This window comes from Triticum urartu, chromosome 3 (assembly GCF_003073215.2).
Source record: "Triticum urartu cultivar G1812 chromosome 3, Tu2.1, whole genome shotgun sequence".
In the NCBI taxonomy this organism is placed as follows: Eukaryota; Viridiplantae; Streptophyta; class Magnoliopsida; order Poales; family Poaceae; genus Triticum; species Triticum urartu.
In genome coordinates this window covers 103,696,094-103,767,836 of record NC_053024.1, presented here as the reverse complement: position 1 = coordinate 103,767,836, position 71,743 = coordinate 103,696,094, and the positions used below count along the sequence as shown (strand labels likewise).

Sequence of the window (71,743 nt, the reverse complement as noted above, 5' to 3'; positions counted from 1 at the left end):
TTCTCCCTCGGGGCTGAGGGTATGTACCAGTAGCTATGTGTTTGATCTCTCTCTCTCTCTCGTGTTCTTGATTTGACACGATCTTGATGTATCGCGAGCTTTGCTATTATAGTTGGATCTTATGTTTCTCCTGCCCCTCTTCTCTCTTGTAATGAATTGAGTTTTCCCCTTTGAAGTTATCTTATCGGATTGAGTCTTTAAAGACTTGAGAACACTTGATGTATGTCTTGCCGTGGATATCTGTGGTGACAATGGGATACCACGTGCCACTTGATGTATGTTTTGGTGACCAACTTGCGGGTTCCGCCCATGAACCTATGCATAGGGGTTGGCACACGTTTTCGTCGTGATTCTCCGGTAGAAACTTTGGGGCACTCTTTGAGGTTCTATGTGTTGGTTGAATAGATGAATTGAGATTGTGTGATGCATATCGTATAATCATGCCCACGGATACGTGAGGTGACAATGGAGTATCTAGGTGACATTAGGGTTTTGGTTGATTTGTGTCTTAAGGTGTTATTCTAGTATGAACTCTAGGGCTGTTTCTGACACTTATAGGAATAGCCCAACGGATTGATTGGAAAGAATAACTTTGAGGTGGTTTCGTACCCTACCATAATCTCTTCGTTCGTTCTCCGCTATTAGTGACTTTGGAGTGACTCTTTGTTGCATGTTGAGGGATAGTTATGTGATCCAATTATGTTAGTATTGTTGAGGGAACTTATACTAGTGAAAGTATGAACCCTAGGCCTTGTTTACCATCATTGCAATACTGTTTACACTCACTTTTATCACTTGCTACCTTGCTGTTTTATTATTTCAGATTACAAAAACTATTATCTACTATCCATATACCACTTGTATCACCATCTCTTCGCTGAACTAGTGCACCTATACAATTTACCATTGTATTGGGTGTGTTGGGGACACAAGATACTCTTTGTTATTTGGTTGCAGGGTTGCTTGAGAGAGACCATCTTCATCCTACGCCTCCTACGGATTGATAAACCTTAGGTCATCCACTTGAGGGACATTTTCTACTGTCCTACAAACCTCTGCACTTGGAGGCCCAACAACGTCTACAAGAAGAAGGTTGTGTAGTAGACATCAAGCTCTTTTCTGGCGCCGTTGCCGGGGAGGTGAGTTCTTGAAGGTATATCTTTAGATCTTGCAATCGAATCTTTTTGTTTCTTGTTTTATCACTAGTTTAGTTTATAAAATAAAACTATAAAAAAATGGAATTGAGTTTGTCTCATACGCTTCACCTTTTTAATATCTTTCGTGAGTATGATGGAAAGGAAAATTGTGCTCAAGTGCTAGAAGAAGAAATCTATAAAATGTTTGGTACTAAATATGTGAATGATGACCATGATTGCAATGTTGTTAGTACGAATTCTTTGAATATCCATGATGCTAATGATGATTGCACTAGTTATGATGAAAATGCCTCCTATAAACATGTCAATTTTTGTGGAGTAGACTGGGTTTGCAAGTACACACAAAATAGGGAAGGTAGATATTGCAAGAGGCATAAGTACTTAGAAACCAAATTGTTGCAAGAAGAGCTAGATGAATGTGCTGAAAAATTCAATATTTTTTGTGCCCCTTGTGAACTTTGCAATGAACATGGTCATTTAAAGCTCCAATGCTATTTGTTTCATGATCAAGTCGTGTCCAAACATTGTGATAATTTGATTACCCTTGAGCATCATAAAGAGCTTAGCCTTCTTTTGGGTTATGAAGAAATGAAACGTATAACTGAGGGTATTCCAAAGTTTAATCTTGATAAAGTTCTTCATTTTGATATAGAAAAGATTTATATGTATTGTGCGGTGAATGGCATTGAAAATCCTTATATTGCCAATTACATAAAGAAAAGAAAACAAATAGAAGATGAAGAGAATACTAATGAAAGGGAAGAGACTTCCCAATACCCTCCCATTATTTCTTATGATGAATCAGGTAACGAGGAGGAGCCTCCTATTCAACCAATCTCATTAATAAGGAGCTACAAAAAGAGGATTGAACCCACACATGATGTGGTGAAGAAGAAGAAAAGAAAAAGGAAGAGAGGTAAAAAGATAACTCTCCCAAATAAAGTTGCTCCTATTATTACTGTGCCTCATGAAAATGAAGATGATACACTTTATGATGATCTCGTTATGCCTATTGCTTGTTGTGATGATTATGATTGGGAAGATAATGATACTTCTTATGATCTTGAAAATCTTTTTGGTACTTGCTTGGAAGAATATGATAATAATGTTTGCTATACTATTGGTGCTATCCATACTATTAATGATGAGAGTGATTATGCTTATGATACGAAAAGGCCCAAGCTTGGGGAAGATATGTTTGATGAGGATGACATATTTGAGAATATATTTGCTGCAATTAATGTTTGTCCCAAGCTTGGGGATGCTATGTTTAATAATGATGATATTTTTAGCCTTCCATGTTTTGATATGCAAAGTGATTATGATGAGAACAAAGTTGCTACTTATGATGATTATTGTGATGAAACTTATGCTATAAAAAGTAGTGATGATTATATTTATAAAACTTGTCATGATTATGAGTACCCTTTCTCTGAACATTACTCCTTTAACGTGGAAACAATTTATAGTATTCAAGTCTCTTATGATACTCCCACTATTCCGAATGAGAAGAATTTTGCTTATGTGGAGAGTAATAAAATTTCTATGCTTGTAGATCATGAAAAGAATGCTTTAGGTGCTGGTTATATTGTTGAATTCATTCATGATGCTACTGAAAATTATTATGAGGGAGGAACATATGCTTGTAGGAATTGCAATAATATCAAGTTTCCTCTCTATGTGCTTAAAATCTTGAAATTATGCTTGTTTTGCTCTCCTATGCTAGTTGATTATTGTTCCCATAAGTTGTTTGCTCACAAAATCCATATGCATAGGAAGTATGTTAGACTTAAATGTGCTAGTCATATTCTTCATGATGCTCTTTTTATGTTACAATTCTTATCCTTTATGTGAGCATCGTTGAAATCATCATGCCTAGCTAGGGGCATTAAACGATAGCGCTTTGGGAGGCAACCCAATTTTATCTTTGTTCCTTGCTTTTTTTTCCTGTTTAGTAATAAATAATTCATCTAGCCTCTATTTAGATGTTTTTTATATGTTTAATTAGTGTTTGTGCCAAGTAGAACCTTTGGGAAGACTTGGGGAAAGTCTTGTTGATCATGCTGTAAAAAACAGAAACTTTAACGCTCATGAGAATTGCTGCCATTTTTATTTTGAGAGTGCTATTTAGTTAATTATTTTTGAAGATGATTAATATACACATTCCTAAGGTCCATAAATTTATTTGAGAATTTTATGAGTTCCAGAAGTATACGTTTGATCAAGATTACTACAGACTGTTCTGTTTTTGACAGATTCTGTTTTTCATGTGTTGTTTACTTATTTTGATGAATCTATGACTAGTAAAATAGTTTATAAACCATAGATAAGTTGGAATACAGTAGGTTTAACACCAATATAAATAAAGAATTAGTTCATTACAGTACCTTGAAGTGGTGATTTATTTTCTTATACTAACGGAGCTTACGAGTTTTCTGTTAAGTTTTGTGTTGTGAAGTTTTGAAGTTTTGGGTAAGGATTCGATGGACTATGGAATAAGGAGTGGAAAGAGCCTAAGATTGGGGATGCCCAAGTCACCACAAGGTAATATTCAAGGATAGCCAAGAGCCTAAGCTTGGGGATGCCCCGGAAGGCATCCCCTCTTTCGTCTCCGTTCATCGGTAACTTTACTTGGAGCTATATTTTTATTCTCCACATGATATGTGTTTTGTTTGGAGCATCAATTTATTTTGTTAGGATTTGATTTATGTTATTTAGAACAATTTTTTGCATCTTTTATTCCAATAAAAGTGGCATTGATAGCCTTTACTATGCCTATGTTACAAGTATACATGTTGCTGTTTGAAAACAGAAAGTTTACCGCTGTTGCAATAATTCCCTAGAAAAGTAAGAATGTGATAAAATGTTGAAACCTTTTGCATATTAAGCTCTGATAAATTTACTACAGTGGGAATTTTATATCATAATTTTTGGAGTTAGGGAAGTATGGATGTTGCAGCATTCTTTACAGACTATCCTGTTTAGGCAAATTGCTGTTATGTTTGCATTGTTTGCATATGTTTGCTTCTTTAATGATTATATTTGAGGATAGGAATATTAAATATGCAGAGGCATTTAGTATGAAATGTTGAATAATAATTTTAGTGATTTTCTACAGTAGAGTATGATAAGGTTTTGGCAATACTAACTTATCTCACGAGTCCTTGTTGAGTTTTGTGTGGATGAAGCTTTTGAGATTTAGGGAGATCGTGATATGAGAGGAATTAAGGAGACACAAAAGCTCAAGCTTGGGGATGCCCAAGGCACCCCAAGATAATATTTCAAGAAGTCTCAAGCATCTAAGCTTGGGGATGCCCCGGTTGGCATCCCACCTTTCTTCTTCAACAATTATCGGTTAGTTTCGGTTGATCCTAAGTTTTTGCTTCTTCACATGATGTTTGATATTCTTAGAATGTCATTTTCTTTTGCTTTGCTTGCTGTTTGAATAAAATACCAAGATCTGGAATTATTAAATGTTAGAGAGTCTTCACATAGTTGCATAATTATTCGACTACTCATTGATCTTCACTTATATCTTTCGGAGTAGTTTGTCATTTGCTCTAGTGCTTCACTTATATCTTTTAGAGCATGGTCGTAGTTTTATTTTATAGAAAAAGATGAACTATCATGCTTCACTTATATTATTTTGAGAGTCTTAAATAGCATGGTAATTTGCTTAAAATCCTAATATGCTAGGCATTCAAGAATAATAAAATTCTCTTATGTGTGTGTTGAATACTAAGAGAAGTTTGATACTTTATAATTGTTTTGAGATATGGAGATGGTGATATTAGAGTCATGCTAGTTGAGTAGTTGTGAATTTGAGAAATACTTGTGTCGAAGTTTGTGATTCCCATAGCATGCACGTATGGTGAACCGTTATGTGACGAAGTCGGAGCATGATTTATTTATTGATTGTCTTCCTTATGAGTGGCGGTCGGGGATGAGCGATGGTCTTTTCCTGCCAATCTATCCCCCTAAGAGCATGCGCGTAGTACTTTGCTTTGATAACTTCTAGATTTTTGCAATAAGTATTTGAGTTCTTTATGACTAATGTTGAGTCCATGGATTATACGCACTCTCACCCTCCCATCATTGCTAGCCTCTCTAGTACCGCGCAACTTCCGCTGGTACCATAAACCCACCATATACCTTCCTCAAAACAGCCACCATACCTACCTATCATGGCATTTCCATAGCCATTCCGAGATATATTTCCATGCAACTTTCCACCGTCCCGTTTATTATGATACGCTCCATCATTGTCATATTGCTAGCATGATCATGTAGTTGACATCGTATTTGTGGCAAAGCCACCATTCATAATTCTTTCATACATGTCACTCATGCATCATTGCACATCCCGGTACACCGCCGGAGGCATTCATATAGAGTCATATCTTGTTCTAAGTATCGAGTTGTAATTCTTGAGTTGTAAGTAAATAAAAGTGTGATGATCATCATTATTAGAGCATTGTCCCAGTGAGAAAAGGATGATGGAGACTATGATTCCCCCACAAGTCGGGATGAGACTCCGGACGAAAATAAATAAATAAAAGAGGCCAAAGAAGCCCAAATAAAAAAAGAAAGAAAAAAAGAGGCCATAAAAAAGAGAGAAGGCCCAAATAAAAAAATAAAAAATGAGAGAAAAAGAGAGAAGGGACAATGCTACTATCCTTTTACCACACTTGTGCTTCAAAGTAGCACCATGATCTTCATGATAGAGAGTCTCCTATGTTGTCACTTTCATATACTAGTGGGAATCTTTCATTATAGAACTTGGCTTGTATATTCCAATGATGGGCTTCCTCAAAATGCCCTAGGTCTTCGTGAGCAAGCAAGTTGGATGCACACCCACTAGTTTCTTTTGTTGAGCTTTCATACATTTATAGCTCTAGTGCATCCGTTGCATGGCAATCCCTACTCACTCACATTGATATCTATTGATGGGCATCTCCATAACCCGTTGATACGCCTAGTCGATGTGAGACTATCTTCTCCCTTTTTTGTCTTCTCCAAAACCACCATTCTATTCCACCTATAGTGTTATATCCATGGCTCACGCTCATGTATTGCGTGAAGATTGAAAAAATTTGAGAACATCAAAAGTATGAAGCAATTGCTTGGCTTGTCATCGGGGTTGTGCATGATTTAAATATTTTGTGTGGTGAAGATGGAGCATAGTCAGACTATATGATTTTGTAGGTATAGCTTTCTTTGGCCATGTTATTTTGAGAAAACATAATTGCTTAGTTGGTATGCTTGAAGTATTATTATTTTCTATGTCAATATGAACTTTTGTCTTGAATCTTATGGATCTGAATATTCATGCCACAACTAAGAAGAATCACATTGGAATTATGCCAACTAGCATTCCACATCAAAAATTATCTTTTTATCATTTACCTACTTGAGGACGAGCAGGAATTAAGCTTGGGGATGCTTGATGTGGAGTTGAAGCGACGCTTGATATGCCTGGTCTTCCTGTGAAACCTGGGCTCCTTGGCAAGAGCAATAGCTCCAGTGTTGTCACAGAAGAGAGTCATCGGGCCCGACGCATTGGGTATGACTCCTAGGTCGGTAATGAACTCCTTCACCCAGACTGCTTCGTGTGCTGCCTCCGAGGCTGCCATGTACTCCGCTTCACATGTAGATCCCGCCACAACGCTTTGCTTACAACTGCACCAGCTTACTGCCCCACCATTCAAAATATACACGTATCCGGTTTGTGACTTAGAGTCATCCAGATCTGTGTCGAAGCTAGCATCGACGTAACCCTTTACGACGAGCTCTTCGTCACCTCCATAAACGAGAAACATTTCCTTAGTCCTTTTCAGGTACTTCAGGATATTCTTGACTGTTGTCCAGTGTTCCTTGCCGGGATTACTTTGGTACCTACCTACCACACTTACGGCAAGGTTTACATCAGGTCTGGTACACAGCATGGCATACATAATAGAACCTATGGCTGAGGCATAGGGGATGACACTCATCTCTTCTATATCTTCTGCCGTGGTCGGACATTGAGCTGAGCTCAATTTCACACCTTGCAACACAGGCAAGAACCCCTTCTTAGACTGATCCATATTGAACTTCTTCAATATCTTATCAAGGTATGTGTTTTGTGAAAGACCTATGAGGCGTCTTGATCTATCTCTATAGATCTTGATGCCTAATATATAAGCAGCTTCTCCAAGGTCCTTCATTGAAAAACTCTTATTCAAGTAGGCCTTAATGCTGTCCAAAAGCTCTATATCATTTCCCATAAAAAGTATGTCATCTACATATAATATGAGAAATGCTACAGAGCTCCCACTCACTTTCTTGTAAACGCAGGCTTCTCCATAAGTCTGCATAAACCCAAACGCTTTGATCATCTCATCAAAGCGAATGTTCCAACTCCGAGATGCTTGCACCAGCCCATAAATCGAGCGTTGGAGCTTGCACACCTTGTCAGCATTCTTAGGATCGACAAAACCTTCCGGCTGCATCATATACAGTTCTTCCTTAAGATAACCGTTAAGGAATGCCGTTTTGATGTCCATTTGCCATATCTCATAATCATAGTATGCAGCAATTGCTAACATGATTCGTACGGACTTCAGCTTTGCTACGGGAGAGAATGTCTCATCGTAGTCAACCCCTTGAACTTGTCGATAACCCTTAGCGACAAGCCTAGCTTTATAGATGGTCACATTACCATCCGCGTCTGTCTTCTTCTTAAAGATCCATTTATTTTCTATGGCTCTCCGATCATCGGGCAAGTCAGTCAAAGTCCATACTTCGTTTTCATACATGGATCCTATCTCGGATTTCATGGCTTCCAGCCATTTGTCAGAATCCGGGCCCACCATCGCTTCTTCATAGTTCGAAGGTTCACCGTTGTCTAACAACATGATTTCCAAGACAGGGTTGCCGTACCACTCTGGTGCGGAATGTGTCCTTGTGGACCTTCAAAGTTCAGTAGGAGCTTGATCAGAAGTATCTTGATCATCATCATTAACTTCCTTTCTAATTGGTGCAGGCACCACAGGAACATTTTCCTGAGTTGCGCCACATTCCGTTTCAAGAGGTAATACTTCATCAAGTTCTACTTTCCTCCCACTTACTTCTTTCGAGAGAAACTCCTTCTCTAGAAAGGATCCATTCTTGGCAACAAAGATCTTGCCTTCGGATCTGGGGTAGAAGGTATACCCAATAGTTTCTTTAGGGTATCCTATGAAGACGCATTTTTCCGACTTGGGTTCAAGCTTTTCAGGTTGAAGTTTCTTGACATAAGCATCGCATCCCCAAACTTTTAGAAACGATAGCTTAGGCTTCTTCCCAAACCATAATTCATACGGTATCGTCTCAACGGATTTCGACGGAGCCCTATTTAAAGTGAATGTGGCAGTCTCTAAAGCATAGCCCCAAAATGACAGCGGTAAATCGGTAAGAGACATCATAGATCGCACCATATCCAATAGAGTGCGATTACGACGTTCGGACACACCATTACGCCGAGGTGTTCCAGGCGGCGTGAGTTGTGAAACTATTCCACATTTTCTTAAGTGTGTACCAAATTCGTGACTCAAGTATTCTCCTCCACGATCTGATCGCAAAAACTTGATTTTTCTGTCACGTTGATTCTCAACCTCACTCTGAAATTCCTTGAACTTTTCAAAGGTTTCAGACTTGTGTTTCATTAAGTAGATATACCCATATCTACTCAAGTCATCAGTGAGGGTGAGAACATAACGATATCCACCACGAGCCTCAACACTCATTAGACCGCACACATCAGTATGTATGATTTCCAATAGGTTGGTTGCTCGCTCCATTGTTCCTGAGAACGGAGTCTTGGTCATCTTACCCATGAGGCATGGTTCGCACGTGTCAAATGATTCATAATCAAGAGACTCTAAAAGTCCATCTGCATGGAGCTTCTTCATGCGTTTGACACCTATGTGACCAAGGCGGCAGTGCCACAAGTATGTGGGGCTATCATTATCAACCTTACATCTTTTGGTATTCACACTATGAATATGTGTAGCATTACGCTCGAGATTCATTAAGAATAAACCATTCACCATAGGAGCATGACCATAAAACATATCTCTCATATAAATAGAACAACCATTATTCTCGGATTTAAATGAGTAGCCATCTCGAATTAAACGAGATCCTGATACAATGTTCATGCTCAAAGCTGGTACTAAATAACAATTATTGAGGTTTAAAACTAATCCCGTGGGTAAATGTAGAGGTAGCGTGCCGACGGCGATCACATCGACCTTGGAACCATTCCGACGTGCATCGACACCTCGTCCTTCGCTAGTCTCCGTTTATTCCGCAGCTCCTGCTTTGAGTTACAAATGTGAGCAACTGCACCGGTATCAAATACCCAGGAGCTACTACGAGTACTAGTAAGGTACACATCAATTACATGTATATCACATATACCTTTCGTTTTGCCGGCCTTCTTATCCGCTAAGTATTTGGGGCAGTTCTGCTTCCAGTGACCACTTCCCTTGCAATAAAAACACTCAGTCTCGGTCTTGGGTCCATTCTTTGGCTTCTTCCCGGCAGCTTGCTTACCGGGCGCGGCAACTCCCTTGCCGTCCTTCTTGAAGTTCTTCTTACCCTTGCCTTTCTTGAACTTAGTGGTTTTATTCACCATCAACACTTGATGTTCCTTTTTGACTTCTACCTCTGCTGATTTCAGCATTGCAAATACTTCAGGAATGGTCTTTTCTATCCCCTGCATATTGAAGTTCATCATGAAGCTCTTGTAGCTCGGTGGAAGCGACTGAAGGATTCTGTCAATGACCGCGTCATCCGGGAGATTAACTCCCAGCTGAGTTAAGCGGTTATGTAATCCAGACATAGTGAGTATGTGCTCACTGACAGAACTATTTTCCTCCATCTTACAGCTGAAGAACTTGTCGGAGACTTCATATCTCTCGACCCGGGCATGAGCTTGGAAAACCATTTTCAGCTCTTCGAACATCTCATATGCTCCGTGTCACTCAAAACGCTTTTGGAGCCCCGGTTCTAAGTTGTAAAGCATGCCGCACTGAACGAGGGAGTAATCATCAGCACGTGCCTGCCAAGCGTTCATAACGTCTTGGTTCTGTGGGACGGGTGCGTCACCTAGCGGTGCTAGTAGGACATAATCTTTCTTGGCAGCTATGAGGATGATCCTCAAGTTCCGGACCCAGTCCGTATAGTTGCTGCCATCGTCTTTCAGCTTGGTTTTCTTTAGGAACACATTGAAGTTGAGGACAACGTTGGCCATTTGATCTACAAGACATATTGTAAAGATTTTAGACTAAGTTCATGATAATTAAGTTCATCTAATTAAATTATATAATGAACTCCCACTTAGATAGACATCCCTCCAGTCATCTAAGTATAACATGATCCGAGTTAACTAGGCCGTGTACGATCATCACGTGAGACGGACTAGTCAACATCGGCGAACATCTTCATGTTGATCGTATCTTCTATACGACTCATGCTCGACCTTTCGGTCTTCTGTGTTCCGAGGCCATGTCTGTACATGCTAGGCTCGTCAAGTCAACCTAAGTGTTTGCATGTGTAAATCTGTCTTACACCCGTTGTATGTGAACGTTTAGAATCTAACACCCGATCATCACGTGGTGCTTCGAAACAACGAACTGTCGCAACGGTGCACAGTTAGGGGGAACACTTTATTGAAATTATTATGAGGGATCATCTTATTTACTACCGCCATTCTAAGTAAACAAGATGCAAAAACATGATAAACATCACATGCAATCAAATAATAATAGTGACATGATATGGCCAATATCACATAGCTCCTTTGATCTCCATCTTGGGGCTCCATGATCATCTTGTCACCGGCATGACACCATGATCTCCATCATCGTGTCTCCATGAAGTTGCTCGCCAACTATTACTTCTACTACTACGGCTAACACGTTTAGCAATAAAGTAAAGTAATTTACATGGCGTTTCTCAATGACACGCAGGTCATACAAAAAATAAAGACAACTCCTATGGCTCCTGCCGGTTGTCATACTCATCGACATGCAAGTCATGATTCCTATTACAAGAATATGATCTCATACATCACATATATATCATTCATCATTCATCACAACTTTGGCCATATCACATCACAAAGCACTTGCTGCAAAAACAAGTTAGACGTCCTCTAATTGTTGTTGCAAGTTTTACGTGGCAGCAAAAGGGTTCTAGCAAGAACATTTTCTTACCTACGTAAAAGCCACAACGTGATTTGTCAACTTCTATTTACCCTTCATAAGGACCCTTTTCATCGAATCCGCTCCAACTAAAGTGGGAGAGACAGACACCCGCTAGCCACCTTATGCAACTAGTGCATGTCAGTCGGTGGAACCAGTCTCACGTAAGCGTACGTGTAAGGTCGGTCCGGGCCGCTTCATCCCACAATACCGCTGAAGCAAGATAAGACTAGTAGCGGCAAGAAAGTTGACAACATCTACGCCCACAAAAAATTGTGTTCTACTCGTGCAAGGAGAACTACGCATAGACCTAGCTCATGATGCCACTGTTGGGGAACGTTGCAGAAAACAAAAATTTTCCTACGGTTTCACCAAGATCCATCTATGAGTTCATCTAGCAACGAGTGATCGGATTGCATCTACATACCTTTGTAGATCACGCGCGGAAGCGTTCAAAGAACGGGGATGAGGAAGACGTACTCGACGTGATCCAAATCACCGGAGATCCTAGCGCCGAACGGACGGCACCTCCGTGTTCAACACACGTACGGTTAGTGTGACATCTCCTCCTTCTTGATCCAGCAAGGAGGGAGGAGAGGTTGATGAAGATCCAGCAGCACGACGGCGTGGTGATGGATGCAGGGCGTCACTGCAGCAGGGCTTCGCCGTAACACTGCGAGAGGGAGAGGTGTAGCAGGGGAGAGGGAGGCGCCAAGACACAAGGGTGCGACTGCCCCTCCCTCCCCCCTTTATATAGGCTCCCCAAGGGGGGCGCCGGCCCTAGGAGATGGGATCTCCTAGGGGGGGGGGGCGGCGGCCAAGGGTGGAGCGCCCCCCAAGCCAGGTGGGGCGCCCACCCCCACCCTAGGGTTTTCAACCCTAGGCGCATGGGGTGGGCCTAGGGGGGCGCACCAGCCCACTATGGGCTGGTTCCCCTCCCCACTTTGGCCCATGGGGCCCTCCGGGATGGGTGGTCCCACCCGGTGGACCCCCGGGACCCTTCCGGTGGTCCCGGTACAATACCGATGACCCCGAAACTCTCCCGATGGCCGAAACTGCACTTCCTATATATAATTCTTCACCTCCGGACCATTCCGGAACTCCTCATGACGTCCAGGATCTCATCCGGGACTCCGAACAACCTTCGGGTTACTGCATATTCATATCTCTACAACCCTAGCGTCACTGAACCTTAAGTGTGTAGACCCTACGGGTTCGGGAGACATGTAGACATGACCGAGACGGCTCTCCGGTCAATAACCAACAGCGGGATCTGGATACCCATGTTGGCTCCCACATGCTCCTCGATGATCTCATCGGATGAACCACGATGTCGAGGATTCAAGCAACCCCGTATACAATTCCCTTTGTCAATCGGTACGTTACTTGCCCGAGATTCGATCGTCGGTATCCCAATACCTCGTTCAATCTCATTACCGGCAAGTCACTTTACTCGTACCGTAATGCATGATCCCGTGACCAGACACTTGGTCACTTTGAGCTCATTATGATGATGCATTACCGAGTGGGCCCAGAGATACCTCTCCATCATACGGAGTGACAAATCCCAGTCTTGATCCGTGTCAACCCAACAGACACTTTCGGAGATACCCGTAGTATACCTTTATAGTCACCCAGTTATGTTGTGACGTTTGGTATACCCAGAGCACTCCTACGGTATCCGGGAGTTACACGATCTCATGGTCTAAGGAAAAGATACTTGACATTGGAAAAACTCTAGCAAACGAACTATACGATCTTGTGCTATGTTTAGGATTGGGTCTTGTCCATCACATCATTCTCCTAATGATGTGATCCCGTTATGAATGACATCCCCATGTCCATAGCCAGGAAACCATGACTATCTGTTGATCAACGAGCTAGTCAACTAGAGGCTCACTAGGGATACATTGTGGTCTATGTATTCACACATGTATTACGATTTCCGGATAATACAATTAAAGCATGAACAATAGACAATTATCATGAACAAGGAAATATAATAATCATTTTATTATTGCCTCTAGGGCATATTTCCAACACTTGTATCACCATCTCTTCGCCGAACTAGTGCACCTATACAATTTACCATTGTATTGGGTGTGTTGGGGACACAAGAGACTCTTTGTTATTTGGTTGCAGGGTTGCTTGAGAGAGACCATCTTCATCCTACGCCTCCTACTGATTGATAAACCTTAGGTCATCCACTTGAGGGAAATTTGCTACTGTCCTACAAACCTCTGCACTTGGAGGTCCAACAACGTCTACAAGAAGAAGGTTGTGTAGTAGACATCACTGGGCATGTAGAGACCGGTGAAGTACACCACGACGATCCTCCCTCTCTTGGAACACGGACATCAAACTCAAGGCTAGCCCTAATTATTGGGTGGACAGGGGGCAGGGGGCGCTTGCCCCCGTTCTTCATCGTATTGTATTTGTCCAATAGTTTAACATGTATCTTATAATTATCGCTTCTACCATATAATAGTTACCAATCACGACGGCGCCAACAACTGTAATGACAGTGGAGGAAAATGGCGACATGTTGGCTGAGCCTCCAATCGGCCAGCACGCCTGATATCGCAGCGAACAGATACAATGTGATGTCGCTTCAGATGCGTCGGTGTTTTCCCCAAGGAATAAGGGAGGATGTAGCACAACAACGTAAGGTATTTTCCTCAGTGATGAGACCAAGGTTATCGAACCAGTAGGAGAACCACGCAACACTACGTAAGCGGTACCTGCACACAAATAACAAATACTTGCAACCGATGCACTAAAGGGGTTGTCAATCCCTTTCGGGTAGCGGTGCCAAAAAGTGACGTAAGGATAGGATAAGATTGTAGTAGATTGATAGATGCAAATAAGAGTAAATAAAACGCAACATGGTATTTTTGGGTTTTTGATAATACAGATTTGAAAATAAAAGAAAAGGCAATTGGCAATATGGATCCGAAAGTATATGATAAGAAAATAGACCCAAGGGCCGTAGATTTCACTAATGGCTTCTCTGGAGAAAATAGCAATGGTGGGTAGACAAATTACTGTTGGGCAATTGATAGAAAAGCAAATAATTATGATGATATCCAAGACAATGATCATGTATATAGGCATCACGTCCAAGATTAGTAAGCCAACTCCAGCCTGCATCTACTACTATTACTCCACACATCGACCGCTATCCAGCATGCATCTAGTGTATTAAGTTCATGGAAAATGGAGTAATGCGTTTCCGAGGAGGCACGGCCGTGACTCTCGTGAAAGCACAACCATGACTTTGCGGAAGCAAAACCGTGACTCTCGCGAAAGGAAAAAACAGAAAACGCGTTTTTTCCTTTCCGAGAGGCACGACTCGCGAAAATACAACCATACTTCTCGCGGAAGCAAAACCGTGACTCTCGCGAAAAAAAACAAAAAACGCGTTTTTTTCGTTTCCGAGAGCAAGGCCGTGACTCTCGCGAAAGCACACCACGCCTCTCGCGGAAGCAAAACCGTGACTCGCGAAAAAAAACAGAAAACGCGTTTTTTTCGTTTCTGAGAGGCACGGCCGTGACTCTCGCGAAAGCACACCCGTGCCTCTCCCGGAAGCAAAACCGTGACTCTCGTGAAAGAAAAAAAAACAGAAAACACGTTTTTTTCGTTTTCGAGAGGCACGGTCGTGACTCTCGCGAAAGCAAAACCATGCCTCTCGCGAAAGCAAAACTGTGACTCTCATGGAAGGAAAAAAAAAGAAAACACAATTTTTTCGCGCAATTTATTTTTTTAATTTTTTGATTGAAAAGCTAAGGAAGACCGGTGGAAAACCAAAACGTAAAAAAACAGAAAAAAACCGTTTGAAAAGCCAAAAACACATGCAGAAAAATAAAAAAAATAAAATTCGAAGGAAATGCCCACAGAGTGACATGTGGCGAATGACTGAGAACACGCCGAGTGGCATTGATCGTTGCGAGGCTCCCTAAGGAGCGCTTGTTAACTAGTTGCTCTTAAAGAAGTCCCCGACGTAAAGAAGAAAATGATCCGACCGAGCAGCGCTTTTTTTAAAAGACAACCCGGGCCAGTAGCTTCAGGCGAGCGTTATACAGGTTTTGCGCAATTTAGGAGAGTGGAACCATCATGTCCTTTGGCAAACTGGGCCTAGCAGGCCCATCTCCCTTCCGCAATGCGTTTTGGCTAGAGAAAAAAAAAAACAAAAAAACAAAAAAAAACCTCCATCGCTAGATCCAAAAAACCCATCGTCGATGTACCAGCTTCCGGCTCGATGTTTTAATTGCACAATAGCTTCTTTACAGCTCTTGGAAGTTATCAATATAGGAAACAACAGTAACTATCAATCAAGATACACTCATGCATCGTGACTTTTTCCTCTTACAGGTGATTAAACTTTTTTGTTGGTGGGGGAGGTTGTTACACTTATGCAATAAGTTAATTTCACTACCTAACCGATGGATTTGTAACCTTTGATTGTTACACTTATGCAATAACTTAATTTCACTACCTAACCGAACCAGGTAACATGGTGCACATATTTTCATCGATTTGCTCAATTGAGCTTTGGAAAAATCATTTGTCTCTTTAAAACTTGTGCTCTGGATCAAATTGGCAGATGTGCAATGGGGTTGACGAGAACACCATAGGCACTCGTTTGGAGCTTTTCTTGGGCAGTTTTCCGGAATCATATTCTGGACAATCAAGAGCTACAAAGGATTATGGGGTGGATAGGGGGTGCTTGCCCCCTCCCCCCTTCCCGCGTGCTTCACCATGTTTTATTTATTTATTCAATAGTTAAACATGATCATGGTTACCAGTGGGTCGACCATAGGGAAGACCAACACTGAGAGGAGTAAGGCATGGAACGACTCTACTAATGATGCTTGAGTCGGTGCCATGGAGCCAGAAGTAGCACCTGCGAAGATGGATGCCCTGCTCAAGGAAGAGGGTATCTATGGCAAAGTAGGTTGTCCAGAAGACAATGAAGGTGAACCATGTGGGCAACAGCTTGACAACGCTATTTCGTGTGGCTGCGAGCCCCAATGGCGGTACATCGGTGAACCGGCGAGGAAGATGGCCATGCCGACAACCATGGTGGCCGCTGATGCCACGAATGCTGCATTGAAGCCGACATACCAAAGCATTGTGGCGCAGCGGCCTAAAATCTAAGTCTAGCAGCCATGAAGTCCTCGGGGGGGGGGGGGGGGGGGACCCCTTCCCCCCCCCCCCCCCCCCCCTCCTCTTCATCATATTGTATTTGGTCAACAATTTAACATGTATCTTATAATTAAAGTTTTTTTAGTTTCTACGTAGAACATGTGGATATTGCATGTGTTTGTATCGAAATGAAAATCATGAAATGGAGAGTGTGGTTGTGAGTGTGAGATTTGTTGGTTGATCGGGAGCTGCCCACGGACGCGGCCGGTCGTGTCCGTGGACGTTTTGAGGCTCTCATTTGGGTTGTGTGGTTGTAGATGCTCTAAGAATAGCATGACTCGGTTGGTTGGATGTAATCAGGGGAGGGGGGCCTGCCTAGTTAAATTACGTGGGGTGAGGGTGGGATGGAGGGATTAGTTAGGAAACTTACGTGACTAGCGTAGGCTTTATATAGGTGTAGCATTTTTGCAGCAAAATACCATGCGGGAGGAGGGAGGAAGTTTCGTGGCTGGCTTGAGGGATGTACTATTATGCCATCTAGGACAATTCCATTCAAATTGAGAAAGTACTCAACAAAAATGTAGGACAAGCCCATCCCATGAGTTTCGTTGGGCAGGCTCATCCATAGTATTTATGTAACCTTAATCAATGAAGATGGTTAGTGTAAGAATTAGCATTGGTTTTTAAATAGTTTGAATTGCTTATCACATATGTCACATCATAAGAATTAGCATTGTTTGGTCAAATTATTCTTGGTACTTTATTAAGAACATGAAATACAAAATGTTGCCATTTAGTTTGGTATGTCAATAAAGATATTCTCGACGTCTAAGATTAGCCAAAGGAGGACTTGCGAGTGCCGGGAGGAAAATGCCGCCGCCGCTGACCTCCATCGAGGTCTCCACCGACAGAGCTCATCACCGGCGAAGTTTATTTAAGATTAGCATTGCTCGAAAATGGTTGAATAATCGTCACCATCGATCTCATCACATCATCCGTCCAAATTAACACACAGCGAAGGCAAATATTAAATTATAAAACATGGTTCGAACTCAAATTTAAAATCATGGTTATCAAATCATCAAACTGAACTTCGGTAGTTTCGGTAGGTGTCGAAATATTTCTGAAACTGAAATTTAAAACCATGGTTGGAACCAACCAAATTATCAAGCTGCATACACGCGCGTACGTTGTGTGATTCATGGCTTGGTGAAGACCCGAACGTTCCTCCACCGTGACTCCATGCGGTGCGACGGGTGGTGGTGCGACTGCTTGTACACCCCGAACTTAAAGTAGTGCTCGGCGTGCGGCCCGCCGTGGCTGCTCGAGCGCAGCCTCTCGGCGCCGTCGACGAACACGGTGACGTTGCGCGCGCCGACGTCGTGGACGACGTTGAGCCGGAGCCAGCGGTCGTAGACATCGTGGGCGAGCACGCTCTGCAGGTGGTGGTAGTAGGTGAGGTTGCCGTCGTAGACGTGGAGCATCAGCGTCGTCGCCTGCCGCTCCGGCTTGGCCCCGAAGATCTGCATGATGGACGCGCCGGACGTGCCCGCCGGCACGTACACCTCGCCCTCGAACTGCCACACCCCCGACGTGTACACCTCCTGCGTGCATGCTCCATGGATCAACACACGAATTAATATAAGCAACGTGCGATCGAGCGTGAGATGGGACGCAAAGGAGGATATGTTTGGTGTCGGATGCCGCATGCATGGGCGCCTACATACGTTGATCTTGATCTCGGTGCGCGCGCCACCGGGGTGGGTGGCGCTGCCGGGCTTGTCGGTGGAGTAGACCCACATCCGGCGCACGCCGCCGGCGAACTCGTAGCGCTCGTCGAGCGGAACGTTGTAGGGCTTCTGCACAATGAACTTGGACTCCGGCAGCCTCACATGGGTGAAGCCGGTGGTGAGGTGGTCGCCGGTGCCGCTGCTGCCGCGAGCCCTGCTGATCACCACCGCGGTGACCACCACAAGTACACTGCACAAGATGGAGGAAGCCATCAGATCGCTCGCTCGCGGACGCACGGACGCACGCAAATGACTTGAACGGTTAATTGTTGGAACAAGAGGCATGTGCATGATGTGTATTTATACAAGTGCTTAAGGAGTACGTATATATGTTGATCACTGGCACCAAAGCCCTAAAGGGACGTGCATTCGGGAAGATAGTAACATCTACTGTCATTTATTCTTCAGCGGCCAGCCAGTGCTTTTGTTTTAGATGCATACAAACGGAATTACTTATGCACGTGGATGCACTTCGTTGTTATAATCAAGCCTCTCTATCTCAAAACAAACATAATCAAACACAATACATTGTTTTTAGAGCGCCACATATGTATTTGAAAACAAGAAGTAAACAAACTATCACATTTGTCCACATATGCTTACATTATCTCTTCCTTCGATTAAGCAGTGAGTCCTGATTATAACCTCCGAGGTTGAAGCTTAAATTTAATTAAGAAAAAGAACGTGACAAAGGAGTTGCACTATGGAGACTCAGAGAGCAGACGGGTTTCACAATGGTGTAAACTGACAAAAAGAGTGGTACTAGGAGGAATCAAGGAGTAGACGGGATTCACAACAACTTAAATAAAGTAACAACAGAGTGGTACTAGGAAGAATCAAAGGGTTGATGTCAAAAAGAGAAAAGAAAAAGAATCAAAGGGTACATACATACATAACCCCACATACAAGACTTGCGTGCCACTGCCATTGGATAAAAAGAATAGGTGGATCAATGACAACGTGCTATTGTGAAGTGACCATATCATACGACGGAAGCAAATATGTTTCACTAAGGAATCATTTGCACTAGATTTCATAGCAAATCTAACATCCATTCAAAGCTCCTTTTCAGAACCCTTTGTTTTTCCTGTGATGAATTCAAACAAACTTTGGTTTATGAAATCCAGAAGGATTTGAAGTGTACATGACATTGCAATTCTGCGCTTTTTCTATTCCTGCCTTTCCTGAGTTTTCCTATCCCGCGAATCAAAAAGGCCGTGAGCTTTGATGGCACATGAACCTTCCACAATGAAAGTCCATTGTTTCCTTGTCTGATCAAACATGTGACGAATCAGACTTTTTCTCTAACCATGCTTCTCCTCTCTCTCTCTCTCTCTCTCTCTCTCTCTCTCTCTCTCTCTCTCTCTCTCTCTCTCTCTCTCTTTGTTTCAGCCAACAGTCTGTAGGCTGAGATGGCACTAAAATGTTCAATTTCTATCATAGTGCCAAGCCCACATTATCCTCCTGGTGATGTGTTCATATGTTCTTAAGCAAAACTTACGGTTTTGCTAGTTCTCGGTCCACAAAGAATTAACTTAGAGCTTGGTTGACCCTTAAACCTCTAGATTCACTTTGTGATTCGTGTGTCATGTGAGTTGCAACTGGGTTGCAACCGAGTGTTTCTCAGTTGCAAGTGGGACGCAACTGAGGAAAACTGCCCCAGACTATTTGATTTGCCTCGTGATTTGTGCTGACCAAGAGTTGCAACAAGTCGCTCCCCCAAAACTTAACCTTAGTGGAAAAAGAACTTAACTTTTTTAGACAAAAAAGCTTAACTTTTTTTTGAGAGCATAAAAAAAACTTAACAATACTAGCGATTTTGTTACTCTTTTTTTTGAATTGAGCGATTTTGTTACTCAATCCAAAACACATTGCGGTAAGGAGATGGGCCTGCTAGGCCCATATAGCGATCAAACTGTTTTTTTTCTTTTTCCTTTTCTTCTTCTAGTTTTTCCGTTTCATTTCTTCCTTTTCCTTTTCTTTATTTTCCCCATTCTATAAACATTTTTCAAACTTATGAAGTTTTTCTAAATCCATGAATGTTTTTCAAATTCACCAAAAAATTCAACTCATGATCTTTTGTTAAACATGTGAACTTTTTTTTTGAATACACGAGGATTTTTTTAATTCAAGAAGATTTTTAAAAATTGTGAACAATTTTTTAATTGAATTTTTTAATCACACAATTTTTTGTTTCATGAATTTTTTTCATTTCACATTTTTTTAAATGGAGAATTTTTTTTGAACTCATGAACATTTCTTAATTAAGAACGTTTTTTAAAAGTGTAAACATTTTTTGAATTTGCAAGCATGTTTTAAATTCATGAACATATTTGTGAATCATGAACAGTTTTTAAAATACAAAATAATTTTCAGATTCTAAAACAATTTTATGAACTTAAGGTTATTTTTGAATTCTTGACATTTTTTGAATTCGTGAATTTAAAATTTGGGAAAAAATGTTCAATTGAAATTTGTAATTTTTTGTGAAACTATGTATGTTTTTTTTGAATTGGTGGTAAAAAGACAAGAAAAACAAAAAGAAATGAAGGACACGAAAATAAACACAGGGCGCCCCGCCCCTGTAGTTGGGCCGTCCCAAAATCGCTTGCGCGAAAAGGGGGTGGGGGTGTGCGGTGCGTGATTCCTGACTTTCCACCGCGCAGCGCGGGGATCAGGGATTCAGGGGAATGTATCTTGTGAACTAGTGCTTGTGGTGCTACCGATTCACCTGTCGTTGTTGCACATTTTAAAATGTTTCAAAAAACTAGAAAAAAAATCTAGCACATAGACACAATATCAATGTATGTTGTTACAAAATTTTATATCAAGATTTGAAACTTTGCACGAGATACAAAAATGATTTTGTTTTACATCAATATGATAATGTGCCAAATCTAAAACCCACCTTATTTTTGTACTATTCAAATTTTATGACAACATAGACCGATGTTGTGTGAATGTGTTAGATTTTTGTGAATTCTTTTGAACATTTGTAAATGCACCACAAGCAAAAAATTGCAGTATACTGGTCTACTCATCCCCATCCACAGTACCTAATAAAAAAAAATCTCCCCGTCCACAACGACTTCACCCCTGTGATCGCCGATCAAATGGCGATGCCGCAGAAGAGGCGCCGCCGCGGGAGGAGGCCTCTTCAAGGAGTGTCCCGCCGGCGCCTTGGTGAAGACGGCGCATCGTTGCCTGTGGATGGAGGCTCTCCGCCGCCCGGGCTCCCCGACGAGCCTGCCATGTCCTCAACGGAGCCAAGGTGCCATGAAATTATCGCCTCGCGCCTCGCCCAATTGCAGTTGCCAGTCGGCGACAACGGCTCGGACATGGCCGCTTTTCCAAATCTCCCTTCCATTGAAACCCTCGAAGCCCTTACTTGCAAATCTTTCCACGACGATGATTCGCGAGCTGCTCTGCTAGAATACCAATGCCAGAAGTTCTTGAACGAGACCCACAGACGAGATGGAGATTCTGGAGGATCTAATTCGGCCGTCATTGATATGGGCTCCGCTCATACTGAACTGGAGAGTGAATTGCAAAAAACATCGACAGTTCAGACTAGATTTGCAGGAACCACACATATACGAAATTGTGCCAAAAAGCACTAATTTTTTCATAATTTTTTGCAAAAAACACCAGTTGCTTGTTTGGACCGTTTTAAGTGCGTTTATGACAAGGGGGGCGCATCTGTCGACGTGGCAGCACTGTTCACACGGCAACGCCGTTAGACGGCGTTACACGTCGCTGGCTCACCGGTTCGAGCCGGGCCGCTTAGTCTTCGAGCCGTACCCCGCCCGGTCCGCTCCTCTCACTCTCTTTTCCTCCCCCGCACTCTCTCCTCTCAGTCATGGCGACGGCTGGCGGCGCAGGCGGCGGGTCTGCCGGCGTTGGAGACGATGGTCCACCTGTGGGAGATATATGCGGGAGCTCAAACCCTAGCTGGCCATCGGATACGAGCAGCCCCAGCCAGAGCCCCCGGCACTGTCTCGAATATGCGGCGGCAAGATCTTGGGCCAGGGCAGTGAAGGGGAATCCGTCAGAGAGTCACCGGATTGCCTCGTCATTCGGCGGCGTCTAGTGAGTTTCCTCTTCCCTCTTACCTCTTCCTGTAGATCGATTCTAGGGTTAGGGTTAGGTTTTTTTGGCACTGTTAATTGGTGCTCTCTTAATTGTGATTTAGTTGCGGTTGATTTGTAGTTAACAGAGTAGCTAGTTGACAGAGTAGTTATGTGACGCCCCGAGTCCGATGTGTCAGGTGTCTCCCAGTTGTTCGCCGTCGTTGCCATGTCATTCGCTTGCGTGTTGCATCTTGCCATGTCATCATCCGCATTGCATCTGCATGTTTTCGAGAACTTGCATCCGTCCCGGTCTCCTCGTTCCTTCCGTTGTCAGTTCTGAGTCCAGACACACTTGCACGCGTCCGCGGCACGTCTGAAATATTATTTTTTAAGTGACCGGAAAATGTTCTCGGAATGGGATGAAAGTTGGCGTGCGGTGTTGTTTTGTTGTCAGTAGGCCGCCTGCCAAGTTTCATCGCGTTCGGAGTCCGTTTGACGCCCCAACAGATAACTATAGCGGCATTATAGCCGGTCAAACGTCGGACGTTTTCGGTCTCCAGAAACAGATGTCGGACCCACTCTCTCTCTTCTCCCCCTCGCAGTCTCGCCACAGCCCACCTAGTCCATCCTCCTTCCCCTCTCCGCTTCCGGAGTTGTCCGATGCGACCGCACGGTCCGAAACCCTCTCTGCTCAGTGCATCAAACCCCCTCGCGCGCGTCCGGAAAGCTATCCCGGACCCGACCCGGACTGTCGCCACCGTTGTGTCCGGATCATCCCCAAACATCTACAAAACGTCACCGTTTCCTTGTTTGGACTCCCTAACCCATTCATCTCCGACCGTCCGATTTTGATCAGATGATCCAAAATACTTCTCCTATCTATATTCCGGTATTTATAGACCACCCGAACCCTAGAAATGAGGAACCTTGTCCCATCCTCCCAGCCGCCGCCGCCAGCATCTCCCACCTCGGGATCCTCCCATTCCCCACCGCGCCAGTCACCAGCCACACCTGGATCCAATCCATCCACTGCAGCCAATCCATCGATCACCTTCCACCCCGCCCGAGGTTCTCCTCGTTCCTCTCGCACCCGAGGAGAGAGCAGACGCATCGCTCGCGCTCGAAGCCTCATGCCTCCCCGACGCCCTCGCCTCGCGCCGGCAAGTGACCTCGCCGGAGTGCCCTGCCGGAGTAACAGCCACACCAGGGACCCTCGCGCCCTTCTCCTTCCCTGCTCTCTGCTCTCTCTCTCTCTCTCTCTCTCTCTCTCTCTCTCTCTCTCTCTCTCTCTCGGCTTCCCCGTTTTTCTTCTCTCAATTCTCTCTGTCTTTCTTTCTTCAGGACTCAGTAGCAGCCATGGACGCCGTCGCGCAGACCTGCCTCCGTTCCCGTGACCACGTGCCGGTCAGCAGCAGTAGTTCACTGTGCCGCTACCCATCTTTCTCCTTCCTCCCGTTTCCCCTACCTCTATCTCCCTCTAATCTCTGCGTTTCTCTGTTCTTTGCCTCGAACAGGAGCAGGCATGGCCGTCACCGTAGAGCTCGATGCCGAGCGCCGCCTTTGAGGCTTCAACTCCCACCACTGGTCTACGTGGGTGAGCAACAACAGCAGCGCATCGCGCCCCTTGCCTCCTGCCCTCTCCTCTATTTTCCCTGCTGCTCCTCTCTGATCTAACCCCGCCGTGGCCGCCTGTCTGCAGTTCGCCGATGCACCCGGCGGATGAAGCTGCCGGTGCCCCTGCTCCAGCGCTACATCGCCTCCCCCAGCACCAATCCCAGCTCCTCGTTTCCGGCAGGATCCGCCCCAACGTCGTGGTTCCCCGGCGCCCCGAACCTCCCCTGCTTCGTCGCTGCTCGAGCTCGGGCAAGCTCCCAGACCCATGGCACCCCTCCCGTGCGCGCTTGCTCTTGTCCTCCGCGCCCACTGTAGCTCGAGGAGGTGGATCCCCTCGATCCCGTGCTTCGCGTTGACCGCTTCCGGCTACCTCTACGCTGGATTCGCGCCAAGTTCCTGCGCCCGCGAAGCCTCTGCATCGAGCGCCAAGTTCTGCCTCCTGCTCTGCTTCGCCCTGTCTGCAGCCGCTTGAATCGGTGCCAGCGTGTTGACCGCGTCGCTGCCCAAGCCGCCTGCTGTTTCCGCCGAGGCCGCGTCAGGCCCAGCCAGCGCCCGCCGGCCTGCCTCTTCCACCGTATGGGCTTGGCCCATGGTGAGAAAGCCCCAGTGCCCTTTTTTTCTTTATTTTGTTGGGCCTGCTCCAGTTTTAGTTTCGGCCCAGTGTAGCCTTTTTTTTCAGATCTGTGAATTAGTCAATTTCCAGGGATTTGCACTTTTGCAGATCAGCACCTAAACTTCATGCATTTCATTACTCACAAACAGTGCATCATATGTAAAAAACTTTATATATGAAAAATGCTTATAATCTTGTCTAGTTTCATAATATGTCATTTTCATCCATGGTTAAAATGTTTAATATGATGTTTGGTTAAATTTGCTCCTATTGCCATGTTAAAATGCTTTATTTCATAACTAAATAACCGTAGCTCCAAACCTAACAAACTTCATATGTAAATGGGGTTGAAAAATGCCTAGTTTAACATGGTGGCCTCACTTTGCATGTTTAACAACTATAAAATATGGTTTAGGACAGAATAGTACCATAACCAATATATGCACATGAGGAGTTTCCGGACTTGTTTGTCGTTCCTGCCTCATTTAAACTTGCCTAGATAGGTAGTTTTCATTTGCTTCACCCTCTTGCCATGTTTAACAACATTTAATATTGTTCGGTACATAAACGAGATCGAACTAAATAACTTGAACATGGTGTTTCGTCAATATGCAACGGAGATGCATATTGAGCTCCACTTAAATTGTAGTATTGTTTGTTGCACTTTGCCATGCCTTGCCTCATTAATCCGGACATGCATCATATTTGGTTGAGTATCATGTCATGCTTATGTGGTGGTTGTTTACTGTTTTGTTTGCTCCTTTCCGGTGTTGCTTCTTCGGGTTGGTTCCGATAACGTCGCTTTGTGAGGACCCGTTCGACTACGTCTGTTTGTCTTCTTCATGGACTCGTTCGTCTTCCTTGCGGGATTTCAGGCAAGATGACCATACCCTCGAAATCACTTCTATCTTTGCTTGCTAGTTGCTCGCTTTTTTGCTATGCCTATGCTGCGATACCTACCACTTGCTTATCATGCCTCCCATATTGTTAAGCCAAGCCTCTAACCCACCTTGTCCTAGCAAACCGTTGTTTGGCTATGTTACCGCTTTGCTCAGCCCCTCTTATAGCGTTGTTAGTTGCAGGTGAAGATTGAAGTTTGTTTCCTTGTTGGAACATGGAGATGTTGTTCCTTGTTGGAACATGTTTACTTGTTGGGATATCACAATATCTCTTATTTAATTAATGCATCTATATACTTGGTAAAGGGTGGAAGGCTCGGTCTTATGCCTGGTGTTTTGTTCCACTCTTGCCGCCCTAGTTTCCGTCATATCGGTGTTATGTTCTCGGATTTTGCGTTCCTTACGCGGTTGGGTTATAATGGGAACCCCTTGGCAGTTCGCCTTGAATAAAACTCTTTCAGCAAGGCCCAACATTGGTTTTACCATTCGCCACCTAGCCTTTTCTTTCCCTTGGGTAGGCCTGCCCAAGGGTCATCTTTATTAAACCCCCGGGCCAGTGCTCCTCTGAGTGTTGGTCCAACCCAGAGCACCATGCGGGGCCGTCCCTTGGCAACTTGGGTTACGTTGGCTCCCGTACGCTTAGCTTATCCGGTGTGCACTGAGAACGAGATATGTGCAGCTCCTATTGGGATTTGTCGGCACAGCGGGTGGTCTTGCTGGACTTGTTTTACCATTGTCGAGGATGTCTTGTAACCAGGATTCCGAGTCTGATCGGGTCTTTCCGCTAGAAGGAATATCCTTCGTTGATCGTGAGAGCTTGTGATGGGCTAAGTTGGGACACCCCTGCAGGGATTTGAACTTTCGAAAGCTGTGCCCGCGGTTATGGGCAGATCGGAATTTGTTAATGTCCGGTTGTAGAAAACCTGAAGTTGACCTTAATTAAAACACATCAACTGCGTGTGTAACCGTGATGGTCTCTTCTCGGCGGAGTCCGGGAAGTGAACACGGTGTTGGAGTTTATGCTTGACGTAGGTTGTTCTAGGATCGCTTCTTGATCATAGTTCATCGACCGTGCTTTGCCTTCTCTTCTCGCTCTCTTTTGCGAATATGTTAGCCACCATATTAGCTAGTCGCTTGCTGCAGCTCCACCTCATACCTTTTACCTTACCCATAAGCTTAAATAGTCTTGATCACGAGGGTGTGAGATTGCTGAGTCCCCGTGACTCACCAATACTTACAAAACCAGCTTGCAGGTGTCGATGAGACCGTGCAGATGACGCAACCAAGCTCAAGGAGGAGCTCGTTGAAGATCTTGTCCTTTGTGTTGTTTCATTCTAGTTGATCAGTAATGGAGCCCAGTTGGGGTCGATCGGGGATCTGTGTAGCATTTGGGGTAGTCTTCTTTTATTTTGGTTCCGTAGTCGGACCTTGATTGTATCTGGATGATGTAATGATTTATTCATGTAATTGTGTGAAGTGGCGATTGTAAGCCAACTATGTATCTATTTCCCTTATTGCATTACATGGGTTGTGTGAAGATTACCTCACTTGCGACATTGCTTTCAATGCGGTTATGCCTCTAAGTCGTGCTTCGACACGTGGGAGATATAGACGCATCGACGGCGTTACAAGTTAACAGAGTAGCTAGTTGATGATGTAGTCAGCAGAGTAGTTAGCAGGGTACTGTACTTGGAGAGATCAGTTTGCATTGGTTTGACAGTGAAGTTGACTGGTTTTCAGAACTTGACAGTGGTTTTGAGAAGGTGTTTGTTGTTTTCAGAGTGTACTGTACTGTATTGTAGCAATTATAATGTTGATTACTCTATTTTAGTGCTCTGTTTTAGGAATTATGCATTTTTTACAGTACATTGGTGCTCTGTTTTAGTGCTCTGTTAATTAAGCTATTTTAATTATTTGTGTGTAATTTGAACGATGATGTTTGGGATGTTAGAATGCACTTCCATGACAGAGACAACTTGGAGAGATCAGTTTGCATTTCAGACATAACATATTATAATTTGGTTGCCCTAATAGAGACAGAGGGATATGGGCTTAATGATTTCATGTATTTTGTGAGGGATCCTGGTGTGGGGATTACAGGAATGGATGAAATTTGTGATGATGATAAGGTGGATGAAATGCTTGACCATATTGCTAACAATGATCAGCATGTAGTGAACTTGACAGTGGTTAGGGGCACTGATCCAAGACCTGCAGATTTGAACTCAGGCTATCTGGTTGAGGAGCAGGTTCCTTTGAGCCATATAGGAGAGAACCCTGTGTATGTAGTAAATCCTTCTGGTGTTCTCTTAAGATCACCACCAAAAAGTATAATACAGAGTTAGACAGAGCCATTGCAGTTCTACACTACACAGCAGAGCACAAACCATGATCTGGATACAAATGCTGCCATGGAACAATCCAATCCAGCAGACCAGGATGAACTGGAGACATTAATGGAGTTGAAGAGGAGAACAAAGATTGCCAAATTTAGGAAACATAAGATTGCAGCTGAGCATGTAAATAAGGTTAAGCAGAAGCTACCAATTCTTCTAACTGAAGATGATTCAGATCTGGATGCAGATGAAGACTATCTTCAGAGGCTTAATGAGATGAGGCAGCAAAGAGAGGATCCACTCATTCATTTTGATGGAGACACTGATGTGGATGAAGTGTATGAGGAAGATGAGGAAGGGCAACATGTAGAGGTGGAGCAACAGGAGCAGGTGGAGCAAGATGAGCAGGTGGAGAAGCAAGAGGTGCCTACAAAGAAGAAGAAAGCTAGAAAAGGGCCAACAGAGAGGTCACATTCTAGCTTGGAACAGAGATTTGAGGATGTCTGGGCACCATCATCAGATGAGGAGCCAGATCTTGGTGTTTTGAAGCGGGAATATGATGATGGAGCTGAGGAAGTACAATTTATTCTGCCCAATGGAAGGAAGAGCAGATCAGTGAGATCTTTGCCAAGGATCTGGTACAGTGAGGAGAGAGAGAACCCAGAGGAGCAGTTTTGCAGAAAAATTTGTTTCCTCAATGTGTATCAGTTTAGGAGAGCAATTCAGACATTGCACATAACTCAGAATAGGAATTATGAGTTCCACAGAAATTGCAATGATAGCATCATAGTTGTGTGCACAAATGCAAGATGCCCTTTCTTTATTGCAGCTTCTGTTGTTGCAAATGAGACTACTTTTTGCATAAGGAAGGCAAATTTTGTGCACACATGCCCAGCAGTAGGAGAGAACACCAAGGTCACTGCAAAATGGGTTGCACACCAGTGTGAGGCAGTGATGAGAGTTGATATTGGTACACCAGTCACCACAATAATGCAGACACTGAAGAAGAAATATGGAATAGAGATGTCCACCCATATGGCCTATAGGGCTAGGAAGCAAGCATTGAAGGTTGTCCAAGGAGATCAGAGAGGACAATACACTAGAATAAGAGATTATTTGTAGGCTGTGTTGGATACAAACCCAGGCTCTAGATGTATTGTTACTACTAGGCATGTACCAGAGCACCCAAGCAAAAACCCTAGGTTTCATGGCCTCTTTTTCTGTCTAAGTGCTTGCAAAGAAGGGTTTTTGAATGGATGCAGACCATTCATAGGTACATTTCATTTACTAAGATGTGAATTGTTTATGTGCTCACATTACATACACTATGTTCTCACAATTGTCAGCTTTGCAGGGGTAGATGGTTATTTTATCAAGCTGTCAACAGGTCAACAGATCCTTGCTGCAACAGGAAGGCATGGGAACAATAATATCTACCCTATAGCATTTGGAGTTGTTGACAAAGAGGACAAAGATAGCTGGACCTGGTTCTTAACACAGCTTAAAGATGCACTTGGTGGAGAAAGTGGGAAGTTTGGTTATTATACCATCATCTCTGATAGGCAGAAGGTAAACTTCTCTTCTCATACAATATTGCAATAGGTTTCATGGTTTCATATGCACATTGCTATAGCTTCATTGTTTCATTGTTTATAGGACCAATGCTTAGCTTTATTTCCCATTGTTTCAAACAGGGGCTTTTAAATGCAATAAACCATGTTTCCCCAATTGTCCATAAAGATTCTGCCTTAGACATATCTATCAGAATTCCCAAACTGCTGGTTTTAGAGGTGATGAATTAAAGAAACACATGGATGCAGCTAGCTACTCTTATACTGAGAATGAACACCTTGATGCAATGAATGCTTTGAAAAGAGAGTGTAAGGCTGCTTGGACATGGCTTCACAAAATCCCTGTTCATACTTGGGCTAGGCATGCTATGGATTTTAATTGCAAAACTGACCTGGTAGTGAACAACATCAGTGAGGTGTTTAATAAAATGATATTAGATGTCAGAGGCAAGCCAATAGTGACCATGATAGAAGGAATTAGGACAAAATTGATGGTCAAATTTAACAAGAATAGAACAAAGACAGAGACAGCAAATTGGGAGAATTGCCCTACCTATGCTGAAATGTTAGAGGAGACAAAGTACAACTCAAGGTGGTGCCAGACTTTGATGGTTGGTCCTAACATCTACCAAGTGACTAGTGGAGAAAACACCTACTCAGTGAACTTGCTGGACAGAACATGTGGATGTAGGAAATGGGATATGACTTCTATGCCTTGCCATCATGCAGTTTCTGCAATAGTGAAAGCTAACTTGCAGCCAAAGGACTTTGTTGCTGATTTCTTCAAAAAAGAAATGTATAAAAAAGCATTTGCACATATCATATTTCCTGTGCCTGGTCCAAACCTGTGGCCAAGGACAAGAACTCAGGACATAGAGCCTCCAGTATTCAAAGACAAGGTTGGGAAGCAACAAACAAAGAGGAGGAAAAACCAATTTGAGAAGCCAACACCAAGAGATACATCTAGGATGGCATCTATTACTTGCAGCAACTGCAAACTTGTAGGGCATAGATACAATGTTTGCTCCAAGCCCCTCAAGCCAGCTCTTGCTATGAGAATGAACCAGCATCAGGTTAGTTATAGTAGCACCTCAATTCTCTTTATTTTGTCTCCATTGTAACTCACAAGCCTTAACTGTTTTTGAAATGCAACCAAACAGGTCACGGGCTTCTACTTCAACAACAAATGCATCTACAACTGCTGCACCACCAAGGAAAAGGCCATCTTCATCTACTACTGCACATACAGCTGTTGCACCACCAAGGAAGAGGCCATCTCCATCAACTGCTGCTCCTACACCTGCTGCCACTACACCTGCTGCTCCTCCAAGGAGGTCTCCTAGGAAGAAAGCTACCAATGCTGGTACAGCCTCTACCTCTGCTGCAGGAAACATGTCAACTTTTCAATCTCCAAGACAGAGTGGAAGAAAAAGGACTTCTTCATTCAAGTTGAAAGAGTACTTCTATGCTTCTGGGAACTAGATGCCTTTGTCTTTGTTGGCATGTGATGTCTATGTGTTGGCTGTGAACTAGATTATGCCTTTGTTGGCTTTTAGAACCTATGATGCCTATGTTGGCTTTCAACTAGATTATGCCTTTGTTGGCTTTCAGAACCTATGATGCCTATGTTGGCTATGAACCATTGTTGGTTGTGAGAACTTGGATGTTTATCTTAAATGTTGGCTTAGATGGATGTGAGAACATGAAAATAATGTTGGTTGTGATGCTGGTGATTCTGGTGATGATGTTGGCTTAGATGGATGATGATGATGCTTACTATGATTCTAGGGTCACTCGGCGTCGAAAAACCCACCAAAGTGAGTCTAGGGTCACTCAGCGTCAAAAAACCCACCAAGTGAGTCTAGGGTCTATCAGCGTCGAGAAACCCACCAAAGTGAGTCTAGGGTCACTCGGCGTCGAAAAACCCACCAAGTGAGTTTAGGGTCTATCGGCATCGACAAACCCACCAAAGTGAGTCTAGGGTCTATCGGCGTCGAGAAACCCACCAAAGTGAGTCTAGGGTCTCTCGTCATCAACAAAACCAACCAAAGTGAGTCTAGGGTCTCTCGTCATCGACAAAACCAACCAAGTGAGTCTAGGGTCACTCGGCGTCGAAAATCCCACCAAAGTGAGTCTAGGGTCTCTAGGCATTGACAAAACCAACCAACCAACAGCATCAGATTCAGCATAACTGGAAGATTCATACATAATCATAACTAATAAGTACCATATTACACGATAGTGCTTAATGCTAAATAGGTACATTACATAACCATAATTCAGATATTACTAGATCATTCATCTAATAGTAGTCATTACATAACCATAATTATAGTACTCATCATCCCATAACCATGCTGGTGGTACTAATAAGCAGCATATTACATTATACTGCTCATTCATCTAAGATGGCCTTGATCCCATTCAGCTTCAGCTTGGTCTGCTCGGCAACCTTCTCAAGCTCACCAATGTGGGCCTGCGACTTAATCTTCTCTTCAGCAAGCTTCAACTTCATGTTCCTAATGACATTGGCTTGAGCAACTGTCTGGTTCTTGAGCATGTCATACTTCTCCTACAGCTTGCTCTCATCAGGTTTGTTCTGCATCTTACCTCTCTCCAACTGAGCCCTCTGCTCCTGGGCATCCAAAAGGCCGTTGACATCTTCAACCAACCTCTCATAACTTGCCTGCAGCTTGATCTTCTGTTGTGTCAGATTGTGAACAGCAAATGAGCTTTCCAGATTGTCCTCAATCTTGCTCCTCCTGCACTCTTTATACTTATCCCACAACTTGGTCAATGCATTCTCCATTGTAGCTGGCCAAAATGGATCAACCCATTCAACTAGCCCACAGTTTCTTCCCTCCTGTAATTTTAGTGTTAAACAGGTATAAAGTAACACAATGCTACAAAGTAACAAATGGTGTAAAGTGCTCACTAATCCACATGCTATAAAGTAACAAACAGGTATAAAGTAACATAATGAGTTAAACAAACATGTATGATCTAGCTATATGACACAATGAGTTAAACAATTACAGTGCTCACTAATCCACATGCTATAAAGTAAGAAGTCTCAATCAGTGCTCCCAATCCTATGCACATACTGGCATATAAACAATGACCTCCCTAACCCATTATCACAGAAAATACATAACTAATTAGCAACCTACCTAATAGGCCAGATCTGCTGACAACACTCTGCACATGCTCACATATAAACAATGACCTCACTGAGCAACTAGCACACAAGATCTGCTAACTATAAAATCAGTACTAAACAGTGACCAGATTAGCATAAATTTGGCACATATCTTCACAGCACAAGCAAAGAACCTCCTGCCAGTATGGATGCCCTAGAAAGCAACACGCCTCTCTGCTGGCAGGGAGTGTTCATTGCACAAAACATCAGGTTCAGTGCCCTCAAAATCGGAGTCATCGATGGTCTCAGGGATCTGGAGGTGCAAAGGAAAGGCAACAAAACTTCAGATCAAGCTCAACAGAAAAATCCCAAAATCGCAACCCTAACCCTAGCTTGAGCTCGAGCAACTCACCTTGATGATGCCCTCGTCTGAAGCTGAGTCGGCATACTGGTGAGAGTTCTCGCTGATGTCGTCATCAGACCAGGAAACCATGGCGATGCGGCGGCGACGACGGTCGGAGATGTGGGAGGGGGCGGCGGCGGCGAACGAGCGGGTAGAGAGAGGGAGAAGGACGGGAGAGAGTGAGGGCTGGGGGGTGGGGCCTGCACCGCTTCGGGGTGTTTGACCCGCCCGACTCGAACCGGTGCGCCAGCGGCGTGTAACACCATCTAACTGCGTTGCTGTGTGAACAGTGCTGCCACGTCGACGGATGCGGGCCCCTTTGTCATAAACGCACTTAAAACGGTCCAAACAAGCAACTAGTGTTTTTTGCAAAAAATTATGAAAAAAATTAGTGCTTTTTGGCACAATTTCGTATATGTGTGGTTCCTGCAAACCTAGCCTGAAGTGTCGATATTTTTTGCAATTCACTCCTGAACCGGACGATGTCATCACCGACGAGGAACACATGAGAGACTGTGAACTGCTAGGGGCAGCCGTGGATGAAACTGACACCTATACCAGACTGGGCCAAGAGCAGGCCAACAAGCTCCATCTCAAGTATGCGCTCTGTCGCATCAAAGCTTGCCTGGTTAGTTAGTCTCATACCTGTTTATTAATCTGTCATGCATACATGAAAAATTATGCCCTCCATGAAAATTTATGTAGCTGTTGAAAGGAAAGCCGGTTGATGAGCTGGATGATGTTGCATTGGAATGCAAGTACCCTCCAGAGCTTATTGTAAAGAACAATTACTTTTTCCACTATGAAGACAACTTCTTTGGTTGGTATTTTGATGCCGAACTCTGTTACAAAGCGTCCTTGAGCGACTACCAGCGGCTAGTCCTTTTAAATGATGTAAGTGCTATCGTATTCACTGCATTTATTTTTGTAATGCATCTACATTTAATCTGTGCCCATGCACTCAGCAACCAGTTTCTTGTTGATTTTCCCTTTGAATGGACAATAGCAAAAAATTGCTTAATAAGAATGTGACTTCTTGTGGCATGACTTTTAAGTGAGTAACCTCTCAGTGTAAGTGGCATTAGTTTCTTGGAGAAACTCAACACCTAAATTAAGAAAAGAGCAGCATTTGGAGATTAAGAAAATATTAGAATATGGGTGCTTGCAATAAATTGTGGTAAAATATGATAATACATGCAATCTACAACAAAAGAAAAGCCAGACATTTTGTTAGCGGGGTTTTCAATTAAAAAACAAACATATATTAATCTTTAATTGTTATTTGGATGGAACAAGTCCTAAAACCTCAAATGGGCGTTCATGCTATAGGCTGCTCCCAGAATACAACTACTATCCTGTTTTTGTATGCATATACAAAGTTTGCCCGTTTTTCCAAGTCCCCATATATTTTTGACATGTTCGAGTACTATGTGTTATTTAGGTCTTCTTGAACTGCATAAGTACTCTATAATCAATACTCATAGGAGCATCCCGTTCACTTATGTCCAGTGCTTGTTATTCTCAGGGCAGCTGTACCATGATGTTTTATTTGGGTGCAGGGTGATCAGTATTCGAGTTGGAGAAGATACCAAACATTTTATAGCACCCCTGAAGCTGATAGAGATTATCTCAGCTACTGGGAAACAGTTGTGAAGGAACTTAAAGTATGCCTTGTGCAATAATCAGCTAGTTCAAGATTAGAACTTTTATCAGTATTTTTGTTTTCTTGGACTAACAACGTTTGTTCTTGACAGTGGCTTGAGCAGTATCTGCTGACAAACGAGTCTTCTATTGAGGTATGCATATTTGACCTCTCAAAACCATGGACTCTCTCCACCCTCTAAAGCTAAGATGGATAAAATTGCCCTAGATCTCCAAGATATTTGGAGGTTAGAGGAGATTAAATCTAGGCAAAGATCTAGAGAAAGAAACATATTGGAGGGGGGAGGAATACTGCTTACTTCCATGCTTTGGCTAATCAAAGAAGGAGGAAGAAGCAGATCAGTGTGCTAAAAGGCCCAGATGAACCTGTAGAGGATACCAAGAGTATTATAAACATTGTTGTAGATTACTACAAGCAACTGTTTGGTAGGGAGGAAACCCTGGATATTAATTTAGATGATGACTTTTGGGATCCTTCTGTAAAGGTTTCTAATGAGTATAATAGGAAATTAGAAGCTAATATTACTGAGGAAGATGTCAGGGCAGCTGTCTTTGGGTCCTATGCTGAAGGAGCCCCTGGGCCAGATGGCTTCCCATTCCTCTTCTATCAACAATTTTGGGACACTATTAAGGGTGACCTAATGCTGTTGGTGGATGCTTGGAACAATGACTCCTTGGATCTTTATAGATTGAATTTTTCTCTGTTAACAGTGATTCCTAAAGAGTTTGATGCTGATATTATTCAGAAATTTAGGCCTATTGCTCTAACAAACTGTAGTTTTAAGATTTTTGCTAAATGCCTGGCTAACCAGCTAGGTGATATTGGGGATGAAATTATTTCACAAAATCAAACAACTTTTATTAAAGGGAGATACATAGTTGAAAGTGTGGTGACAGCTCATGAGACAATTCATGATGCTGTAACCAACAATAAGGAAGGTTTTGTATTTAAGCTTGATTATGAAAAAGCTTATGATAGAGTCAGTAAGGAATTCCTCCTGAAAATCATGTATCAAAGAGGGTTTAGTCCCAAATGGATGAAAAAGGTGGAATCTCTGTTATATAAGAGTTCAGTAGGGGCTGGAATAAATGATTGTAATAGTGTGTTTTTGAAACCTTTAAGGGAGTCAGGCAGGGGGATCCTGCTTCTCCAATGCTCTTTAATTTAGTGGCAGATGTATTTAGTAGAATGCCCAATAAGGCTGCTAGTAAGAATATGTTGACAGGGATGATGAGTAATATCTTCCCTCAAGGAATAATTAGCTTGCAATATGCAGATGATACTCTTTTGTTTGTAGAAAATAATTTGGAGTCTGCAAAGAATTTAAAATGGCTACTTGCTTGCTTTGAGCAAATGTCTGGACTAAGGATCAACTTCCATAAGTGTGATCTGGTTCCCATTAATGTTGATGAGGAGGGTATCCAATGTGTTGCCCAAGCCTTTTCTTGTGGGCTGGGATCTTTTCCTTTGAAATATCTAGGATTCCCCCTCCATCACTCCAAATTAAGGAGAGGGGATTTACAACCTGTGGTTGACAAAGTCCTGAAAAAGGCAGCTGGGTGGAGGGGGAGACTGCTAGGCTATGAGAAGAAGCTTATTCTAGTACAATCTTGCTTAGCTAGCATCCCTACTTACCTGATGAGTATGATTAAATTCCCTAAATGGGCTATTAATTTGATCAACTCTCAAATGGCCCACTGTTTTTGGGATAACTATGAGGGTCACCATAAGTACCATCTGGCTAGCCGGGGTCTATTGAATAAAAAAAACAGTATGGTGGTCTGGGGATCCCAAACATTGCTGACATGAACCTTTGCTTACTTGCTGCTTGGGTGGACAAGTATCAAAGAGGTGAACAAAAAATATGGAAGAAAATTGTGGATGCCAAATATAGGACTAGTAATCCTAATATCCTTTCTTGCCCGGATAGCAGTGCCTACTCCCCCTTCTGGAAAGGAGTCCTTTGGGCTGCTAAAGCAGCAAAGATGGGCTACCAATGGAAAGTGGGGAATGGTAGGAAAGCTAAATTCTGGGAAGATCACTGGTTTGGGTCCTGTAGCTTATCCATTCAATTTTGGGAGTTGTATAGTATTGCCAATGAGCACAATAAAACTATTGCTGAGGTCTGGGATGGTACAAATCTTAAGATTTCTTTCAGAAGATGTGTAGACAATAGGCTATTGCATCTTTGGTTTGATTTGCTGAGTATTGCGCAGTCAGTTATTCTAAATGATGATGATGATGCTATTATTTGGAAACTTGAGCATAATGGGAGATACTCAGTGAGATCCTTGTATGCCATGATAAACTTTAGGGGGATTACCCCTGTACATATTCCAAAAGTTTGGCAACTGCATGTCCCACCTAACATTCATATTTTCTTGTGGTTACTTGCTCAGGATAACCTGCTAGTTAGGAGCAACCTGAGCAAGAGGCAGCACTTAGATGATCTTAGTTGCTTATTTTGTTGTGAAAAGGAGACTAGTAGCCACCTTTTCTTTGATTGTGTTGTGGCTGTAGAAGTGTGGAAAAACATTCATGAGATTGTGGGATGTATGCCCCAGCCTGGATTTAAGTATGTGATTGACAAATGGGAGAAACATAAATCCCTGCAAGCTGACAATATGTTTGTCTCAGCTAATCTCTGGGCTATCTGGAGATGTAGAAATGATATGTGCTTTAACAATTCCCCATGGTTGGGAGTGCAGGTGATCCTGAGGAGAATTGTAGGTTTCTGCAACCAATGGAAGATCCTGTGCAAAGAGGCTGCAAGAGAGAGCGTGGAGAATCTAACAGCATCTCTGTGGGAGCTGTCCAGGCGGCCGCCTCTGCTGCTCTGGCCAGAGCCAGGATGAGGAAGAAGGAACTGTGGGTGAAATACTATCAGAAGAAGAAGACGGAAGGATGGTGCAGTATCGAGGGAGGGATACTCATGGCAGGATGAAAAAAGAAAAATGATGGAGACCAGTTCCAAGCCTCCCTGAGTTTCGGCATTAGCCTTTTAATTCTCTTGTCAGTAGACATTTGAGTAGCTGGGAAGTGTATGAGGTTGTAGCAGAGTCAGGATGGATTTTATGCCGGAGAGTGCTAAAAAAACTCCCCCGCGGGCTGTAATGAGACTAGATTCTGTGGTTTCATTTTAAGTAATGGAACCGGGGCAGAAGCCCTTTTCCTCTAAAAAAAACCATGGAATCGCAAAAAATCTCTATATAAATATTGCAGCACCACAATAACTTTTCTGTTCTACTATTTAGTGGGCGCATAAACATTCAAAGGCTATGTTCCAAGCAATCAGGATCGCTTCTAAGTTTCCCTGCATGACTCTGAAACTAGCAGCTGTTGGTTTACATGTACGATTCCTCTGCCCTTTGCTCAGTCAGATGTTCGGCCCTAGTTATAGTTGTGTCTAACAATTGCATTCTTTGGATTCAATTCAGGAGTATATATGGAATGCGCGCATACATCTCATGTTTGTGAAAGATCTTGACGGTATCTTGTATCAGATTTGGAGGCGGGTCAATGCTGATCATCAGGTCGGCGCTACACACCAGCCTTTTCAATCAAAACTCAACATTGTAATTTTTACTGATGATTGTGTTTTGTGAATACTTGCTCTCCACTTATGCTTGGCGATGTTGTTTATTTTCCCCTTGGACAATGTACAGCTGCGTTTCAGAGATGCTCTCAAGCAAGTTTATGAGGCTAACTTGTTTCCAGCACACGACCGCAGTATGAAGTATGAGCTGGAGTACGGCGATTCCAAAATGGAGCTAGTAGTAGGTTTTTCGTTCCACCGACGTTTTATATGTGCTTTCTTTTGTTATAATAAATCGGTATATCTTTTACAATGCAAATTGATTGATTTGGTCTTCTTTCTATGTAGTTTGTTAAGTGCACGACAGGCCTTAGTGACGGTGTAAGTATAGTATGGTGTTGTCTTAGCATCCATTGGTCCCTGTTATATTCTCGTGTGTGATTTCTTTCTTTTGTGTCTCTAGCTTCCAAAAGATAGAGCCCGTGAGCTGATTAAACAGGAAATTCGCTGGACGGTATGTTCGGTAGATACTGTCAAACAACATTGTATCCACTTGCAGTTTTGTATGTAATATAGGAGTATATAGCTTACTCTTTCCATTTTCAGCGTGAGTCGTCAGGAACGTATGAGCGGTACGCCAGGAAGAAGCTCAAGATTGCAGAACTGATAGGGTTGATTCCCAAGGACAAGATAGCAGCTCCGTAGTTGTATTTGTTATAAGATAGCAGCTGTGTAGTTGTGCTGGTAATGTCTTGGCGCTGGTTCCATAAAGATTACAGGCTGCATTATTCCTAGCAACGCCTGTTAGGTACCTTATGTATGGAAAAAAAAATCTTGAATTGGCTAGTTGTGTCTTGCATTTATTACGTGCGTACCTAGAGCAAATTGGTAAGATGCCATCATGAAATGAACAAATTCGATTGATGGAAAATCATCGTTGAGACTGCGAAATTCAGGAAAGCTCGCGACATGGTTTAGTTTAGGAATTCCCGTTCATTTTGCCGCAAAAGAAGGCGCCCTTGACAAACAAACCAATTGCCTATCCCCCAAATTCCTCACAGGACCAAATCAAATGATTTTGAAATGAGAAAATTCCAAAACAATATATAGAACGCTTCTCTTCTGTTTGAGTTACTGGGTGACCTTTGGAGCAGAAATTAATCAGCCAGTTAACTGGTTAACCGGTCGATTTCTTGAACATGGATCCCTAACACACCCTTCTTGTGGTTTTCCGGTCGGATCTTCCTTATAAACTAGACCAAATTTTTTCTTCTATTATGAATAGGCAAGAGCTCCCTGGTGTGTGACGAGGTTTTCGTAAAAATAAAGGGTAACCTCATCCAAGGGACAACCAACAACAAATAACGACACGAGGAGGAGCAGAATTTAGAAACACATGACATCATCTTAGATGTGACGTAATTATGTCTTATCTAGATGTGTTCTAGACGAACTCTAACCGTAATTGTGTAATTGTCTTGAAACCGTGACATGAAGATAGGATTCCGTTAGGCCTTGTACACATTCATCAATGATTACGGCCGTTGAGTTCTTCAATTCTATTTCTACATCACCGTCCAAATTAACACACACCAAAGGGAAATATAATGGATCAAAATTCTTTTAAAATGCAACATCTGTGAGTTGCGAATGAATCTAGTTGGAACCAATCAAATCATCAAACTGCACACCCATCGCGTGATTCAATGCTTGGTGAAGACTCGGACGTTCCTCCATCGCGACTCCATGCGGTCCGACGGGTGGTGGTGCGACTGCTTGTACACCCCGAACTTGAAGTAGTGCGCTGCGCCGGGCGCGCCGTGGCTGCGCGAGCGCAGCACCTCGGCGCCGTCGACGAACACGGTGACGCTGCGCGCGCCCACGTCGTGGACGACGTTGAGCCGGAGCCACCGGTCGTAAACGCCGTCGGCGAGCACCCTCCGCAGGTCGTGGTAGAAGGTGAGCCTGCCGTCGTAGACGTGGAGCATCAGCGTCGTCGCCTGCCGCTCCGGCGCCGCCCCGAAGATCTGCATGATGCACGCGCCGGACGTCCCCGCCGGCACGTACACCTCACCCTCGAACTGCCACACCCCCGACCTGTACACCTCCTGCGTGCGTGCGTGCCCCATGGCTCATTAAGCAACGTGCGAGCATGGCATGAGACGAGGGATTTGTTTAGCTAGTGATGCCGCGTGGGCGCGCACGTACGTCGATCTTGGTTTCGGTGCGCGGGCCACCGGGGTGGGCGGCGCTCATGGGCTTGTCGGTGGAGTAGACCCACATCTGGCGCATGCCGCCGGCTGTTAGACTTTGTAACGTAGCCTAACTGTGTAATATGTATCATGTATCATTATAAATATATGTGATAGGCTACCTCCAGAGGGTTGGGCCAGTTCCCACAAATCCTACGTCTAATATGGTATCAGTCTAAACCTAGGACCTACTCCACCTCCGTCTCAGCCGCCGCCGCCGCCGCGCCCCAAACCCTAGGGCCGCCGCCGTCGCCGCTGCAATGACTGCTTCCGCCTCCAACTCTGCCAGCTCCGGGACCATACCCGCAACGCTGGCCGCCCTGCTGAATCTTCCTGCCCGCACTGGTGCCTCGCCGACGCCGCACTTCTTTGGCACCGCCACGGTGGGTTCGCCGTTTTCCGCCCTGATCCCGCCGTCTCCTGCGCCGTCGACCGTGGCGGCCTCCCCCGCCGCGATGTTCGCGCCACCGGCGACTACCGCTGGCTCGTCCCCGACACTCACCATCATGCCGGCGGCCTCGGGGGGCTCTGACGATCAGCGTGCGGGTGTGACACCCCCAGCCCCGGCGGTCTCCGCGGTAGCTGCCACCGACGCTGCCCTGAGCTCCGGGTCGTTCCACTTCGACAACCTCATCACGACTCGTCTCACGCCGGACAACTACATGTTTTGGCGCGCCAAGGTTCTACCGCTGCTCCGCAGCCGCTCCCTCCTTGGCTATGTCGACGGCTCTCTGCCGTGTCCGCCGCAGGTCCTTCACATCGTCCACGGCCCGGCCATCAACCCGGCGCACCGTCTGTGGGTGCAACAGGACCAAGCGATCCTCTCCGCCATCCAGGGTTCCCTTGGAGACGGGGTTGCTGGCCTTTGTCTCTTTGCTGTCTCCTCCTTGGATGCGTGGACGACTCTGGAACATGCGTTTGCCCAGACCTCCACTGCTCACGCGATGGTTCTTCGCAGCAAGCTTGATGATGTCAAGAAACTGGACTCCTCGGCCACAACATACTTCAACAAACTCAAGGTCTTGGCGGATACATTGACCTCTATCGGTCGACCATTGAGTGATGAGGAGTTCGCCGTCTATGTGATTAAGGGCCTTGATGCTGACTACGACAACCTTGCCGAGGCCGTCCACAATGCCAAGCCGCCACTTCCGCCGCACGAGCTCTTCTCCCGGCTGCTCTTCACCGAGCAACGCATCGAAGCTCGCCGCTCCACCAACTCCATCGCCGACCAGCCCGCGGCCTTCTAGGCCTCGCGTGGCCAGCGCTCCACTGCGTCTTCGTCGCCTGCCCGCGTCACCAACCCGCCAGCGCCATCCTCGGGCGGAGGCCCTGTACGCTGTCAGCTTTGCGGGCGTGGGAGGCATGTCGCCTCCAGGTGCCACAAGAGGTTTCAGAGGAGCTTCCTGGGTATTGGCAACGATGGCAAAGGTAATGAGCGACAGTTTGCCATGGCGGACTCTGGCCCTCCTGCTGCTCATGTTGCTGCCAAGAGCAAAGATACACGCGTCGACCCCGGCTATACATCGTCATATTCGATTGATCCTGCATGGTATATGGACACTGGCGCCACGAATCATATGACGAACGAGCTCACCAAGCTGTCCACCCATCAGCCATATTACGGTCCCGACAAGGTTCACACCGCCAATGGTGTAGGTATGCCCATCTCTCACGTTGGTCAAGCATCTCTCTTAACTAGTCATCCATCTAGGTAGCTTCATCTTCGTAATATTTTACGGGTCCCCTCGATGACTCTTAATCTGTTATCTGTTCCAAAACTCACTCTTGATAACAATGTCCTATGTGAATTTCACCCGTTTGATCTTTTTGTTAAGGATCGAGCCACCCGGGAAATTCTGCTTAGTGGTCGTCTCAGCCATGGCTTATACCGCTTGGAGGATTCATCCGCCCCGCGCGTCTTCAGTGGTGTTCGTGTGTCGCCGTCCCAGTGGCACTCTCGCCTTGGTCACCCTGCCACTCCCATAGTTCGTCATATACTTCACCGTCATGAGCTGCCTATTGAGTCTAGTAATAAGGAGATGTCCGTGTGTGATGCCTGTCAACAAGGCAAAAGTCATCAGTTACCATTTGTTTCTTCTACTCGTCAAGTAACGAGTCCTCTTGAACTTGTGTTCTCTGATGTGTGGGGTCCCGCTCAAACTTCTGTGAGTGGTCACAACTATTATGTTAGCTTTATTGATGCCTATAGTCGGTTTACCTGGCTTTATCTTCTTAAGCGCAAATCTGATGTGTTTGATATATTCATTCAGTTTCAAGTGCATGTAGAACGTCTTCTCAAGCATAATATTATTCATGTCCAGTCTGATTGGGGGGGGCGAATATTGCAACCTCAATGCTTTCTTTAATAAGCTTGGGATCTCTCATCGTTTATCATGTCCTCATACACATCAGCAGAACGGCGCTGTTGAGCGCAAGCATCGACATATAGTTGAGACCGGACTCACACTCCTGGCTCATGCGTCTGTACCTTTTCATTTTTGGAGTGATGCCTTTGCTACAGCATGTTTTCTTATTAACCGTCTACCTATGCGTATCATTAATATGAAAACTCCTATTGAGCTCCTTTTACATGAAATTCCTGATTATACCTTCTTTAAGGTGTTCGGGTGTGCTTGTTGGCCTCATCTTCGTCCCTATAATTCTAGAAAGCTTGAATTTCGGTCTAAGAAATGTGTGTTTCTAGGTTATAGCTCTCTTCATAAAGGCTATAAGTGCCTTCATGTGCCAACAAATCGTGTCTATATATCTCGTGATGTTGTCTTTGATGAGAACGTCTTCCCCTTTTCCTCCATGCCGCAGCAACCTTCCACACCACCATCTATGCATTCATCTCCTCTTATGCTTGGACAATTTGAAGATGTTGCATATTCGCCTGTGTTGTTACCTAACCATGGTGCAGGTGTTGGACGTGGTGCTCGCCTGGAACTTCTTCCGGATACAACTCCTATCGCGCATGTTGACCGGTCAGTGCACGTGCATGCACCCGTCGTCGACCCCGCCTCTGGCGCCGTGCTCGTCCATGCAACTGGACCGGCGCTGGTCTCTGACACTGGGCTGGTGTCATCCGAGGCACGGTCCACGACAGTTGAGGCGCGGCCCATGACCCCGCCGCTCTCCCCTGGGCGACTCGAGCGGTCTCCCTCCCCGCCTCCACGCCTAGACTCGCCTCCGTCGTCGCCTTCGTCGACCGCTCGTATGTCCCTGCCGCCCCTTTCGCCTGGGTCGGCTGGGCCTACCGTCGACTCGCCTGAGCCCTCGCCTGGGCTCCCGTCGCCCGCTCTGCCGTCATCCTCTCCCATGTTGGCGCCGCCGGCTCCCGTTCCTGTTGCACCGCAACGCCCGCATACTCGAAGCCGCAGCGGTATTGTCAAGCCCAAGTAGCGTCATGATGGTACTGTCACATATTTGGCTGCCTGTCTTGCTCACTCTGTTGCAGATCCCACTGATGAACCATGCCACTATGAGGTTGCTATGAGTATTCCTCACTGGCGGGCAGCTATGGAGCAAGAGTACAACGCTCTTCTTCATAATGAGACATGGACATTGGTTCCTCCTCCGCCTCGTGTCAACGTTATTGATTCGAAGTGGGTTTTCAAAGTCAAGAGACATGCGGACGGGTCTATTGAGCGCTACAAGGCGCGTCTCATGGCTAGAGGGTTTAAGCAGCGACAGGGCCTGGACTACGAGGACACATTCAGCCCAGTTGTTAAACCTACTACCATTCGGCTTCTTTTGTCTCTTGCAGTCTCTCGAGGTTGGTCTCTTTGACAGCTTGATGTGCAGAATGCTTTTCTCCATGGGTTGCTTGAAGAGGAGGTTTACATGCGGCAGCCACCAGGGTTTGTTGATCCAGATCAGCCTCATCATCTCTGTCGTCTAACGAAGGCGCTCTACGGACTGAAACAGGCACCTCGTGCCTGGCATGCTCGTTTTGCTTCGGCTCTTCATACTCATGGATTCGTTCCGTCGACAGCTGACAGTTCGTTGTTCTTATTTCAGCGCCCCAGTCTGACTGTGTATTTGCTTGTGTACGTGGACGATATTATTCTGGTCAGTTCTTCTGACACGGCTGTTGATGCTCTTGTGATTGCTCTTGGCAGAGATTTTGCGGCTAAAGACTTGGGACAGCTACACTTCTTTCTGGGCATTGAGGTTGCACATCAGTCTCGTGGAAGCTTGGCTCTCACCCAGAAAAAGTACTCCCTGTTGGGGAACGTTGCAGAAAACAAAAATTTTCCTACGGTTTCACCAAGATCCATCTAGGAGTTCATCTAGCAACGAGTGATCGGATTGCATCTACATACCTTTGTAGATCACGCGCGGAAGCGTTCAAAGAACGGGGATGAGGAAGGCGTACTCGACGTGATCCAAATCACCGGAGATCCTAGCGCCGAACGGACGGCACCTCCGCGTTCAACACACGTACGGTCAGCATGACGTCTCCTTCTTCTTGATCCAGCAAGGGGGAAGGAGAGGTTGAGGAAGATGGCTCCAGCAGCAGCACGACGGCGTGGTGGAGATGGAGTTGCAGTACTCCGGCAGGGCTTCGCCAAGCACTATGGAGGAGGAGGATGTGTTGGAGAGGGAGAGGGAGGCACCATAGGCATGGTTTGAGAGGCCCTCCTTCCCAACTATATATAGGGAGTCCAAGGGGGGGGGCGCCGGCCCTAGGAGATCCAATCTCCTAGGGGGGGTGCGGCCAAGGGAGGAATCCCTCCTCCCCAAGGCACCTAGGAGGTGCCTTCCCCCTTTGGGACTCTTCCCTTCCTTGAACCCTAGGTGCATGGGCCTCTTGGGGCTGGTGCCCTTGGCCCATATAGGCCAAGGCGCATCCCCTACAGCCCATGTGGCCCCCCCGGGGCAGGTGGCCCCACCCGGTGGACCCCCGGGACCCTTCCGGTGGTCCCGGTACAATACCGGTGACCCCGAAACTTGTCCCGATGCCCGAAATAGCACTTCCTATATATAATTCTTTACCTCCGGACCATTCCGGAACTCCTCGTGACGTCCGGGATCTCATCCGGGACTCCGAACAACATTCGGGTTACTGCATATACATATCCCTACAACCGTAGCGTCACCGAACCTTAAGTGTGTAGACCCTACGGGTTCGCGAGACATGTAGACATGACCGAGACGACTCTCCGGTCAATAACCAACAGCAGGATCTGGATACCCATGTTGGCTCCCACATGCTCCTCGATGATCTCATCGGATGAACCACGATGTCGAGGATTCAAGCAACCCTGTATACAATTCCTTTTGTCAATCGGTATGTTACTTGCCTGAGATCCGATCGTCGGTATCCCAATACCTCGTTCAATCTCGTTACCGGCAAGTCACTTTACTCGTACCGTAATGCATGATCCCGTGACCAGACACTTGGTCACTTTGAGCTCATTATGATGATGCATTACCGAGTGGGCCCAGTGATACCTCTCCGTCATACGGAGTGACAAATCCCAGTCTTGATCCGTGTCAACCCAACAGACACTTTCGGAGATACCCGTAGTATACCTTTATAGTCACCCATTTACGTTGTGACGTTTGGTACACCCAAAGCACTCCTACGGTATCCGGGAGTTACACGATCTCATGGTCTAAGGAAAAGATACTTGACATTGGAAAACTCTAGCAAACGAACTATACGATCTTATGCTATGTTTAGGATTGGGTCTTGTCCATCACATCATTCTCCTAATGATGTGATCTCGTTATCAATGACATATAATGTCCATAGTCAGGAAACCATGACTATCTGTTGATCACCGAGCTAGTCAACTAGAGGCTTACTAGGGACATGTTGGTGTCTATTATTCACACATGTATTACGATTTCCGGATAACACAATTATAGCATGAATAAAGACAATTATCATGAACAAGGAAATATAATAATAATGCTTTTATTATTGCCTCTAGGGCATATTTCCAACAGTCTCCCACTTGCACTAGAGTCAATAATCTAGTTACATTGTGATGAATCGAACACCCATGGAATTCTGGTGTTGATCATGTTTTGCTCTAGGGATTGGTTTAGTCAACGGATCTGCTACATTCAGGTCCGTATGTACTTTACAAATATCTATGTCTCCATCTTGAACATTTTCACGATTGGAGTTGAAGCGACGCTTGATGTGCCTTGTCTTCTTGTGAAACCTGGGCTCCTTGGCAAGTGCAATAGCTCCAGTGTTGTCACAGAAGAGTTTGATTGGCCCCGACGCATTGGGTATGACTCCTAGGTCGGTGATGAACTCCTTCACCCAAATTGCTTCATGTGCTGCCTCCGAGGCTGCCATGTACTCCGCTTCACATGTAGATCCCGCCACGACGCTCTGCTTGCAACTGCACCACCTTACTGCCCCACCATTCAAAATATACACGTATCCGGTTTGTGACTTAGAATCATCCAGATCTGTGTCGAAGCTAGCGTCGACGTAACCCTTTACGACGAGCTCTTCATCACCTCCATAGACGAGAAACATTTCCTTAGTCCTTTTCAGGTACTTCAGGATATTCTTGACCACTGTCCAGTGTTCCTTGCCGGGATTACTTTGGTACCTTCCTACCAAACTTACGCCAAGGTTTACATCAGGTCTGGTACACAGCATGGCATACATAATAGAACCTATGGCCGAGGCATAGGGGATGACACTCATCTCTTCTATATCTTCTGCCGTGGTCGGACATTGAGCTAAGCTCAATTTCACACCTTGTAACACATGCAAAACCCCTTCTTAGACTGATCCATATTGAACTTTTTCAATATCTTATCAAGGTATGTGCTTTGTGAAAGACCTATGAGGCGTCTTGATCTATCTCTGTAGATCTTGATGCCTAATATATAAGCAGCTTCTCCAAGGTCCTTCATTGAAAAACTCTTATTCAAGTAGGCCTTAATGCTGTCCAAGAGTTCTATATCATTTCCCATCAAAAGTATGTCATCTACATATAATATGAGAAATGCTACAGAGCTCCCACTCACTTTCTTGTAAACACAGGCTTCTCCATAAGTCTGCGTAAACCCAAACGCTTTGATCATCTCATCAAAGCGAATGTTCCAACTCCGAGATGCTTGCACCAGCCCATAAATCGAGCGTTGGAGCTTGCACACCTTGTCAGCATTCTTAGGATCGACAAAACCTTCCGGCTGCATCATATACAATTCTTTCTTAAGGAAACCATTAAGGAATGCCGTTTTGACGTCCATTTGCCATATCTCATAATTGTAGAAAGCGGCAATTGCTAACATGATTCGGACGGACTTTAGCTTCGCTACCGGTGAGAAAGTCTCATCGTAGTCAACCCCTTGAACTTGTAGATAACCCTTAGCGACAAGCCGAGCTTTATAGATGGTCACATTACCATCCGCGTCTGTCTTCTTCTTAAAGATCCATTTATTTTCTATGCTCGCCGCTCAACGGGCAAGTCTGTCAAAGTCCATACTTCGTTTTCATACATGGATCCTATCTCGGATTTCATGGCTTCTAGCCATTTGTCGGAATCCGGGCCCGCCATCGCTTCTTCATAGTTCGAAGGTTCACCGTTGTCTAACAACATGATTTCCAAGACAGGGTTGCCGTACCACTCTGGTGCGGAACGTGTCCTTGTGGACCTTCGAATTTCAGTAGGAGCTTGATCAGAAGTATCTTGATCATCATCATTAACTTCCTCTCTAGTCAGTGCAGGCACCTCAGGAACATTTTCTTGAGTTGCGCCATTTTCCAGTTCAAGAGGTAATACTTCATCAAGTTCTACTTTCCTCCCACTTACTTCTTTCGAGAGAAACTCTTTCTCCAGAAAGGATCCATTCTTGGTAACAAAGATCTTGCCTTCGGATCTGAGGTAGAAGGTATATCCAATAGTTTCTTTAGGGTATCCTATGAAGACGCATTTTTCCGACTTGGGTTTGAGCTTTTCAGGTTGAAGTTTCTTGACATAAGCATCGCATCCCCAAACTTTTAGAAATGACAGCTTAGGTTTCTTCCCAAGCCATAATTCATACGGTGTCGTCTCAACGGATTTCGACGGAGCCCTATTTAAAGTGAATGCGGCAGTCTCTAAAGCATACCCCCAAAAAGATAGCGGTAAATCGGCAAGAGACATCATAGATCGCACCATATCTAATAGAGTGCGATTACGATGTTCGGACACACCATTACGCTGAGGTGTTCCAGGCGGCGTGAGCTGTGAAACTATTCCACATTTTCTTAAGTGTGTGCCAAACTCATGACTCAAGTATTCTCCTCCATGATCTGATCGCAGGAACTTAATTTTCCTGTCACGTTGATTCTCAACCTCACTCTGAAATTCCTTGAACTTTTCAAAGGTTTCAGACTTGTGTTTCATTAAGTAGACATACCCATATCTACTCAAGTCATCAGTGAGGGTGAGAACATAACGATAGCCACCGCGAGCCTCAACACTCATTGGACCGCACACATCAGTATGTATGATTTCCAATAAGTTGGTTGCTCGCTCCATTGTTCCTGAGAACGGAGTCTTGGTCATTTTACCCATGAGGCATGGTTCGCACGTGTCAAATGATTCGTAATCAAGAGACTCTAAAAGTCCATCAGCATGGAGCTTCTTCATGCGTTTGACACCTATGTGACTAAGGCGGCAGTGCCACAAGTATGTGGGACTATCATTATCAATCTTACATCTTTTGGTACTCACACTATGAACATGTGTAGCATTACGCTCGAGATTCATTATGAATAAACCATTTACCATCGGAGCATGACCATAAAACATATCTCTCATATAAATAGAACAACCATTATTCTCGGATTTAAATGAGTAGCCATCTCGAATTAAACGAGATCCTGATACAATGTTCATGCTCAAAGCTGGCACTAAATAACAATTATTAAGGTTTAAAACTAATCCCAAAGGTAAATGTAGAGGTAGCATGCCGACGGTGATCACATTGACCTTGGAACCATTCCCGACGCGCATCGTCACCTCGTCCTTCGCCAGTCTCCGCTTATTCCGCAGCTCCTGTTTTGAGTTACAAATGTGAGCAACCGCACCGGTATCAAATACCCAGGAGCTACTGCGAGTACTGGTAAGGTACACTGAAGGAAATATGCCCTAGAGGCAATAATAAAGTTATTATTTATTTCCTTATAATCATGATAAATGTTTATTATTCATGCTAGAATTGTATTAACCGGAAACATAATACATATGTGAATACATAGACAAACAAAGTGTCACTAGTATGCCTCTACTTGACTAGCTCGTTAATCAAAGATGGTTATGTTTCCTAACCATGAACAATGAGTTGTTATTTGATTAAGGGGATCACATCATTAAGAGAATGATCTGATTGACATGACCCATTCCATTAGCTTAGCACCCGATCGTTTAGTATGTTGCTATTGCTTTCTTCATGACTTATACATGTTCCTATAACTATGAGATTATGCAACTCCCGTTTACCGGAGGAACACTTTGGGTACTACCAAACGTCACAACGTAACTGGGTGATTATAAAGGAGTATTACAGGTGTCTCCAAAGGTACATGTTGGGTTGGCGTATTTCGAGATTAGGTTTTGTCACTCCGATTATGGGAGAGGTATCTCTGGGCCCTCTCGGTAATGCACATCACTTAAGCCTTGCAAGCATTGCAACTAAATGAGTTAGTTGCGGGATGATGTATTATAGAACGAGTAAAGAGACTTGCCAGCAACGAGATTGAACTAGGTATTGGAATACCGACGATCGAATCTCGGGCAAGTAACATACCGATGACAAAAGGAACGACGTATGTTGTTATGCGGTCTGACCGATAAAGATCTTCGTAGAATATGTAGGAGCCAATATGGGAATCCAGGTCCCGCTATTGGTTATTGACTGGAGACATGTCTCGGTCATGTCTACATTGTTCTCGAACCCGTAGGGTCCGCACGCTTAAGGTTACGATGACAGTTATATTATGAGTTTATGCATTTTGATGTACCGAAGGTTGTTCGGAGTCCCGGATGTGATCACGGACATGACAAGGAGTCTCTAAATGGTCGAGACATAAAGATTGATATATTGGAAGCCTATGTTTGGATATCAGAAGTGTTCCGGGTGAAATCGGGATTTTACCGGAGTACCGGGAGGTTACCGGAACCCCCCGGGAGCTAAATGGGCCACGATGGGCCTTAGTGGAAAAGAGAGGAGGCAGCCCTACATGGGCCGCGCGCCCCTCCCCTCCCTTGGTCCGAATTGGACAAGGAGAGGGGGCCGGCCCCCTCTCTCTTTTCCCCCCTCCACAAGTCCTATTCCAACTAGGATTGGGGGGGGATCCTACTCCCAGAGGGAGTAGGACTCTCCTGGCGCGCCCTATGTGGCCGGCCAGCCTCCCCCCTTTGGTCCTTTATATACTGAGGCAGAGACACCCTAGAACACAGAAGTTGATCCACGTGATCTAGTCCTTAGCCGTGTGCGGCGCCCCCAGCCACCATAGTCCTCGATAATACTGTAGCGGAGTTTAGGCGAAGCCCTGCTGCTGTAATACATCAAGATCGTCACCACGCCGTCGTGCTGACGGAACTCTTCCCCGACACTTTGCTGGATCAGAGTCTGGGGATCATCATCGAGCTGAACGTGTGCTCGAACTCGGAGGTGCCGTAGTTTCGGTGCTTGATCGGTCGGATCATGAAGACGTACGACTACATCAACTAAACGCTTCCGTTGTCGATCTACTAGGTATGTAGATCATACTCCCCCTCTCGTTGCTATGCATCACATGATCTTGCGTGTGCGTAGGAATTTTTTTGAAATTACTACGAAACCCAACATACACATCAATTACATGTATATCACATATACCTTTCGTTTTACCGGCCTTCTTCTCCGCTAAGTATTTGGGGCAGTTCCGCTTCCAGTGACCACTTTCCTTGGAATAAAAGCACTCAGTCTCGGGCTTGGGTCCATTCTTTGGCTTCTTCCCGGTAGCTTGCTTGCCGGGCGCGGCAACTCCCTTGCCGTCCTTCTTGAAGGCTTTCTTTCCCTTGCCCTTCTTGAACTTAGTGGTTTTATTCACCATCAACACTTGATGTTCCTTTTTGACTTCTACCTCTGCTGATTTCAGCATTGCAAATACTTCAGGAATGGTCTTTTCCACCCCCTGCATATTGAAGTTCATCACAAAGCTCTTGTAGCTCGGTGGAAGCGACTGAAGGATTCTGTCAATGACCGCGTCATCTGGGAGATTAACTCCTAGCTGAGTCAAGCGGTTATGTAACCCAGAAATAATGAGTATGTGCTCACTGACAGAACTGTTTTCCTCCATCTTACAGCTGAAGAACTTGTCAGAGACTTGATATCTCTCGACCCGGGCATGAGCTTGGAAAACCATTTTCAGCTCTTCGAACATCTCATATGCTCCGTGTCTCTCAAAACGCTTTTGGAGCCCCGGCTCTAAGCTGTAAAGCATGCCGCACTGAACGAGGGAGTAGTCATCGGTACGTGCCTGCCAAGCGTTCATAACGTCTTGTTCTGCAGGGAGAACAGGTGCATCACCCAGCGGTGCTTGTAGGACATAATATTTCTTGGTAGCTATGAGGATGATCCTCAGGTTCCGGACCCAGTCCGTGTAGTTGCTGCCATTGTCTTTTAGCTTGGTTTTCTCTAAGAACGCGTTGAAGTTGAGGACTACGTTGGCCATTTGATCTACAAGACATATTGTAAAATTTTAGACTAAGTTCATGATAATTAAGTTCATCTAATCAAATTATTCAATGAACTCCCACTTAGATAAACATCCCTCCTGTAATCTAAGTATAACATGATCCGAGTTAACTAGGCCGTGTCCGATCATCACGTGAGATGGACTAGTCAACATCGGTGAACATCTTCATGTTGATCGTATCTTCTATACGACTCATGCTCGACCTTTCGGTCTTCTGTGTTCCGAGGCCATGTCTGTACATGCTAGGCTCGTCAAGTCAACCTAAGTGTTTGCATGTGTAAATCTGTCTTACACCCGTTGTATGTGAACGTTTAGAATCTAACACCCGATCATCACGTGGTGCTTCGAAACAACGAACTGTCGCAACGGTGCACAGTTAGGGGGAACACTTTATTGAAATTATTATGAGGGATCATCTTATTTACTACCGTCGTTCTAAGTAAACAAGATGCAAAAACATGATAAACATCACATGCAATCAAATAATAATAGTGACATGATATGGCCAATATCACATAGCTCCTTTGATCTCCATCTTGGGGCTCCATGATCATCTTGTCACCGGCATGACACCATGATCTCCATCATCATGATCTCCATCATCGTGTCTCCATGAAGTTGCTCGCCAACTATTACTTCTACTACTATGGCTAACACGTTTAGCAATAAAGTAAAGTAATTTACATGGCGTTTCTCAATGACACGCAGGTCATAGAAAAAATAAAGACAACTCCTATGGCTCCTGCCGGTTGTCATACTCATCGACATGCAAGTCGTGATTCCTATTACAATAGCATGAACATCTCATATATCACATGTATATCATTCATCATTCATCACAACTTTGGCCATATCACATCACAAAGCACTTGCTGCAAAAACAAGTTAGACGTCCTCTAATTGTTGTTGCATGTTTTACGTGGCCGAAGTAGGGTTCTAGCAAGAATGTTTTCTTACCTACGTGAAAGCCACAACGTGATTTGTCAACTTCTATTTACCCTTCATAAGGACCCTCTTCATCGAATCCGCTCCAACTAAAGTGGGAGAGACAGACACCGCCAGCCACCTTATGCAACTTGTGCATGTTAGTCGGTGGAACCGGTCTCACGTAAGCGTACGTGTAAGGTTGGTCCGGGCCACTTCATCCCACAATACCGTTGAAGCAAGATAATACTAGTAGCGGCAAGAAAGTTGACAACATCAAAGCCCACAACAAATTGTGTTCTACTCGTGCAAGAGAACTACGCATAGATCTAGCTCATGATGCCAATGTTGGCGAACGTTGCAGAAAACAAAAATTTTCCTACGGTTTCACCAAGATCCATCTAGGAGTTCATCTAGCAATGAGTGATCGGATTGCATCTACATACCTTTGTAGATCACGCGCGGAAGCGTTCAAAGAACGGGGATGAGGAAGGCGTACTTGACGTGATCCAAATCACCGGAGATCCTAGCGCCGAACGGACGGCACCTCCGTGTTCAACACACGTACGATCAGCGTGACGTCTCCTTCTTCTTGATCCAGCAAGGGGGAAGGAGAGGTTGAGGAAGATGGCTCCAGCAGCAGCACGACGGCGTGGTGGAGATGGAGCTGCAGTACTCCGGCAGGGCTTCGCCAAGCACTATGGAGGAGGAGGATGTGTTGGAGAGGGAGAGGGAGGCACCAAAGGCGTGGTTTGAGAGGCCCTCCTTCCCCACTATATATAGGGAGTCCAAGGGGGGGCGCCAGCCCTAGGAGATCCAATCTCCTAGGGGGGTGCGGCCAAGGGAGGAATCCCTCCTCCCCAAGGCACCTAGGAGGTGCCTTCCCCCTTTGGGACTCTTCCCTTCCTTGAACCCTAGGCGCATGGGCCTCTTGGGGCTGGTGCCCTTGGCCCATATAGGCCAAGGCGCATCCCCTACAGCCCATGTGGCCCCCCGGGACCCTTCCGGTGGTCCCGGTACAATACCGGTGACCCCGAAACTTGTCCCGATGCCCGAAATAGCACTTCCTATATATAATTCTTTACCTCCGGACCATTCCGGAACTCCTCGTGACGTCCGGGATCTCATCCGGGACTCCGAACAACATTCGGGTTACTGCATATACATATCCCTACAACCCTAGCGTCACCGAACCTTAAGTGTGTAGACCCTACGGGTTCGCGAGACATGTAGACATGACCGAGACGACTCTCCGGTCAATAACCAACAGCGGGATCTGGATACCCATGTTGGCTCCCACATGCTCCTCGATGATCTCATCGGATGAACCACGATGTCGAGGATTCAAGCAACCCCGTATACAATTCCCTTTGTCAATCGGTATGTTACTTGTCTGAGATCCGATCGTCGGTATCCCAATACCTCGTTCAATCTCGTTACCGGCAAGTCACTTTACTCGTACCGTAATGCATGATCCCGTGACCAGACACTTGGTCACTTTGAGCTCATTATGATGATGCATTACCGAGTGGGCCCAGTGATACCTCTCCGTCATACGGAGTGACAAATCCCAGTCTTGATCCGTGTCAACCCAACAGACACTTTTGGAGATACCTGTAGTATACCTTTATAGTCACCCAGTTACCTTGTGACGTTTGGTACACCCAAAGCACTCCTACGGTATCCGGGAGTTACACGATCTCATGGTCTAAGGAAAAGATACTTGACATTGGAAAACTCTAGCAAACGAACTATACGATCTTATGCTATGTTTAGGATTGGGTCTTGTCCATCACATCATTCTCCTAATGATGTGATCTCGTTATCAATGACATCTAATGTCCATAGTCAGGAAACCATGACTATCTGTTGATCACCGAGCTAGTCAACTAGAGGCTTACTAGGGACATGTTAGTGTCTATTATTCACACATGTATTACGATTTCCGGATAACACAATTATAGCATGAATAAAGACAATTATCATGAACAAGGAAATATAATAATAATGCTTTTATTATTGCCTCTAGGGCATATTTCCAACACTCCCTTGATCTCTTGCGCCGTGCTGGTATGCTCAAGTGTAAGCCGTCACCCACGCCCATGTCCTCTACGGATAAGCTCTCGGCCACTGCTGGTTCTCCTCTTTCTTCTACGGATGCTACGGAGTATCGGAGTATTGTTGGTGGCTTGCAGTATCTGACTATCACCCGTCCTGATCTTTCATTTGCGGTTAACAGGGTATGTCAGTATCTTCATGCTCCTACAGATGTGCACTGGTCTGCTGTGAAGCGCATTCTTCGTTATGTGCGTCTCACTGTCTCCTATGGTCTTCATCTGCGACCTAGTTCCTCTACTGTTCTCTCTGCATTCTCAGATGCCGATTGGGCTGGATGTCCAGATGACAGGCGATCCACGGGGGGACATGCTGTATTTCTGGGTCCTAATTTGATCGCCTGGAGTGCGCGCAAGCAAGCCACTGTTTCTCGTAGCAGCACAGAGGCTGAGTACAAAGCAGTTGTCAATGCGACTGTTGAGCTTATCTGGATTGAGTCTTTGCTTCGAGAGCTGGGAATCTCCCAGTCACATCCTCCAGTTCTTTGGTGTGACAACATCGGTGCTACGTTTCTTTCGACAAACCTGGTGTTCCATGCACGAACCAAGCACATTGAGATTGACTATCATTTTGTGAGGGAACGTGTTGCATAGAAACTACTACAGATCAAGCAGATCAACTTGCCGACATCTTCACCAAGCCTCTACCTTCTCCCATGTTTGAGGTCTGTAGGCGCAATCTCAACCTCCTAGATGCATCAGGAGTGAGTTGAGATTGAGGGAGGGTGTTAGACTTTGTAACGTAGCCCAACTGTGTAATATGTATCATGTATCATTATAAATATATGTGATAGGCCACCCCTAGATGGTTAAGCCAGTTCCCACAAATCCTACGTCTAATACTGACGAACTCGTAGCGCGCGTCGAGCGGGACGTCGTAGGGCCTCTGCACAACGAACTGGGACTCCGTCAGGCTCACGGGGGTGAAGCCGGCGGTGAGGGTGTCGCCGGCGTGAGCCGTGCCGATCGCCACCGCGGTGACCACCACAAGCAGAGTGCACAAGATGGAACGAGCCATCAAATCGCTCGCCGCCCCGAAGATCTGCATGATGCACGCGCCGGACGTGCCCGCCGGCACGTACACCTCGCCCTCAAACTGCCACACCCCCGACCTGTACACCTCCTGCTTGCGTGCCCCATGGACCATGGCTCATTAAGCAACCTGCGAGCATGGCATGAGACGAAGGATTTGTGTAGTGATGCCGTGTGGGCGCGTACGTACGTCGATCTTGGTTTCGGTGCGCGGGCCACCGGCGTGGGCGGTGCTCATGGGCTTGTCGGTGGAGTAGACCCACATCCGGCGCACGCCGCGTGCATCATGCAGATCTTCATCTAAAATTACAAACTAGACCCTAGAATTTTACATAGACGCCCCTAAATCAAAAACGAAAAAGCAATTAGCCCCCGCTTCGACGCCGCCATCGTGTGTTGTTTGTGCCCTTTGGGGTGTTTGGGCTTGTTGTGCCGTGCCCACAACGGATTCTATGGTGTGTGTGTTGTTTGTGCGTCTGTGTTGGACTTTGGTGCGGTGGCATTGTGTGTCTATGTGTTGGATGATACCTTGTTGACTTATGCTTGGTGGTTGCTTTATTTATAAAATGGGACGAAAGCCTTTTTTGATGTACGGGGGCACGTGAATGATCGGAACAGTTGGTTATTGGAACAAGATGTACCTTCATGCTGTATGGTGACTTGAGTTAGATAGTAATTAACACTCACGCGTACGTGCTCGCTTCAGATGTCTACTTCAAGGACATACATTCTTCATCGCCTCATCGGCCAGCCAGTGCTTTTGTCGATTTGTAGGTGCATATACAATGCAAACGGAACTACTGATGCTAGAATCAAGCCTCTCTCTTGAAGAACGAAAGCGACATAATCGAAGCAAATTTTTCTCTAGATTAGACGAGTAAATTGCACAAAACCATCACTTTAAAGGCAAGGTCTGCGAAAATCACTACAATAAATTTTTTTTGCAGAAAACATCATGTCTTCGGTAATCTTTTTGCAAAAGACATTGATCGGCGGATCAGGCTCAGTTAAGTGAGTTTATGACAGATGGGGCCCGTTTTTTGCCTACATGGCATGACTTTTTGTGCCAGGTAGATTTTAATCTAAAATTACAAACTAGACTATAGAATTTTACATAGACGCCCCTAAATCAAAAACGGAAAAGCAATTAGCCTCCGCTTCAACCACCCGGGGCCGGGATGCGGCCAGGGCGAAGCAGAGGGGCGTGGCGACCTGGCGGCCGGGCGCTGGCGAAGCCGGGGCGACGCGGGGGGGGGGGGGGGGGGGGGGGGGGGGGGGGGGGGGGGGGGAGCCGGCAGCCGGCGGTGGAGCAGGCGGCCACGGGCGCAACCCGGCGGGCGCGGCGCGCGGAGGCGGAGCCGGGGTGGCCGGGGAACCGGCCACGCGGGCAGGCGGACGCCTGCGAAGGGCGCGGACAAGGGGCTCGGCCCTGGTGGAGGCGGCAGCGGCAAGCCGGACAGCGCGGGACGCGGAGCCGGCGCGGAGCAGGGCGACGCTCGCGGGCCGGGATGCGGGCGCGAGCTGGTCTGGGGACGTTGGAGGCCGATTTGACTGGATCCGGTGACGGGCGACGACGGCGGCGACCTGCATCCTGGGGAGGGAGCGGTGGCGGCCTGCATTCTGCAGAGGGAGGCGGCGACGGCTTGCGTCCTGCGGAGGGAGGCGACGGCTGCGGCCGTGGAGGTAGAGGCGGCGGCCACGTCCTGCGTAGGGAGCAGTGGCGGAGTCCTGCGTCGTGCGGAGGGAGGGGCGGCGGTGGCCCGTGGAGGGAGCAGCGGCGGGCATGCTAGTCGGCTGCGGAGCTCATGGGGAGGGTCTGGGCTGCATGGGGAAAAGTTGAGGGACTTTTTTGCTTTAAACCCAAACCGTTACGCCACGTAAGTAAAAACAGAGGCCATCTGTCATAAACGCGCTCAAACGACTCTAATCCGCCGATCAATGGTTTTTGCAAAAAGATTACTGAAGACATGGTGTTTTCTGCAAAAAAAAATGTATTGTAATGGTTTTCACAAACCTTGCCTTCAAGGTGATGGTTTTGTGCAATTTACTCAGACTAGACAGAAAGCACTCGCCCGGCCCTGTAACTACTCAACAAGGGAGAGGAAATACTCAGCAAGTTGGATACAAGGCCAAAAGATGACCAAATGGAGCGGAAGGCACATTGTTGAAATCAAGCAACTAGAGAACATATCCTGTACTCCCGATGATGTAGTACTCCGGCTGCACCGTGTGCTGCACAACTGTCGGATTGAAAATCTAGGTACAGGATGTAACGCGGAGTACTCAGCTTGTCAAATTTGCAGAAAACCCCCCATATAGATACAGAATCACCAACGTTTAATACATTATCTTGAAAAGCTGTGCCACCCCAGTTCTGGAACAGAATGAACAGAGACATCATGTGCCTCTGTAGCTTGTTGTCTCATGATGATGCATTCATCCAACACGTATAAATACGACAACAGCCCCATGGTACAGAGAGTATCATGACTTTCGAAGATGGAGAACATATGTATATATATGTTTTACATACAAAGTGCATAACATGAACCTCATTCAGCAAGTTTATTTGAGAAGGTAAAGCTAGTTCTAAGAAAATAAAGAGATAGGAAGTCCATGAACCAAGATTTGGTTTCATAAATCCTGCACCAAAGATGGAAAGACCAGAACATCAGGTCTGTTAAACACCTTTCTGAACTCAGAAGGCAACACATCAACAACCATCTCGAAATTTCATAGCTCATAGTAAGACAGTTTGAATGCTTTGTGAACGACATTCATGACAATACACATTAGTCTCATGCACATAACTAGAGTTGCAACCAGCAGTTACAAGCAATGTATAGAGGATTAGTAGGCACACATATATTGCGACAGATTCAACATGGTGTACTTGAACTAGGTCCATATATCACATTAACGAACACATTTTTCATCCATTATTTAACGCAAAGTAAAGGTTGTCCGCTCCCTTTGGTGGGTTGTGCTGCAAAATATTAAACAAGTAAAAGTCAAAGGTTTGCAAACATACTAAACATGTTTTAACTGATGAGGAGCAAAAAGTAAATACCCCTGTCATGTTTGCCTCGTTAAGTAGAACAATATGCTGATGTTGAACCTTCTTGGATGCTACTTGCTCTGCAAACAAGAAGGAAATCAGATTATGAAAACATGAAAGAAGATATACTATTTAGATTATGGTCTATTGACCTTTTTCCTTTTGTTAATGGCCTCCTCTGAACCCAAGGAAATCAGATTATGAAAACATGAAAGAAGATATACTATTTAGATTATGGTCTATTGACCTTTTTCCTTTTGTTAATGGCCTCCTCTGAACCCCTCTTCAATCTCTTGACACTGCCCTTTGTATTTGCAATATCAGGGGGATGAATATTGATGATGCTTGGGAATGTCGTTCCAATAAAGGATTCAAACTCTTGAACTTCACTTTGTTCGTCAAGTGGCGTTGTCTGACTCAAGTGTGCAAGAGCATCAGCAACAGCTTTGTTCAAGTATTCCATCTTGTCCTCACAATGTTTAGCTTCATGCAATGCCAAGCTGAACCGCGAGCATGTTTGTGAGTACAATTTCTTGATGATAGGTGAAAGAGAAGTAGATGACCCTTCCAGCTCATGTCCATTGGCATCATAGCAAAGATGTCGTGCAGCCATTTTAGTCCACCTATGCAGCACATATTGGCTAGGAATTTCATTACACCCATCATTCTTTAAGACAACAATGATGTGAGAGCAAAGGATGCCCAATGATTCAAACATTCGACATGTACATTGTGCAGCCTTTGTATTAGTGTTGAAGCGGACTGTTCTTATCCTTAAACTAAGGTCACCAATGCTCGTGGTTCGGACATCACCAACCTGCTCAATGGTTTTGACATGACGACGATCCCTTGCAGCCACCACCTCACGTTGGAAAGCAACAAAAATATTGTGAGTATACACTTCTCTGGCATGAGCCTCAATTCCCCAGCAAGTCTCGAGTACTGGCAAGGTATGAAGTGCACAATTATCCTCTTGCAACTCCTTTTGTCGTTGCTCTTCCAAAGCGGTTTCAAATCTTACCCAAAACTCAATCAAGGTAAGCTTTCGGTTAGTGAAGTGTCGAAAAAATGCATTCTCACTCTCAGATCTAGATGTTGTACGTAATATTCCACCAAGGGAGAAATCCATAAAGTATGCTGGAATCCATGATTCCCGTAAACCATACTTCTCTTTCAACCATTCATTATCCTCTAGGCCAAACTCAGAAATTATTGAGGACCACCGTGATTCAAACTCATCTGGAGTCTCTGATCCCCGGACACATGCCATGAATCGTGGTTTAAAATCTTCATTGTCTCTCAAGATGGGTCCAACCTTTTCAGGGAGTTTCATCAGAATATGCCACATACAAAGTCGATGCTTTGTGTTCGGAAATATAGATTCTATTCCTCTTCTCATGCTTTGATCCTCGTCAGTTATGATTAGCTTTGGTGCAACCCCACACATTGCTTTCAAGAAAGTCTGAAATAACCATTTGTATGATGCAATCTTCTCGTTTGACAAAAATGCAGCACCGAATGTAACACAAGATTTGTGATGGTTAACTCCAGTGAAAGGGGTAAATACCAGGTCATACTTGTTAAACCGATATGTAGAATCGAAGGATACAACGTCACCAAATAATGAATAGTTCTTTCTACATATACTATCAGCCCAGAAAATATTTGTCAGTTTATTGTTCTCATCTACCTGGTAATCATAGTAGAATGCTGGATTGGCCTTTTTTTATTTTCCATTATATCTACTATAAGTTGTCCATCTGCTCCCTTAATCGCTGCCTTGAAATCACGCTGACAGTTTTGTAAGTCACGTTTTGTGCAACCGATATTTCCTGGCCCACCCTTTTCTATGCTAAGCAAGCGAAAAGTTTTTGAAGTGCCAAGCAATGCCTTACTGCATGTAAATAATTTGTTTCTCAAATCACTAGTCACCTCTCTATTTGACCTGATGAGATGCCTCTTACTTGGTGAGACAAGTTGGTGCGTGTGCGATTGAACAAACTGGACGACCTCGTACTTGTTGTCATCTTGCCTTTTCAATCCCATCATCGCCTCGCAACCGCATCTGCTTATCTTGATATTTCTTTTAGCCTTTTTTCTCCCCACTTCTTGAGTAACTTGACCTAGATCCACTGGTTTTTTCTTCCTCCAACCTTGTCTTGCGCAAACAAACTTCTTCCAGATTATTACACCACCCTCTCCTTTGTGTTGTGTCCATATGCGTACAGAGAAGCCAACCTCATGAGCATACATTCTATAGAATGCCAAACCTGCCTCCCAGCTATCAAATCGCATTCCAATTGAGGGTTGTAGGCTGTCATCACACTCTGGCTCATAAGTTGACCCCTGCGTACACAATGGATTAGCTCCAGAACTGAAACCCATGAAACTAGTAAATGAAATCACTAAGTAATAAACTTACACACGCGGGTAGGCTACTGGTTCTTTTCGGTGTGCTGTAACGATCTTCATCATGTATGCCGAATCTCGTTTGGACCTATCAATGTTGTTTGAACTTAAGTCAAGTGTGACACGCACAGATGAAACATGAGTAATATGACAAAGAAATACCATGGAAAAATTGTTGGCATCATCTTCAAGTCCCATCGCTGTAGTTGACCCGACACTTGGAGCAATACTAGTCATTGACTCCATCATTCCCTGCTCGAGGCAGCAAAAAGTGTAAGATATTACATGCAGGTGCCCCTAATTAGCTTGTCAATGAGGTCTAAAAAGTAAGTAGCGATGAAAGAAAATGTCTAATGCAGCATTTAGATGTACTATAGAAAAAGAGAGAAAACGGTGCTAATGAAGAACATTCCTGAGTACACCAGTATATATTTCCCCGCACGAGTTCTTTGTCCACTTACATGGACCCAACGACCGTACGCCACCAAAACCATCTCATGCGCTGCTTAATTTGCTCCTTCTAGTTAATTAAGTGCAGATTCATTGCTTATATGCCGGTTACTAACTCCATCCTAATTGGAATGGTGGTCGGTCCTTGAGAGAGAGATAGTAGCAGAGGATGAAATGAAATTAACTGTTGTATGATTGCTTGCATCCACTGATTTCAGAACAAACAAACATAAATGTTCAAGCAGTAGCTTATATTTTTCGGACTATTCAGTCTTCAAACACACATAGGATTAGGATGAACATGAAGAAAATGAAAGGAATCTGAACCAAAACTTGCAGAAATATGGATTATGCTACATCTAACTCGTCTTTTCTTATTGTTTCCTTTCCTTCTAATGAAAACTATCTTGCTTATCCATACTGCATTTTCTCTCTTGGTTGTGTCAGCATGATTGATTCTACAATATAACCAGCGATTCAACCACATCCAGATGATCTGACTAGATGTGCATGGACTTGCTACTATTAACCTCCATTAATTTGTACAAGTTCTACGTGCTTCATCCACAACACACACAAAACTAAATGTTCTAAGTTGCTAACATTTTTCTGTAAATTACTGACATTTTTACTTCGAACTCGGTTAAAATTACTTCAAACTCATTTCAGGCCATAAGTTGCAGACATTTTTTCTGTTTATAATTTCTCGAATATGTAGTCTAAGCAAAATATAGCAAGTTATTTCAGTGATATATTGCCTGCGCCCTGATACAGAGAGAGAGATCACCACAATTTACTCAAATAAGATTAGCTACATCTAACACAATCAGCATAAAGGGTTGATGGATTAGAACCAAAATACACAAATAAGAACGCAGGTCTGTAACATCTAAAAGGATACCTGAAGGCTGGAGTTCTCTTCTCCGGCGGCGACAGATCTAGCCGCCGGCGGATCGCGGAGGTAGGCGCCGGGTGTGGTGGGGGGTGGCGCGGAGGTGGAGAATGGAGGCGCGGGGATGGGGCGGGCTGTCCGTTGTACGTCGGACCACGGCGAGGTCGCAGGGCAGCCGCCGGTGAGGTCGCAGTACAGCACACAGCCAGGTCCGCCGCCGGAGCCCCGGATCCTATCTGTTCGTGTTCGCTCAGCTTGGGGCAGCACAGGTTGGATAAACTTACGCCTATTCTGTACTTAGCTGGGGTGTTTTTTGCAAAAACTTAAGACTGGGGCGTTCTGGTCCCATCCCGTCCCTTCATTCGTACCCAACGTTTGGGATGTGCAGGGTGCAGCCGGAGCATGGAATCCCTCGGAGCACAGGATATTTTCCCCAAGCAACTACTCCTAGTAGGGAAATCAAAGGTTCAAAGCTTCCACACCGTGGGTCTTTCTTCTTCAGCAGAAACCGCATAGGCACTTGCCTTTCTCGCAGCCGCCGGGGCCTGGAAAGAGCTTCATGCACTCAGCGTTGCACAGCTCGTCTGTGCAGGGCTTGTCGAGCTCGATGTACGTCGTCGAACAAAAGTCAGGCCGCACCCTGCTGCCCGACGACGGTGGTTCCTTGGCCGAGGCTCCTGCAGGTCGTCGTCGACGGAAAGAAGATTCATCAGGCAGAATAAACTGACCGAGAGTGATATGCAGCGAACCGGCCGTGATTCAAGAATCATATTGAGACGAAGGGAAGCAACCGCGTCTTGTCTCACCGTGGGTCAAGACCGCAGCGGCCGTGCACACGAGAAGCAACACCGCGGCGCCGGGCACCGAGGTCATCGCTCTTCTCTCCCGCCGCGAAGTTGGAGCTGCGCTTCGAGTCTTGAAGAATAGCGCACACTGGTTGTTGGCTAGCTTGGGGCGGGCGACGCACGTACGGGATGGACGAGACGAAACAGACCAGCTGAAGCATGGCTGCACTGCACTTATAGAAGGGCGAGCGATGAAGACAACGGTGGCAATGCATCAGGCAGGCGCGCGATGGATGTATGGGGGCAGGCGAACATGGCGTCCGGGCGTGGAGGATGATAAGGCCCAGCCGAAAAAAAATCCTATAAGACCCGGCTCGTATGCTCCCCGAGAGACCCAGTCCGATTGGTGACACCTGTATATCTCAATCTCAAAGCACCAGTGCCTCTGTTATCACCCAGCTTACCGATTCCTACCCAAACGAATAGGGTTATCCACGACGCGAACTCCTTTTTACCGGAGCCGGGATGTACCGGCATAGCATCCACCGTTCAGCTGCTTTGTGATCTGAGTCTAAATGAAACCCATTCATATGTATGCCCATGTATTATGGCAAGTAATCATTTGTATATGGTCAAATCAATGTCACATCAATAGGACCCATGGCAGGAAATGCAGTACTATTTGCAGTGGGATGTACGCATGCATGCGGCATCTCTCCTTTCTCTCTCTCAAACAAATTCATGCATTTTATTTTTGTTTACATTTTTAGATGGCCAATATTTTTTACAGTAAAGTTTTATTATTCAAAAATTTCATATATTCAAATTCCTGAACATAAGATCTTTAGAATAAGACCAATCTTGAATATATTTAAACTAGTTTAATTTTTACTATTTCAATCATATCAAAATACTAATTTCACTCATTTCAAATTACAATTTTTTTTAAAAATGAAATCAGTTATTGAAATGATTGAAACCACTTTTCTGAATATAGTTTTCTTTGTGAGCTTTATATTTCAGCTTCTGAAACTATGTCTTCAATGGGGTGATTGTAATGTGTTTTTCTGAAACTAGTGAAATCTATCTTTTGTAATGAGTGTAATCAGTTTTTTGAAACAAGTGAAATATTGTATTTCAATTGAGCGACTGTAATGTATTTTCTGAAATGAGTGAAATAAGTTATTTGAAAAAAGTGAAATATATCTTTTTGGTGTCAAACGACTATCTCAATGTTTGAAACAGATATCTCTGCCGAGTGAAATGCATTTCAATACTTTTTTGGTAAATATGAAGTGAAAATAGTTTTTGTAATGAGTGAAATCAGTTTTCCAAATCAGTGAATTGTGATTTTTCAAATTTTTGTAATACTTATTTTGGAACTAGTGAAATTATATTGTTTGAAATGAGTGAAACAATTTGGAAATATTAGTTTTTTTAAAACAAGTAAAGTTTATTGTTGAAACAAGTGAAATCTAATGACTTTTTCAATGTTTGAAACAGATATCTCTGCTGAGTGAAATGCATTTCAATACTTTTTGGGTAAACAAAGTGAAATTAGTTTTTAAGATAAATTTTGTAATGAGTGAAATCAGTTTTCCAAATCAGTGAAATGTGATTTTTCAAATTTGTTAAATACTTATTTTGGAACTAGTGAAATTATATTCTTTGAAATGAGTGAAACAATTTGGAAATATTAATTTTTTTTAAACAAGTAAAGTTTATTGTTGAAACAAGTGAAATCTAGTTTTTCAATTGAGTGAGTATATTATTGTTTCTGAAATATGTTTCTTGAAACGAGCGAAATATAGCTTTGAAATCTAATGTTTTATGAAAATGATTCCAAAGATAATTGAAATATGTATATATAATATATTTCAAATATATGCAAAATTGATCTTGTTTTGAAGGTCTTGTCACCACGATTCCAAATATACAATTCAATATTGGACATTTGGTTCAAAAAGATATGAATCGTTAAAAATATGGGGATGAAAATAAAATGCATGTCATATGTACGGCCTGAGAGAATGCAGGCATGCATGCACATTTCTCTCTACCCAACTCTCTTTCTTCTGTAAAAAGCTGATGAAACTTCATCTGACACTAGTACATGTATTACTATGTGTATTCTAATAGAATATAAAAGCTGCACGAATCTTAACAAAAGTGACAGACGGTGGATTGCTTACCGGTAGCTCCCGGCTCCGGTAAAAGAACTTAGTCGTTATCCATGACCCCTCGGCGGCGGCGGCCGTGCGGCACGACGGCACGTCGTCCTCGATGTGCCACCACGGGCTAGCAATCTGCTCCGTCACGCGCGATTCAGCCATGGCGACGAACTGCACGAGGTCTTGTAGTCTTGTCGATGGTGGCCGCACGGCACCTTGCAGCTGGCACATCGGCTATCCATCCGGCATCCTGGTGACGCTGCGTAGTCGGCCATGGCAACGAACTCCAGTCTCTAGCCCGTCCGTCACGCGATTGATCCTCTTTATTGTCAAGGGCATGGATGTGAAAATCAATGTGTGATGCATAGGTCCAGCAATAATTTTGGTGGTAGTGCTTGTCATTGTAAATTCTGTAGCTATATGCTTGTGTTGTTACCTGACAATTGGCCAACATGTATTGTCAAACCTTATGAATTTGCCTCTGACAAACCTGGAATGTTCATGCCAAATTGTTGGCAACATATCAAGGCAATAGCAAAGAAAATAGTGGACAACAAAAAATGTCACAACACATTTATCCCAAGAGTATACAGCAGGACATATACACTACAAATGTCAGAAGCTTCCATTTCACATGCACATCAAATTCGTTCAGTTTTTTACAGCACACACCAATAAAATTCAGAAGAAAAATAAACAAAAACTGCCTTTGTTCAGTTTTTTTTACAGCACACCCCAACAATTTAGAAGTCCTGAATGACTCTGAAAGTTCATCCGAAATGACTGAATATGTTGCCAAGACAACGGTGTCATTTAGAGCTCCTGAACGAATAAAAGGTCCAGTGAAAAAAGATCAAAAGATGTACTTATGTTTTCTTCACTATAATGGAAAGCAAGACACACAAGTTATATGTTACAGGATGGGTATACTATTTTCAGAAATAGATATGCATGTGAGCTTGTTAAATCAGCATATAGGCAATTAAGCATACATGCTAGTAGGTTGTATTCTTGGCAGATGAAGAATCCTTTTTATCACAAGAGAACGGAAACAAACCACAAACTGCACATCGTTATTATCACAAAGACTGGATATCAGCAAATATACACTGCAAATTTCACAAGAAGCTTTTTTTTCGCGAATACGCAAAGCTTGCGTATCATTTCATTGATAGGAGAAGATAGAATGAGTACAAGATGTGGTACAACACATGACACGGACGCTACGGCATGAACATGGTGTCCAGAGCAGAGAGACATGGGATGCTCAACCCAAACAGAGAAAAAAACACAGCTAAACTCGCCATCCTGAGAAGTAGTACAGACCAATAACACGACAACCAACATCTCCAGATCCAGAACCGAGGACGCCACGAGCAACCAAGACGACGCCTTCATGAAGGAGAACGACGCTGAGACGCCGTCGTCGTCCGATCCGGATAACCAGACCTAGGGTTTCCCCTGATGCTCGAAGAGGGGCACAAACAACGACCGTGACAACGCCTCCAAGAAGGGGACGGCATCCGCGGGTGTCACCGCTGCCAGCAAAAGATGCAGGGATTTCGCCCTGGCCAAAGTCTGAGCAATCCCAAGCCATCGGAGCACGAATCGGAGAAGAAGAAGTCAGACATAGGCCTGAACCACGACCACAAAAATGGGAGCGACGCTGGACGCGCGAGCAACGAAGCGATGGAGGGGCAGGCAACGCACGGAGGTGGACGGCTTGGTGGCTTGGCGGAATGAGAGGCAGTGGTGGATGTGACGGTGGCCAGAGGCCCGAGCGAACCAGGATCCGGAGGGAAGCGCAGATCCGGGTCGCCGGGACCGAAGCAACAAGGATGCCGACGAGCCTAAGGAGCCGGAAGGGGACGCAGCTCCCAGAGTACATCGAAATCGAAGATGCACCGGGATGGACAGCCACCCAAGGCACCAGCAGGGTGTGGGTGCAGAGGCACTGAAGCCGCCAAGGGAGCCGGAAGGAGCGCAGCTCCCCGGGAGCGTCGGGCCCGAAGCCGCCCCCGCCGGCCATGGACGCAGAATGAAAGGCAGGTCCATGTCCGTCGGAAAGGACTTGCCCCTGCCGGGGTGGGGGTCATGATGGTGAGCACGCGCACAGCCGAAGTCCAAACCGCGCCTCCAAGGCCGCCGCCCGAGGGGGGCCGACCCGAAGCTCGCGAGGGAGGGGTGGGGGGAGAGGATCCGCACCACGGACGGCGCGCCCGGCCGCCGGAGGAGCCGCCGCCAGCCGGGGAAGTCGCGACCGGCGGAGAACGAAGCTCCAGATCCAGACCAGGGGATGGATGCCGCTGCGCGATGGCGCGAGGAAGGCAGCCAGCAGCAATTGGTGGGGAGGTGGGGGGTTCTCGCGACGCCACGGGAGGGCTCGGGCGGAGCTCGAGCCGCCATGGGAGGAGGTCCAAGGGGAGGGCCGAGTGCGTCAGATCCGCCCAGCCGCCGCCATCCTGGGGTCCGGCGCGGCTTCGCCGGCCAACCCTCCGGCAGCGGCGAGCGGGAGAGGGCGGTGGGGAGGGGGCCTGCTGGGTGGCGGCGGGTTCCCCCCGTGTCGCCCGGGGAGGAGGGCGACGCAGAGCGTTTAGTTTACTCAAATATCAGGAGCTTTTATTCACTGTGTACACCAAATTCATTTATACAACAACAAAAAACTCCACAAGGTGCTTCAACTGTTATATCTTGACTTGTGGAGAAAATTGAGAAGAAAATGAAAAAAGCATCAGCTATCCTAAGCTACTTGACTTGACTTCCTGATTGTTTGGTCTCATTAAGTGAAACAAATCTCTAGGAAATTTCTACAAAGCACTGAATCTTGATCGATACAGGCATGCATAGCAACAAACTTTAATTTGGTTCTTCTGTATCATCTTCCTTTTGGTTCTTCTACGCTCTGTCATCTGTCAATGAATAAGATAATACGTTCAGTACAAGTGTTGGGTGGTAGGTGCAACATATGCCAACGGGTGGCTTATCATTGTGGGAGCCAGTAAGACGTCGCCGGTGCCTGGAAGCGGGATGAGGCGAAGACATGCACGCCGGCGAATCTTACCCAGCTTCGGGGCTCTCCGTGGAGATAACACCCCTACTGCTGCTCTGCGGAGTCTCCGCATGATCACTAGATGAGCGCGGGGCTACAAGATGCTCCTTGACCTGTTTGGCGAGAGGAAGAAGAAGGGCACGGCTCGCTCTCCTCTCCTCTCTATGTGGTGTCTAAAACTAGCTCAGATCCACCCTTTGCATGGGTGCCCCGGGGGGTTTATATAGGCCCACCCCCCAGAGGTACAATGGTAATCCGGCTGGGCGTGGGCCCCAGCCGTCTGTGTCTACGCTCGCCGGCTTCTGCGCCGGCTGTTGGGGCCCGCCGGCTGGTGGGTCCCGCCGGCTGCCGGCTCCTTGGTCGACAGGCAGGCCCCACTGTCCGGGGCCTTATCGGTGGCTGGTTACTGTTGCCTCAACTTGGTGACGAGGGCTTCGCCGAGGTGGGCGTGGCTACAGTGCCGCCGCCCGGCGGGCGATCGCTGTAGCCTCACCGCGTCTTGTCTCCTTAATGGGGCGTCTCCTTCGAGGAAGGAAGCAAGCCGGCTGCGGGGAGCCAACCCTGTCTTGGGCCGACTAGGGGAGGCCTGGCCGCCTTCGGGTGTCTCTCTACCTGAAGGGGCCCACCGCCCGTGGGCCGCGCTGACATCCCATCGTGGGTGGCATCAGGGTCAACATGGCAACAGTGCCGCGCCGGACGGGTCATGGCTACCCCGTACGACGCACTGTGCCAGGCGTGCTCCGGGATTCGGGGGTGGCGGGCTTTACTGTAGCCACGCCCCGCCACATCGCCGTTATGTGGACGCAGACTTCGAGGGTACGATCTTGACCGCTTTGTGGGAGCCGGCCTCTTGGAGTCGGTCTTCTCGTGGCCGGCTTCTTGGAGCCGGCCCTCCAGCGGCTTTCTTCATGAGGGCTAAAGTCGGGCCGCCTTCCGATAGTCGGCCTAGGAGACAGCCGGCAAGGGGAAGGCGGCCCCACGTCTTGGATTCTTGAGGGCCGGATCGGCTCGTAATTTTTTCAGACGGGCCAGGGGGAGCCGGCTAGGCTACCCATGGTCATTTACTCCGACAGTAGTCCCCGAAGTTGATCGAGCTTCAAGGCTGACAAAGGGACGAGAAGCTTGGTTAGCTTCCTATCCTAAGGAGCCGGCTTTGCTTATGCGCACCGTCTTCGGAAAGCTCCGTTTCTTGTAGGCGGGAACGTGGGTTGGCTTGCGAGCTGACCGCGCGTCATCCCGCGGGCCGGGTGGCAAGGAAAAGCTGCCAACGCACGCGCGTGATGGGACGCCGCCGTAGGCCCGGGCCCACCACTCCTAGGCCTCGGCCCGAGCGCGGATTTTCTGCGGCCCACAACGGACCGCTCGCCTTCCCATGGCGGTTTTATTACGCCATCAGGGCGCAATAATCGCGGGACGTGGGGGAGTGGGCGCAGTTGATCCCACGTTCCCCCACACCACGCCTCCTCGGCTCCGCCGGGCGGGTTTATAAGTAGGGGGAGGAGGGGGAGCGGCAGAGGCTCGCACGCTCTCCCTCGCTCCGCCCCTTCTCACCTTCCTTCTTCTTCCCTTCGCCGCCGCAGTGACCCATTGTCGCGCCGCTCCGCCGTCGGACCTCTCGGTTCCTTTGGTCCCGCCGTAGCGGGGTCGTGCGCATCTCCGCCGTCGCATCGCCTTATTCCTCGCTGCGTCGCTCCCATGGCGTTGTCGAGCTCGTGGGATGGCTCCAACGTCCACGAGGACCACGTAGAGTTCCTCCGCCGGACGCGGCGTCTGCCGGGCGAGAACTACGTGCGGGTTCGTCGTGCGCCGGCGAGGGAGATTTCGCCGGCACCGGAGGAGGGCGAGCGGGTAATCTTCCGCTCGCACTGCCTGCGCGGCTTCGGCCTCCCGGCGAGCGGATTCCTTCGCGCTTTTCTTGAATTCTACCACCTCCAACCGCATCACCTCACGCCCAACGCGGTGATGCTGCTGTCGGCTTTTGTCACCTTGTGCGAGGGCTTTCTTGGGGTTCTCCCCACTCTCGAGCTCTGGGGAGAATTCTTCCAGAGCAAGCTCGGCACCGTTGTCGCGGGCGTGCCCGCCCCCTGCGGAGCCTTCATTGCCATGAGGCGGACGGGCGAGAACAATCCGTTCCCGCCCATCCCGCTGATCCAGTCGGTGAAGCTCTGGCAGAAGTCCTATTTCTACGTGAAGAACGTCACCCAGCAAGGTGACTTCATCAACCTGCCGGCTGGGAGGCAACCCTCCTGGAGCTACCGGGCCAGGTCGTTGTCTCAGGCCGGGAACGCAGCCGTCTCCCGGCTTCGGGTGATGATCTAGTCGGAGGGCCTGACCGGAGCCGACCTGGTGGCCGCCTTCGTGGAGCGCCGAGTACTTCCGCTCCAAGGCCGGCCTCACATGATTTGCCAGATGAGCGGCCGCTTCGACCCGTGTCGGCTGAGCAGGGAGATGCCTCATGCCGAGGTGTCTTACATGGTGAACTATATCTCCAACTGCAAGCTCGCCGAGGATTGGCGATACGGCAAGGGGCCGTATTCTCGCGCCAACCCTCCGCCTGCCGTGATTTTTTCTTCTTTTCTTCCTTTTGTAGTCGGCCTCATGATGGACGACTTCTGATCAATTGGTTTGCCCTCAACAGAACCCTCTTCTTCCGCCGACGGCCGGCACTACAAGAAATATGTCAACTTGTGACCTTCTGCTAGTGACCCTTGAAGAATTGATCATAGATCT

The 71,743-nt window shown here is 45.8% G+C and overlaps 3 protein-coding genes and 1 long non-coding RNA gene across 9 annotated transcripts; 2 read left to right on the top strand and 2 right to left on the bottom strand.

Annotated features, from left to right (window-relative positions):
• Positions 1-17,730: 17,730 nt before the first annotated feature.
• Positions 17,731-18,534, bottom strand: LOC125546713 (citrate-binding protein-like). Its single transcript, XM_048710870.1, has 2 exons — positions 18,259-18,534; positions 17,731-18,135 (listed from the first exon to the last, which is right to left on the bottom strand). Exons 1-2 carry the CDS (start codon positions 18,532-18,534, stop codon positions 17,731-17,733), a joined length of 681 nt encoding a protein of 226 aa, XP_048566827.1.
• Positions 18,535-23,300: 4,766 nt separating this feature from the next.
• On the top strand, positions 23,301-24,835 carry LOC125543144. 3 transcript variants are annotated; one of them, XR_007298309.1, is made up of 3 exons: positions 23,301-23,795; positions 23,906-23,985; positions 24,091-24,835. It is a non-coding gene; the product is annotated as an uncharacterized LOC125543144 (long non-coding RNA). The 3 variants fall into 3 exon arrangements; XR_007298308.1 differs by having other exon boundaries at positions 23,301-23,805; XR_007298310.1 differs by having other exon boundaries at positions 23,301-23,815.
• A 2,170-nt stretch (positions 24,836-27,005) lies between these two features.
• LOC125543142 lies at positions 27,006-38,151 on the top strand. Of its 3 annotated transcripts, none has more exons than XM_048706392.1 (8): positions 27,006-29,422; positions 29,548-30,497; positions 30,585-33,563; positions 33,672-33,860; positions 34,526-34,630; positions 34,721-34,762; positions 37,884-37,979; positions 38,067-38,151. In XM_048706392.1, exon 1 carries the CDS (start codon positions 27,929-27,931, stop codon positions 28,973-28,975), a length of 1,047 nt encoding a protein of 348 aa, XP_048562349.1. In that variant the 5' UTR covers positions 27,006-27,928; the 3' UTR covers positions 28,976-29,422; positions 29,548-30,497; positions 30,585-33,563; positions 33,672-33,860; positions 34,526-34,630; positions 34,721-34,762; positions 37,884-37,979; positions 38,067-38,151. The 3 variants fall into 2 exon arrangements, with proteins under 3 accessions (XP_048562349.1, XP_048562350.1, XP_048562351.1); XM_048706394.1 differs by having other exon boundaries at positions 27,006-30,497.
• Positions 38,152-58,912: 20,761 nt separating this feature from the next.
• Positions 58,913-63,317, bottom strand: LOC125543141 (protein FAR-RED IMPAIRED RESPONSE 1-like). Of its 2 annotated transcripts, none has more exons than XM_048706390.1 (6): positions 63,018-63,317; positions 61,829-61,918; positions 61,680-61,754; positions 59,410-61,603; positions 59,270-59,337; positions 58,913-59,185 (listed from the first exon to the last, which is right to left on the bottom strand). In XM_048706390.1, the coding sequence occupies exon 4, from the start codon at positions 60,702-60,704 to the stop codon at positions 59,490-59,492; it is 1,215 nt and encodes a 404-aa protein (XP_048562347.1). In that variant the 5' UTR covers positions 60,705-61,603; positions 61,680-61,754; positions 61,829-61,918; positions 63,018-63,317; the 3' UTR covers positions 58,913-59,185; positions 59,270-59,337; positions 59,410-59,489. The 2 variants fall into 2 exon arrangements, with proteins under 2 accessions (XP_048562347.1, XP_048562348.1); XM_048706391.1 differs by having other exon boundaries at positions 59,505-61,603; positions 63,018-63,316.
• Between the last annotated feature and the right edge of the window lie 8,426 nt (positions 63,318-71,743).

Bases quoted from the DNA above. Each gene is read 5' to 3' on its own strand.
- LOC125546713 (XM_048710870.1), bottom strand. From the start codon at position 18,534: ATGGCTTCCTCCATCTTGTGCAGTGTACTTGTGGTGGTCACCGCGGTG. The intron at 18,136-18,258 runs GTATGTAGGCGC...GCATGCACGCAG, and splicing joins GCACCGAGATCAAGATCAAC to GAGGTGTACACGTCGGGGGT.
- LOC125543142 (XM_048706392.1), top strand. From the start codon at position 27,929: ATGGAACAATCCAATCCAGCAGACCAGGATGAACTGGAGACATTAATG.
- LOC125543141 (XM_048706390.1), bottom strand. From the start codon at position 60,704: ATGTGTGGGGTTGCACCAAAGCTAATCATAACTGACGAGGATCAAAGC.